A 72,089-nucleotide genomic window follows, 5' to 3' on the forward strand; every position below is an offset into this window, starting at 1 on the left:
TACTTAGACGTATTTAAATGGCTTTGATCTGATTTATTATTCTAATTGATGTTTCCTCGAATATCGTAACTATTTTCCAAAACCAAATTAATATTATAAGATACACAACTATTCAGTAGATTGTAAACTTAGTTTATTTTACACTCGATAAACCCTTTTTATGGTAATGATATATTTCAAAACTTTATAAAGCTGTTGTTTTCAATCGATTTTGTGAAGTTAATAATTAAATTTTCAATGTGACTGTTTTAGTCACTGTTCAGTGGCATAGAAAGTATTGACAAAATTCTGAATATTGCAACACAATTTTAATTACTAAGTTTTTTCTTTTACTATTTCATTGTCATAAAACTGGTGTAGTATTCTCTGCAGTATTGGAATGGTTATACTCAATTCACTTACTGGTAATCTCATAGTGATATAAAGATAGCTGTACTCAATCATTGAGTTTATGGTATTCAGATGATAGTGTAAACGTTTTTTAAAAAAATGAAAATTTGCCATCAAATTGAGTACAACCATGTGAACAGATGCTGTGAGAATGCTATCAAATTCAGTATAACCATCTGAACAGATGCTGTGAGAATGCCATCAAATTCAGTATAACCATCTGAACGATGCTGTGAGAATGCCATCAAATTCAGTATAACCATCTGAACAGATGCTGTGAGAATCCTTTCAAATTGAGTAACCATCTGAACAGAAGCTGTGAGAATGGCATCAAATTGAGTACAACCATCTGAACAGATGCTGCGAGAATCTTATCAAATTGAGTATAATCATTGAATCAGAGAATACTACATCAATAATATTTCTTTAAATGTCTTACATGAGTTATTGCCCTTGTTTATTGAAACTGGTTGATTTCGTCATAATGGCCACTCCTCGTTTTTACCTAAATCATCAATTAAGAAAACTAAGAAAACATGAAGAAACTTAAGTTCATTGGCAATATCAAATGCTTGTGAAGAAAAGAAAGCTTGCCTAAGTCATGATTTTATTCCAAGTCGTAATTTGATGTCTGTAGAAAATTGATACTTAGACGTATTTAAATGGCTTTGATCTACCAGCAAATAACTTATATTTATTCTTTATTACAAGAAACTCCAGTTCACATCTTCAAAGAAAAGATCACCGATATAAAAACTCGAAATGTGTATAAAATTGATCTGTAGGAGACTGTAAGATGTCGAAAAATATCTGCAGTTAACGACCGGATTAACTAAATATTTATCTCCCATGCGTTAAGTTGTTGATTTCTTTCAAACAATTTTCTATTGATAAAATCTTTTCATTTGCGACATGATCTGGGACCCTTAAAATACCGCCCGTCCGTTCACATTTCTTGAAAAAACAATTGAGGCTGCATTTTTATTTTATCTATTTTTATGAAACGTTAGGAAGGGGAAGCAATTCAATGAAATTTCATTTAACCACTGAGGCTGCTTATGAATTTTTTAAAATTCAATTTTAATCATTACGAATTGAAACACGGCGACCCATTATAAGTCTTCGGAGTACTGTTTTTCGAAGCTTTTCACGCAGGTACATTAAGTACCTTTCAATTTAAGAGAATAGTCCATATACCATCTACCCAACTGAATAGAGACAGATCTATCACTCACCCTTTTTCATCTAGCGTTAAATGAGCCCACTCTGTCTTTTCCTCCCAACTCTAGTACCTTCTTTACAAGTACTACCATGTCTATCAATCTAAATATTCTTTCCCTCTACAATACCCGTCTCAATCTCCTCCCACTCAGCTTCCCTTTGTCCATGCACTCTATTTCTTTATCTCTGTACTCTTTCGTGTTTCCATTTTCTCTACCTTGAACTGTACGTTCTCCTTCCTGCCTTCTCCAATTTTAGCGGTATACCATTCAAAATAACCGTTTTGGATCTTATATTTATCACGACGGAATCCAATCAAATTGTATATTTTTTTAGTGTTGAAAATGTAGTAAGATTAAGCAACACTCGGCAGACTGCATTGTCATTATTTTATTATATCATTTGCAAGATCGATCAATCTGACCAATTTGAAATACTACCGAATTTTTATGAAATGCGAATCTAAATTTAAATTGATTAGCCAAAACTTAAATTTGGTGAGACTTGCTAATCAAATTTTTGAATCTAAATTGAACCCTGTTGAATATTGGGATATTTGGTATTTGTGATTTTGGGGGTTTTCTTTGATCTTGATGGAACTTGGTATGCGTGAATATATAGATGAGATCTCGGTCAAGTCCGAATTTGGTAATAATCAGATGAACAGTTTAAGAGTTATTTACCTTGACTTAGTAAAACAGGTCAAATTTGACTTGCAGTCACGATAAAGGCTACAGGTTTTATCTGATATTGATCAGATCTGGGTCATGTTTGAATTTGGTAACAATCATTATTGCCCTTGACTTTTTAAATGCTTCAACTCTGGTAGACACGATAGAGGGGTTCAAATTTGAACTATAAAAATCAGAGAGACGAATAAGTGTTTTGAAAAGAATGTGTATGTACGAGACCTTGTTCATGTGTTTTTATGGTATTGTCTTGTCTTGATAAAATATCTTAAAGAATTTAAGACATGAGAGCAGTGTGAAATTTAATAATTCAGTGTACATGTGTTTGGGTTATTGCTAGTTAAAACGAATTTGTGGAAAAACTATAAATTGAGGAGATTATTTTAAACAACAAATGCATTATGAAAATTATGATAATGAGAAAATGTACTCAATAATCATTTCTGACAGCTGCCAGTAGGCGTAAGTTGCCTTCCCTAGCAAGCTTTACTTTCACCGCCAAAAATCGGTCATACTATGTAAGCAGAAATTTCTCTGATCGAAGAGCCATGCTACGCATTAAAGCGTCTCTTGCTTTTACTTTATTTCCATTGGATATTTATGCGAATGAAGGACTGTGTATGATAATTGGCTATTTCCAGGGAGTTGGTTGATTTTTTGATGCTAAGCGATCTGTGATAGCGTCACGTGAAGTTCATAGTAACATAAAAAGCCGTATCGGTCTAGCAGTTTCTACCTTGTTCTTATCCAGTGCGCAATCAGATTTGTTAACCAATCCCGAAAATATTTTGAAACTATTTCGGTACCGAAATACGATGTAAAATATCTGTTAGCCATCTCGTTGGGATGATGTTGTATGTAAGGTAGACAGAGTAATCATCCATCAAAGTTAAAATGGTATTTGATTGTAACTATTCCTAATCGATATAGAATACCATAATAAGAGATAAAGGTTTATTTAATTATTAATTAAAATCGACAATGGACTATTATAGCAATGAGATGCCAAACATAATTATCAAGTTTACTAATAGAATAGATATAAATATCAGTTACGGTATATATCTGAACCTGTTTTTATCAGTTTGCTTGATCTATCACTTGTATTTTGGTGTTGCAAGCTATTCACTAATAATCATTTTCAACTTTGGTGATATACTTCCGCTGGGGAGTCAGGAAAATTAGTGTATTGGAATATACAGAAAAGCAGGAAATCTGGTATAGAATCATATACATGTATTGTGTAATCATTTATTTTCTTGGATCAGAATTTTCGTTCCATCAAATTATAAAACATTATAGAAAGTCCAGTAATTTTTATTGTTATAAAGAGGTTAACGATTGATGATAATCATAATAATTATGGACAATCAAATTCAGATTACTTGTGAAACATAAGAATTTAAATTTAGTATGGGAAAAATAGTTGATTCCAGAAATTTACATTCCCAAGAATATGTCTCTTAAGAACAAATCCACGATATTTGATTCCCATTAAAATAGATGTTTTACAGCAACAATTCCTCCTCATTATTTACAATATTATTCTTACTGTTATCGATGGTTCCTACAATTCAAAAATGTTCGTACAAACAGATATAAATCCAGGAGTTGACGTCTAATTGTAATAAACTTAAGGATACAAGTCAATTTCAGATATAACTTTAAAACGTTTTGAAACCAAACAAATGTTTAAATGAAGTAAGTCCTGACATTGACAAGAATAAAATAAGGTGATAAATCCAATTAAATACAACGAAAGATACAGCAAATTGACCTTATGTTAAGACAATTGATTCATGAAACACTTTCTTCACCTTTCTAATACACGGTGGCAAATAAACTTTGTTTCTGACAGCTACAAATTACTTGTGTGTTTAATCACGGTAATTGTAATAGGAACTGTAAGAACTATATTAGTGCTGGTCAGTCAGAAATATGTCCACAAACCTGCATGAAAACGAACTACAAACATAAATATCTTGATAGGTTTCGAACCCGAGTTCAGGGATATGACGTCCATGAAAAGCTTCATTGACAATTTTCACGTATTGTGGCATTACGTGACTCACTTATTTTATCCCTGGCGAAGGAATTCCATGTAATGTGCTGCTCTGAAATATCGGCTCAAACACATGCTATGAAACTGTTATAAAAGGGATAGATTAAAAGTCAAGTACTAAAATAAACTACATATTATGTAATCTGCAGAAGGAAAATATGGAATAATTTGATGTGCGAACCTGTATAATTTTTTCAACAAGGGGACACATCTTCTTTTCTAACTAAAGACTTATACATCACGTTAGTTTGCTAATTGTGCTTCAAATGTCTGAAGACTTCGCTAGGAGACTGATTTAAATATTTAGCACTAATTATAAAATTTTACCGATCTTACTTATTCACGCAATGACAGAATATTTTAAAGTTATGGTCAGTTTCTTGATGCCTTAGATCTTTTGATACCTGGTCGTTGGCTCATCATCTTCACAATGTCAAGCTATTACGAACTTTCTCTTATACTTTTTTGTATCACATACGTTTATAACTGCAGCGAATAGATTGGATTGTACGCTTGCTAGTACAGCAAATCAGAGGCATCGACAGAAAGTGTGTAAACTCTAAGCCATAATGTTTCTTTATGTCAAGGGTTCTGATAATTTACATCTATGCTACAGCAGATAATGTGATGTTTAAAAAGAGTTCAGACTGAAACGAAATGATATTACATGATTATATCATGTTAGACGTTTGTAATGAAGAATATCGTTGTATATTTATATTTATCAAGAGATGGTACTTTAGATGATAAAAGAGAGCGTGATAACCAAATTTCGAAAGTTATTTTAGAATTGTGCATGCTATTTGATTATAAGTTCTGGATGAGGTATTATTTAAAATGAAGTATTGAATAGTTAACTATTAGATTGATTAGTAAAGAGATGTCAATCATTGGACTACTATTGACCAGAACGGAAATTCTCTTCTAACTACCGGAGATTACTACCACTACTTCTTCAAACTCACTGTTGATGTTTAGAATTGTCAGTGATCATTTACAGTTACTAATTCTCACAGGATATATTTTCTCTCGCTTTCGTATTGGAATAGTTTCAATAACACCTCATACTACTTAGATACACCTGGGAAACTAAGTAGCAATTGTGATATACTCATACCCATGCTCATGTAAAAGTTTGTCTAAAGTACATCAATAAGCTATTGGAACATTAAATTATTATTCAAGGTAAGTTTATTATTGTATTACTTGTGTAGTTATATTCTACTTGAAAATTGTCTTAAAATTAAAATTATATCATCTGATTATCAGTCGTATTTACTTTTGTACATACTTGTTTATTTATCTTAAACACGTAGCACCGAACTCACGATATTAAAATGGACAGCTATTTCTCTTTAGTAATATGAAGTAAAATCAAAATTGAAAAAAATAATTCACTAATTAAAAACATGATGAGATTAGATTTACATTAGTTTTGTATTTTCGTTTCCATTTTTATACACGCACATTATAATGTGGAGATCGCTTTTCATGACTTGGATTGCCAACGCGATTGAAACTACAGTTTTGATCAGATTTGAACGAAACTTGATGAACTCGATATTTATAATGTTTGGTTTAGTTGTTGATTGGAAGGCACGGATTTTATTAAAAGTTTTTAGACTGATTTATAGAGTTTGACTCAATTGTAATTGCCCGATTGGTCAGATAATGAAAATATGTTCAAGCTAGCAATTCTGTTTATCAAAATCCCATCCAAAGTATGGCAAAATCGAGAGTATCATACTCTTAGTATTTGTAGATTGATGCCAAGGTAATGGTGATATGTACTGGTCTGATTTCTTTCAGCATTTTACTAGTAAGAGTGAACTGAAACTACAGGCTACGGTTCTATTTAAATATATTAAATTCTGGCGTCTGTTTTGTATCAAATAAAGGTTAATCCCTGTTAATTGTGCTGAAGAGAAAGGAAAACTAAGTGAGGCTTGGATACGAGAGTAAGAAAAAAACAACTATATTTTACAAGGATAACAACTTAGGTTCACAATTAAAGAAGCTCTTGGCATTAATCTATCCCGGATTATCCGTACCCATTTACAGCTGGGTTGACAGGAATTATGAGTTAAGATGACTTTCTAACTTTTACTGCTATCTTGTGATGAACACCTCAGGCTTTTATATTTGGTTTTCTGCTACGTTCACGTATAAGGGATATGCGGTCATTTGACCAGATTGTTATCAAACATATTTTAATAGGTTGCCTCGACAAACTTTTGGCAGATTCTTATGTTATATTCGATCAATGATCGATTTCACCACTTTATTTACATGGACCTATAGATTACAGTTGTGATAATTGACAGCACAAAATGCTAATGTGTTATTAAGACCATTGGTCAGGTGTCATATTTTAAAATTAGTCACTTTGATGTCCAATTTGCAATCATGCCATCCATCAGTAACTACTACAAAATGATTGATGGTGTCTATTTCAAACCACTCTCCCATGGGCTGAAATTAGTGGTATAAAGAAAACAGTTTCTGAATTAGAAAATATTTGCTAAAGGCTATTCTTTTTAACCGAACTCTCCGATTTCACCCCTCAGTATAGAAATCAAGCATAACCCATACAAATTTATCCTTCAAGAAAGTTTACATCGCCATCATGCAGTTTTGAAGACCAAACAAGAATCGTAAATCAGGAAAGTAAATTAACCATCTATGTAGAGTCATGACATGGAAGTGACAGATCGCTTCACGTCCAAGGAATCAAATCAAGCATGTTCATTATTTTCGACTCATTACATTAAGTTAGCATGTGTAAGTACATAGACTACAGTACTATTACCACTGTCAATTAAGCATTCATTTCAATTACATGTGCATAACTGGACACACTTTGTTGATAACAATTAATTTACCAAAATAAACGAAAACACTTTTTGAATAAACTGTATCGCAAGTGGAATGCCACAAGACTAAGTATGTCCATATATTGTGTTGACATACTGATATCCTACTGAAAATCTCCTTCCATGGATTCCTGAGACGAGAACGGAATAAAGCAGAATGAAAACACCCGTTCCCCATCCCGCATCACTATTTCCTTTAATGGAAAAATTATAAGAATATTTAACATTTCAGTTTGTTTATACTAACATCGTTCAGGTTACCGCCTTTTTGTGAATTTGCACTGTAGATAAATTTTACCATTCTTTATGATACTGCCAGACAAGGCTTTAATCCATGTGTTAAAACTACTGTTAAGTTGTTCGTATAACGATAATTATTCTATTGGGAATTGGTAAACCTGTGTTAATATTTCAGCAATAAGTTATTATTGTGATCAGAAGAAGTAGACAATTCTAATGGCTTTATAATGAAGATTTGTGGCATTTTGATATTTTGGACATATTGTTGTCTGTTATATAATTATTATGTGGAGTCGGTAGCAGGTATGTATAATACTGAATTGCTTATATTAATGCTCACGTACATCAGACTTCACATTTGCCTGAAGATATGTCTACCAGATTTGACATTTCAAAGCCGGAAATTGCATGTGAAAAGTATCCATGTTTATGCTAACTGATATATAAAGATTGAACAGTTCAAGCTTAAGATTTGGTACAAAATACCACCTCCATGAATAATGGCCATATATTTACTACACTTCAGTGCAGCATTACACCGAAAGGGCATTCAAACGTTTCAAAAGTTGGTGTATTTTGAACTGTTTTAAAATGGCACCAAATGACTCAAGCTATAAGGGGTACATTTATATTTATACTCACGTTTTGCTTTCAACAGGATGGTGACATTCGGGCTGCATTCATTTGGTTGCTGATGTTAAATTGATCGCGGATCGTGTTCTTATACATAACATTTCATTTAGTTCTTTTCAAGATGTTAACTGGAAGGCTCTAACTTTTTATAAAATCAATTGAACATGTTAGTCACACTTAATAATGAGTTTTCCTAGACGTGTGACCGTATAATATTTGAACGTTCTATTTTTTTTACAATAATTTGTGCGAGCTGCAAATATTCACGCAAAGTAATAGCACATATTTTCCCTCTTACAGGGTGAAACCGGGATAAAAAAAATCCGAATGGAGTGACTGAGAGAATCTGATATATCGTTGGATTTAGTCGACTTGACACGAATGACTAACAAAATCGCAGTTTCATTCAGCTGCTTATGCACATATATCTTTCTTCCAAAAACATTCAACCGGATCGCAGGTTGGCCAAGCAATTCCTATAATAGCTTTTCTCTCTTACCAACTGCGACAGATCTGGTGAAAGCAAATACAACCGTATAGTGTCTCCTCATTCCATTCAATTCAGATGATTCAATGATATTACATACTATAATATATTTCAGAATATGAGATATGTTTTAATAGAAGTGTTCCAATATTAACAGATGAACAGAGATTGTTTATGACTTTGATGCATTATTATGATAACCATACCAGACCTGTATTCAATGCTTCTCATCCAGTCAATGTTTATATCGGTATTACATTGACACAGATTTTTGATGTGGTAAGTAATACATGTGTGGGTTTAATGCAATTATTGTTTAATAGTGCTTGCTACACTGTCTCTGAAAAAATAAATGCAATGAATTGTGTTGCTGTCCAACTTTTAGGGTACAAATTTGAAAATCGCGACACCAGTAAATTGGGCGGTCGAGCATTCCAACAATGACAATTACCTTATTAAAATTTATAGTATACCATTAAAAATTGTGATTGCTGCTGACAAGGTCTTCATAATTTCATGGGAAACGACAACATTAATAATTTTAATTCCTTGTCAATCCGGAATCTGTAGTGGAAAAGCATTCATGATGACTCTCTTCGTTAGGTAGGCTTGAACAACATTGGCTCAAAAATGATGTTTCCCGAGTTATCAACTCTTCCACACATATATGTTTTTATACGCCCACACGCAAGATAGGCGTATATTGTAATCACCCCGTCGGTCCGTCGGTCCGTCCGTTCACATTTGGCTCGTGCTCACTCTACAGGCTACAGTTCTTTATGGATTCTTTTGATTTTTATTTTGTATGTCAATATTGTTATGATGATCCCTATTGATTTTCGTGATGATCGGATAATTTTTCACCGAAATATCGTGTCTGACTTGACGTTTTACTCTATTAGCTATATTGTGCAACTCGTGCTCACTCTACAGGCTACAATTTTTAACAGATTCTTTTGATTTTTATTTTGTGTGTCAATGTCATTATGAAGATGATCCCTATTGATTTCGTGATGATCGGATAATTTTTCACCGAAATATCGTGTCTGACTTGACGTTTTTCTCTATTAGCTATATTGTGCAACTCGTGCTCACTCTACAGGCTACAATTCTTTACAGATTCTTTTGATTTTTATTTCGTGTGTCAATGTCATTATGAAAAGATCCCTATTGATTTTCGTGATGATCGGATAATTTTTCACCGAAATATCGTGTCGTGACTTGACGTTTTTCTCTATTTGAGTTATTGCCCTTGACTTTGTTAAAATGCGTGGAAATAGTTTGTGAGCAGGATTGAAGCTACAGTTTTCAACCGATTCTGATGAAACTTGTTGTGATCATTGGAATTGATAAGATCTCGGACAAGTTCTAACTTGATGCATTTTTGATGTACGGTTTTCGAGTTATTGCCCTTGACTTTGTAAAAACGCGTCAAAATTTATTCGTGAGCACAATAGAAGCTACAGTTTTCAACCGATTCTGATGAAACTTGGTGTGATCATTGATCACAGTTTTCAACCGATTCTGATGAAACTTGGTGTGATCATTGGAATTGATGAGATCTCAGACAAGTTCTAACAAGAGATATTTTTGATGAACATTTTTTGAGTTATTGCCCTTGACTTTGTAAACATGCGTCAAAAGTTGTTTTTTGCCCTTGATTAGAGCTGTGTGATTTAATTGTTTGTTGTATTTGGGTTATTGATATTGATTTTAAAAAATTTTGTGGAATTATTCAGCATAAATAATTTCTTCAATATGAGAAAATTTGTACTTTAGTCACTAAAGACTGTTTTATTATTTCTGACAGCTGCCAGTGGGCGTATGTTACCTTGCAACGAAAGCTATCTTTGAAGTAGTGTTAATCTACATTATCTGTGTACAAACGCTCAAAAACAATCCATAAGTAAAAACAATTTTTTCTTCAGACACTATTTTTCGAAATGTTTTGAGTCATAGTACTGTGGTCACAAAATAGTTTCCCAAATTTGATCTTATTTTATATAGCCCTTCAATGAAATATTATTTAATTCATCTTAACCTCAGTTACCATCTTAACCAGATCTTCTTTTCTACGTTAATGGAATTTATTTCAACTGGTAATAGAATGCGACGCTAAAGATCATTTTTTCAGATAAAGATTGTGCTGTAGGGGATCATATAGACTAAAGTTGATGAGGTATATAGAAGGTTTAGGGTAGAAAGGATAAAATAATGTGATATAATAGAGTCATATATAATCATCAGTTAATATAATATTATTGATTTACCATAAAAAATAATCATATTTACCATAATAGCACTTAAAATACATTATTGTATATCAAGGGGAATGTGAGCAGCTCATCTCAGTCATGATGATTTATGACGTATAAACGTATTCATGAATTACTAATATATCAAGATAAATTAGGCAGCAGGTTTCATTGACATCTGACTGTTGTTACGAAAGTTCCTAAATCACAGGATAGCAGGAAATGAAGAACCCTTACGAATTACTGTCTTTTTTGTCATGCTTGCATTTGCCATATTTTCCTGTTTTAGAGGCGACCTTCTGTTGCTTTGATTTTCTGGCTATTTTGGAACTAGTTGCCGCCGTAATTAGCCCGATGATTTTGAAAACATATTTTTTCCAGGATCATACATATCATGTACAAAAAGAACTTAATACATATTATGTAATTTCAGACATTTAATAAACAACTACTTTAATTAGCCCCAGTTCTATTAAAATCTATATCAGTTCAGTCCCGTTACACGAAAAGCGATAATTTATTATTCATTGTAGAGTACAATATTGTCGATTATGCCATTATCAGTCAATAACTGCTATGTAAAAAATTCAATGACATCTAATTACATTATGTTCGGCACAAAAAACTACGAAAGTCACTTACATGCAAATGATTTAGGAAGTCTTTTGGGATCAAGAAACTTGTAAAAAAAAGTTTTACTTGAATAAGCTTAAATGAGTTTCATCAAACGCTTTCGGAAAAGATGCGGGGTTCAAGCCTAATAATTTACTTGTCATTTCAGGAAGAAAAAAATCAAGTTATGACCACCAATGTCTGGTTAGATCAGGTATGTACAATGACGTCAATTTGTAAGTTTTGAAAAAGGTTTATTGGAAAGTTAATTGTATTATTGACATTTAAATCCCTGTGAAAGTTCTATCACTCGAATTGTTTTCTGACTTTTAAAAAAAAATTGTCTGTAATTACTGGCAGTAATTGCAATTTAAGGAGTTACGAATTAACTGTATTCCTTCCGAAAACGGCTATATATTTCGCACTCGTGAAAAAAAATGTTTCGTCGTGGTGGTAAATACTTTTTGGAGATGTATCGAAGGGGAGATAACACCACCAATGTTAAGTCCATTCTTGTACTGAATTTGTCAATTACCAATAATGAAACATGACTATTGTATAGTTGTTCAGAATGGTGATTAATAATCAATTCATATGAGAACAGACTTAACCTTTGCTCATTAAGTTAATTGATACCCAGCCTGTGTTCAAGACTATTCAGAAACATACTGTGCTAGTTTTACACTACAGTATTGATAACAACTTATGGAGCTTATCTCAGCTGTAAATAAAAATTTTCAGATATAATATGGTCTGCTTCCATAACAACCAGTCGCAAACAATATATGTGCCAAGCCCAAAGTTCTAAACCTGTTGTTGGCGTTCATGCATGTTTATATTTATTTTACATGTTTATTTTGCGGTGTCCGAAGTAAGTCACGCATACATGAAAGATACTTGGTTTGTTTTGATTCATGGCAGTACCCTTGAGTCTTGGGCAAATAAATTTTCTGGATTTTTTTCAGGAATGGTTTGATGAGAAATTGAAATGGAATCCTGATGAATTTAATGGTTTAAAAGTTTTACGAGTTCCATGTCATAAAATATGGAAACCGGATATTATTCTATATAACAGGTAAAAACCTTGTGCCTAGCATACAAATTGAATTGCGATTTTCATAACAGTTACAAGTTGAGTCAATTCAAACGATATAATCGTGAAGTTATTACCTTAAAAACTAACTCAGTTTCATTTACTTGTGACACTTTTCAATACACAAGACACTTTAATCACATAATCTATCATGGTCAAACCCAGTGGTTCGAATTTAATGTTTACGATTCTGATGTATGGCCCTTGAGAACTTGAGTGAAACCAGAATGTTTTAACATAGTTGACTTTACACTCACAGTAATAGAGATATTATACAAGTATTGAATATTTATTGAAGCCAAGCAACCACAGTAAATAAGGTTGACTCAAACAATTAAACTTAACTGTTGATGAATTGAATGTTTCAGTGCAATAGTTCAGGAGTTAAATAAATAATAGACCGTCAGATATAAGAAAATTTACTTGAAAATTGTAAGGTGGAATGGTATTCTGTAATTCTTAGCAGGAGCGCGATAGACAAGACCATTCGTTTCAATAAAAGGCAATATCATCCTTCTCAATTACGTGTATAAAACCTCAATAATTAAATTTAATCTATGTATTTTCATTTCAGTGCCGAAGACTACACCAATGGGTACATGCAGGCGTTAGCGATGGTATCTAATGAAGGAAAAGTCTTTTGGCCACCAATAGTAAAATTTCGCAGTACCTGTCATATTGATATTACTTACTTCCCGTTTGATGATCAACTTTGTTACATGAAATTTGGATCCTGGGCTTATGATGGTTTTCAGGTTGATGTATTTAACCGATCGAAACCAGTGGATCTATCGAACTTTGTTAGTAATGGTGAATGGGATTTATTGAGTGTTAACGCTGAACGCCATGTAGTTAAATATCCTTGCTGTCCTGAACCATTTCCAGATGTAACGTTTTCCATTCATCTGAGACGGCGAACACTGTATTATATGTATAATGTAATTGTACCATGTATCATGCTATCTGTATTGACATTATTGGTATTTTGGATGAGTCCAGATAGTGGTGAAAAGGTTACTCTTGGTTTGACAGTTTTATTGGCATTTTCTGTCTTTATGTTGCTGATAGCTGAGAATATGCCTGCTACTTCAAGTTTTGTACCATTGATTGGTAAGTATAGTTGTGATCCCCAGATGGTTCTCGTCTAATTAACTTTACTTAATCATTATATTATTTCAAGTTGTCTAAGTCTACCAAGATGATTAAATGAGCAACTTGTATTGAGTCGATTTACATGAACAGTGTTTCAACATGCTTAAACATCTCTCAATGGTATAAATCATCCGTTCAGTCGTCATTAATATTCACAACAGTGCCGAAACAATAGTATAGCAGACCTTCAACGTGTAAGGCTTTCATTGTCTATAGAAAGATTTATTGCATTACGACAAACTCAGGAGATTAAATGACTTAAAGGAAGAAACTGTAAAAGAATGATTTAATTGTCATTTGCATGATTTAAAGAAATTTAAATAACCAATGTTGTTTACTTCTTAACTATTAAGGATTACGGGATTAAGCACATCGACTCGACAATGGTTGTGCTGTATAAGAATTTTTTACTTTGAGCTGAATACGGCACTTAGTCGGCGAAAATCTTACTCTTTTCCGACTAAATCTGATCGCAAAGAAATGAAATTTCCAGTTTGTGTCGACATAAGGGTATATGTCACACTTAAATGCTTACAATGATAATTTGTGTGACCAACTCTTGGATGCATTAAAGCAACACTGAAATCAACATCGTTTTAAATTGAATTTTTATGTAGTCTCGTTTACTGGCGTACAACTCCCAAAGACATAAAAGCACAATTTCACCCGACTTTTATTTTATAAACGAGACAGACTTTCGGTCTTCCTCAGCCTCAAGCTACAGACAAATAGTTAAGACTGGATTGGTCATCAGATGATTTAGTCTATTTACAGATAAAGGTCGTGTGCTTATTGATAAATACTCAATAGTAAATGACATTTACCCTTCATCGAGACAACTTTCATACTCTTTGATTAATTGTTGATGTCTCCACTTCAAATATACTGGATCTAATTTTACTCTTCATCTCCATTTCGAATACCATAATTACAAAGTTTCACATATCAAACGTTTGAAAACAAGCGTTATGATATTAACATGTCTCTAGCATGACAGTACTTCTATAACTTTCATGATATGAATTTCCTTGACCTATCGTAATTGGCAATCCATTTAATGTCAGAAATCGGCGTGTTACCAAAATACAAGAACAAATATCAGAATCATAGTTATCATCTAAAAACTCATTCAAAATACAATCGGCCGTTGAAATACTAAGCCACTTAAAGCCTTTGATCTGTACCGAAAAGACCTTAAAACATTTCTTCTTAGTTCATGTATTTATATAGGTCTCTTTATCATTCCAGGTATATATTTAACAGTTATAATGTCCTTAACTTCATTATCAGTTATCATGGCGGTAGTAGTCAGTAATATCAGTAACAGCGGACTTCGTGAGAAGATAATTCCACCGTTTTTAAAACATCTTGTCCTTATTCTGTCCAAAGTGTGTTGTATAAAGCTTAGATTTGTCCCTAGTGCCGGATTCGACGGAACAATAGTAAGATGCACGAGTAAGCAGGGTAATCAAATGCTATACAAAGGTATAGCTAATAATATTTCACATGATTCCGGCTGTGGTTTAATTGATTTTGAAAATGGCGAACCGAACAATGCACGTATAAAAGAACGAGTGAATAGGCGCCGTGAAGACAAAATGGATTCTCAAGAACTAAACGACCTGTTAGGTAAAGTCCATGAGTTAATGTGCCGCGAAAGTGAAAAAGACAGAAATGAGTTTTTGTGCAAACAATGGCAAGAGGTTGGAATTGTGGTTGATCGTGTTTTATTTTGGATATTTGTTCTCGGGACCTTTATGTCAACTATATATCTGTTGGTCATAATGCCATCAACTAAACCAGATAAAACAACTTGATGTGTGAAATATAGATCAATGGGCGTTTAACTTACTCCTTAACGAATTCAGAATGGATTCAGTTAGCTAACTAACATAATGCGATAACGGCACTGTTTGTTAGCAGTTAAGAATTTGGGCATTGAATATTATCAAGCGGTTGTGAAATTGTGAAAAGTTTACTGAAATATGACGAAAGATAACCTGAGATAAGATGATTCGATACAAATACTGATGGTGTAGCTAAGTGTTTTAGCTTAAAGAAGTTGCTTTGATGTATATTGTATGAATAATATATATTAGTTATCGCCTTGAATATAAATAGTTATTAATAAATTATTTATTTTAGCTCGTCCAATTTTCCCCACCTTTAGTGCCTTATTCACATTTCTGGTGTGGATGCACTTGAATAATTCTGCAAATCTGTGTATTGAGGATTATATTACGGATAGCAATTGAAATTGAAAATCAATACTTCAAAGGCACTACAAAAACAATTCTTATGTACACACGCTTACTTTTACCCTATCTTTACAATATATACAATAACACTTCTTGCCAATACGTCTTCAGCATTTTTTTTTCGCTCATTCATCTAGTTTTTTTTTTTAAAGATCATCTTCATTTTTCGTACCAGCACCCACACATTTTGTCAGTACATCTGCCGTCAATATATAAATATTCTATCTCAATACATCATTATTTTTTGTACGCCATTATGGAATGGCTTTTAAATCCTACTTTGGGGATTTCGGGCACATTTTTATCTCATCTGTCAGTGATTAAAAGGGAATCTACCAAAAATATCAAATCCGAAATCAGATCAGATACATAAGTAGGCAATTCAAAAGAATAGAATATATCATTTTCTATACTAAATTCTGGAAGGATATATATACACACAGCTGCTATGTCACCATCTTTGTCGTGGAATAACATATGATACCTTTTCAGAAACATCATAGATTCTGAATGCAAGTTGGGTGATGGTTATTAAGAGTTAGTTATAGTTTGTATTTAGTTAAAGTAAGTCATAATGACTTTGAAATAACAATTACTCCATGACATATTCAGATCCACCAAACTACGGTGGTTATTACCTCCATTTTAACAATAATTATTTTTGCCTTAGTGACAAATTTATCTCATATCTGTCCTAGTAATTTGTTTTATTCTTTTCTGACGTCACTGATTCCATAATTAGAAACTTTATAGGTTATTTCTGTACATTGTCTTCAAATGAATATTTGATAATATTGACCGTTCTTTTAGTTAAACGAGCACGACAAACTGACAATACAAATTTCTTCAAACATGTAATATAAATAGCGAATGATTTCAAACGACACATTATACAATGAAGTAAATAAAATAAAAGTCTGCAATTAGTTGTTTTGAGTTCGACAAAAAAAATTTGCATTAAAAAATACTAGTAATTGTAAAACATGTGGCTATGTCAACGCTCTGAAATATTGCTATGGGTGAAGGAGAAGCATTAATTAAAAATCAAATATAAAGGGACGGATTCTATTATTTGGGGGATTGATTCAAGCCTGGAATATATGTAAATAGTCATAAGAAGTACTAGAAAATTCCTTCCAAAATATATCAAACTAGGAATTTGACTTTCTATTTCCATATGTCTTTTATATATATGGCAGTCTGAAGAAAAGACGAGTTGTTTTCTTGAGCTGTTTTCTTAACTTTCATATATGGATAACTCTGTACACACACGGATTTGGAGGCTCAAAGTTTGACAGTGACCTGCGAACAATATTACTTATTTCTGAGACTAAGGTACGATTGGCCAAATGGATGACGAATCCTTTAATCTTTATTTTAAGCATCCGAATAATTCGTCGACTTAATGACGAACTATTGAAAATGGCCTTTTTCACTTTTTGAGAAAAATGCAAATGAAGTTTTAGGTCTAATTCGGCTGGACCTACAAATTAATGAAACACTATTTTTAATGATGTTGGCCTTCATATATTACATCAATCTATGGCCCAGGTTTAACTGCAAAATTTATGTCCCTTTTGGTAAATTGGGGGCATTGGTTAGGTTCGGAAAAAGTTATTGGTATTTGCCACTATGGTTGTCAATAGTAACTGCGGGGGATCATTCGTCACTTTGTCGATAAGTAACAAAACTATCTTATGCAATCAAAGTAGGCAAAAAGGTTACATCGTAACAACTAACACTAAACGAAAGTGCATAATCAACTAAGTAATAATATCCCAAAAAGAGATTTTCTGAAAAATGGTCATATTCGCCGGTTCGTCAATAAGTCAACGAATTGTCATTTACGCAGATACCATGTGATAGGTGGAAAGTATGTAATTCAATCAAGTTACTTTCTCAGTTGAAACAATTTGAAAAATATAGATTTGTTTAAAAAGTTTTTTGAAGCAGGTTCCTGTCTACTGAATGATTTACTTGGATAATCACAGCCGATATTCAATGGAATATCATAATTGAATAAAAATACATAAAATCAATTTTAGAGGTATAGTTAGGAGGTGCATGGTGACAGAAAAATATCATCACTCACTTTAATGAAGTTCTGCTATAATGAGTACTGAAGCAGTTGTCGTTAGAGGCACAGGCAATGTTCATTCTTCCGAGACATCTGATGTCACTCTCCGATAGCGTCGCAAGTGTGTCATTCGTTTAGTCATAACGTTAATCTCGTATACTTAACACAACAATGCAGTAGTTTTGGTTCTTGTTATAATGCAAACCTGCATTTCATTTTGCTCTAACTTCTGGAAAAATTATATTTTCTGAACCTAAACACGCTACATGTATATAAATTTATTTCATGTGAGGCTACACTAAAATCCAGGATAAATGCTAAGTATGGCCAAGCTGGAAAAAATAATAATGATGTGTATTAAATCGTTCTATTTATTTATTTTCTTGCAAAAAAACATACTTTTTCGAAATTTTCTCAATGTTCAATGAAACGACACAAAATTTAAAGACTTTGCGACTCTACTCTATTGAAGTGTGTGGGGAAAGAAAGTCCTGAAAGAAGCTTCAGCACATGCTATTAAGGCACTATCTAGTTTTGATCAAGAATGTATTCAAAGAAGAAAAAGTGCCCATATCTGTCATTCCACAGAAGTTTCCCTCGGTTATCTAGTAGATAGAATCGGGTTGGCTGCGACACCACAAAAGGACATAAATATTGATTTAAGAAATGATCAGAGGCTGCAAGACAGAATGATAAGTAGAGATAAACACTGTTGATGTATCTCCCACGTCTAATGAGACTTGTTGATTAAGACAGATCAACTTCTAGCGTTAGTCAATTGGACAAAGTTTGAAAGATTAAATTTCTCTTTTAACTCACTCGTTTTCCATCATTAAACTCGACTGAATAGAAGTGGTGGCTAAGATCTCAGCTCATCAATGAAGGCAGGTTAAAAGTTTAGATAAACTAAACAAGTTTCAAAAATCGATAGCAGATGAGAAAAACCAGTTTTGGACTTTGTACAACCAATTTAACCATTGCTTTAGGCATGGCAATTATCTTAATTCAAAATCATTTTTGGTAAAAAATGAATCAAAGCAATTTGAAGAAAACTTTGAATGTATAACTATGCATGGCTCATGTTTGTTTTTATACATGTGTATATCTATTTACTGCAAAGTAATATAAGAAACCTACTCCAGGCAATTACAATTACTTTAACCTGGGATGACATTAATTTAACAACCAATTAGTTTATGACTTACCCACAAGCACTAGTTGCCAGTAAGAAAAAACATATTGAGTGCAAGTAAGTCACACGTCTTCCATCGGTTCTTCGGTACTCGAATGACTACTTGGCTGAAGATTTTATGTTACATTGAGCTCTTACGCAGCAGATCATCCTATTCATATCATCAGTAAGCTTTCAAAACATTTCGAGGAAAAGAATATTTGGTGAGTGAGAAAAACACTAGAAGCTATAGTTATGCACGAGCCGATTTTTTTGGACGGCGTACTCTCTCGTAGGATCCAACATTTTCTAAAATTCTACCGTGATTAACTGGTCAGAACATTATAAACAATAAACAAGATAATCGCCCAGAGTTAAAAATATATGCAGACCAATTTTCATTGATTGAACATATCTCTTGCAAAGCTGGACTGAAAACGGTACATCCGTGACATGCTGACTAATTGCCAATAAATCTTAGATATGAATAATACTGCAATAAGGATATAACAAATGCGTCATACTTATCCCGGAATAGATGCTAGATACAGATATTATATTCATATTAATGTAAAGATTGTGTATGTGGAGTGGGGGTGGGGGTGTACGGTGGTTCAGTGTGTTTGGCGATTTCTCGCTAACCTGAAGATCAAAGATCAATTGCAACATAATGTCACAATAAATTCAATAAATAAATTCTTTCACCTGGTTTCCCCGTCAGTGATGCAAGAAAAGAGTCTAGGCGTTCGGGCAGGCTGTCCATGTTATTGTTCCTTAACACTTGAAGATCAAATAGGAGTGGGCTCATGCCGCTGTTCTTCATTGCACTGCACTGCGTTACTGGCCTTCATTAGTCGAATCAGCTGGTGAAAAACTTATTTCATTATCAGTGTACAAGTTAGGGATCTTGGCTTCAATGACCAATAATGATAACTATGCTTACTATAGTGTAAGGCCTTCACGTTGACAAAATGTGCTAATATGACCGATATACCAAGTAATCGGTTTCAGAATCCATTTTATGTCAGTAAATAATCTTTAATAACGACATAAACAAAATAATCAGTAGCCATATTACATCACACATCAAACAATGTTCTAAAACGAAATTGTTCGTCATTAAAACAATAATAACATGTTGCATGAAATGCGAAAACAGCCATCTGTGTGGGTCATAAAATTTCCAGTGTTGTTTTTCAATAGCTTCGAACTCCATTGGTTCAACTATCAAAGGGACTGGTTGAACTACCAACAAAAACAAACGCAGGAGAGCAGAAGTTAAAAAAAATATTCGGGGCGAGGGGGACAACGACCAACTTAAGTCCATGGGTCTCCACTCATCTAGTTGAGCCAATGATGACATAAAGATAAGTTTACAGTTTTAAAGGCTTAAAGCCATGTTCTTCACCAGCATGAAACCCTTGAATTTAAAAATTCCCCTTTGAAATAATAAGACTGCATGCATATCTTGATCCTACTCATCAGGCTGCTTACTTATTATCTACTAGTCAAGATTAGATGACAATAAACCTTTAAAAATGAGGCTAGGTGAGAGCAATTACTGACAATCTTCTTAATAATTTATAGTTATTGTGGCCAGTTTTCACGACTTGGTCAAACACATATTTACAGAGTAATATTGTTAGGAAAATCATTATCAGTTTCAGTTAACAATTGTTCCTTATCGACTTCGTGGAAAGCACGGGGCAAAATAGCTGGAACATCTCCTAAGATATTATATAAGTTTCATTTACCATACAGCTTCAAGTTAATTAACTCATTTTCAGTTTCATTAACTCCTTATTTTGAATCTACTGGCTTCATTTGAAACATATTCCGAAGTTTGAAGTATTTCTTTTTTTTTCCAGAACAGTGTTTTCAAACAAAAATATATTCTAAATGTAAAAAAATTGTGGTTTTCAACATTACTTGCACCTTGCATTTTACGTTGTTTTTACGTGTTTTTTCATAGGACAGATATTCACAGTTTTGGAAATGGTTATATGAATATAAAGCATACGATGACACATTGTACTAACAGACGATTACTATTATACGACTTTTATTTTTCCTTTTCTTTTTAAGATGTATGATATTGAAAAGAATGGATATTAATCAAAACGATATTAACGAAACATGCAATCTTTGAATTCACTATTGTATACATATAACAAAGCCAAGAAATACTTTGTACTTGGTAAATGTTAATTGACGTGAAAATTTAACTTTTTATTTAATAGTAGGCGAACAGAACGCCGTAATTTGAAGTTTGTATTGGTTGAGTTTAGATGGTAAATCATATTGACAAATTATTATATTATATGTATGATGACAATACATTGGTATATTTCGGGGTCTTTATTGTGGGAGAAGGGGGAAAGGGGGAGAGTGTTGGATTTTCAAGGTATCATCACACGGAACCTCAACTGACTTTCTTAACCTTGGGCATATTAACCATATTTTAATTCATAGTTTTGGCAGTTTTAGAAACAACCCCGCTCTCCATAAGCCAAGTTTCAACTATTTTCGTCTACAACTGATCATTAGTCGTTGATTTTAATTCCATTTTTATTTATGAGACAATCAGTTAGAAGACATTGCCAGTCAGATATATATGAAAATCATGGATACTAATAAGGTTTAGCCTAATGTAGGGATTACAACTAAATGTATTGTAAATACCACTAAAACATAATGTCATACCTTCAAGATAACACTTCAGATGAATGAACAACCTTGACATCTAGTAACATTTAGTCCCTTATACTATCCCAAGAATGGGTTTCTCAACTCTGCACTCCTTTTCAGCTAGTCAATATACCCATAGTTCAAAACATTGTTAGTTTGGTATGGTGAAACCGTGCTCAAAGAAAAATAATGTTACTTTGTTGATGGGAAACCGTGCTCAGAGCAAAATAATGTTGGGAGTTACTTGTATTGAAATACCTTTATGCTTGTCAAGTTATGTTCATGATGTAACATAATGTTCACGTATATGATTGAATATTTCGAGGCCCTAAATTGCATTTAAGTTGATCCTAAAAGATAATAGCAAGAAGTGGAATGAATAAATCCACAGACCACAATTTCCTTTTTGAGACGATTCATCAATACCATGCTCAATATCGTCCTTAATAATTTAGAAATTGCCAAATAATGTATCAATAGTTTCTTCAGATGAAGTAATATGGACCTGTTTTATTCGATTATTTATTTTAAAGTAGATCCTTAAATCCATTACGTTTCCATATCACAGTCTCATTAGAAAACTTCCCTTTGAACAAGTGTTTTGTGGAGAAGAAAAATTTCAGTTGAATTGCCTCTTTATTAAATTATCAAGATTCTTGTCATATCTGCAATAAATATCCGGATTAAGTGAAGATGCCATTTCATTTCATTATTCATGCTTTAAACAAATAACAAAACGTCGAAAAAGCAAACAGAAGAGAATTTTCAACACTTTTTTCCGCCATATATATCAGTTGTGTTAAAAACTTAATGACAGTCGGTCTCCTATCTCTCGTATTGGATCAATATCTAGTCGACATGAAGAGAATCTATATATGGTAAAATAACACCGTGTTTTCCTCTACGACATGCGCACAGTTTTGCAGAAGTTTCCCACTTGGCATTGTTTTGTCTAGTAATTATGAACATTGTTTTTGTGAAATTTACTGATTTTATTTTTTACTTGGTATTAGCGATACTAAATGAAGTGAAGAACTATTGACTAGTATGATTCAATAGATAGTTATCAATCGACAAGTTATAATGGTTTGAATGGGAAGTAATCATTGAATCATGTTGAATAAGGCTCCGATTTGGATACTGTTGGTGTATATAAATATTTTATTGCAGTTTGTATATTCTTGGACAGGTATGTACTGTTTATTCATTTATTTTATCCTTATCCTTCTCTCCGTAGTCTTTAAGCACAGTTGAAAACAGACAATATAATTGTTTGAAGTTGATAAAATAACATTATATTAATATTTTACGTACAAGCTTCGTTATGTGAACGAGCCTTGTGAGGTCGTTATCTCAATATCGTTTTTTTATGTCTCTAAAATCGTATTTTTAATAAATTGAAAATGTATTTTCTGATATTAACCGATATTGAATTAGTCAGATACATCTTGTTTTAAGTTTTGTATATCTGATTTAATCTTCAATAATTCATAACACCTGTTTATCCTAGTATACATCGCTTTCGTAAGCGTATTTATAACTTTATAAGTTAGACAGGAAGCAAAAGTTGGATCTCTATGATATCTGATTTTGTATTCTTTGTACTTAATAACGAGTAAATTCGGACCAATTTAATGTTTTTAATTGTGAGTGGAGGTTTAGTTGCCAACCCTCACACAATCCAATCCGGTGCTCCTGAAGAATGAGCTTTTCCTGGCATTTTCTTTTTTTTTAGTTACCTGTTACCTAGTGTCAAGTACCTTTGTTATCAACTTTCAACCAGTTCAACTGGTCAGTTAATAATTTTGGTTATGAGTGACTTCTTGTTTATTGAAATATTGTACTGTAATATTTTGTTTTGAAATATTGGGGACAGGTTACTATAGAATTCCTATAAATGTATTGATGAAAACCTCAACAAGTTTAAGATGGTCTATTAAAACTATTTATGTCTTGGTGCGAGAAGATTGGCAGCTCAACTTTCTATATGGTGAGAAACCAAATGATCCTTGATTTGCTCTTAAGAAAATTGTAGATTGTATACTAAGTATTCGTTCAAAGTAATCAAATAACACTTAGTTAATGAATGACCATGACCATTGGTCACTTAATGCATGTTGACGGTACTTGGTCTAGACGATTACTAAAATGTTCCGTGTTTAGATGACCGTTTGCATGTCAGATATGGCAGCTGTATGCGTGGAAATTTCTGAAACAAATTGCTCACAATGAGCACTAATGTCACTTGACCAAGTTAGTGTCAAAAGACTTTCTAAAGATTGTTATAGCAACAAAGTCTTTCAACTACTGAGATAAATAGACACGGAATCTGTCAATACTCTATTTTATTCTCTCGTTGTCATCTTTATAATAGACTTAATTGATTAACTTAGAAACTATAACATAATCTGTTCGGTCTTGTTTATTTTTAAAAGAAAAAAAATACGAACTTAACTTCACAAATGTATTATGACATGGTCGGTTAACGACAATAGTTTCAGGACATGGCATAACATTCCAAAATAATATTTCTGCTTAAAAGAATCTATATTGACCCTACTAGATCCGCATGTTGTTGATAATTGTCAATACTAAAAAATGAAATTTCCTATTACGCTATAATGAAGACAGAATGAAGCAACATCATAAGGTCGAAGCGGATTCTCTGGAGGACTAAATTTTCAACAGGCTATGAATTATTTTGACACGTATATACTACTGAATTCTGCTTCCAAATAAAAAATATCATTTGGAAAGGTGTTCAATGCAGTTAACCAATATAAATATACATCCAGGCGTTTCCTTTCAGCGTTGCTATTCATTCTGTTCTCGCATTCTTAAGACCTGAGAATGTGAAAGGTAGAACATATTATATCGAACGCAGTCTCAAAAGACAGCCATCATTTTATGATAACTCGTTTCAGTTGGTATGCTGCATTCGTTGAATGGTGACATTAAAGAATCAGACATTATCCTTTACCGTATAAAATAGAAAGATATGTTCAAAAAACGTTTCAAAGGCACGATCACAGAAGTTTTGAAGCCAGCTACAAATCTGTATCTGATATAAAACAGCTGTTTCCATAAATATTACTGCGGTAGGTAGCCTTAGCAAGGCACAGTATATTTACCCTTCCTGAACTGAAAATGAGACTCTGCGATTGGGTTTGTCAACCCAGCACCAAAATGAAGTTTTGAAAGCAAACAAACATGTAATTATTCTTTCTGTAAAAGGTTATCGATTGTAACGTTGTTTTATTATGAATTTTAAAGTAGTTCTGAATAGCAGATTGCATATTGATGTGATATTGATTTTGTTCTTATTATATTTTAAGACATCCATTTCAAGTGCTACTTGATTTTTGCAATTTTATTATAGAACGACTACAACATATTATAAATACACCCTCAACAAGTAGAATTCACTCAGACACAGTAGTGAATAATCGAATACCAGCATATAAATTGACTTGACTTTTCACTGTAAAATCGAAAATTCCCGTGAGCTCAGAAAATGTTTAATATTCGATTTATATATCGAGTAAGTACATGTGTATTAAATGTGCATTATTAACTTATTAGATTGTTCTTAAAAAAGCTTTTTAGAGTATCGTAAGAAATAAAGAAGGGAGCTATCTAGAGGATTTTAAGAAAAAAGAAGCTATACTCTAAGAAAAATGAAGATATCTTTAGGATTTTAATAAAACAAAAAAAAGCTACTCTAAGAATAAGGAGCTATCTAGAGGATTTTAAGAAAAACAGAAGCTAATTAGAGAATTTGAATGGATGTGAGTGGCGCCTGGTAGAAAAGTAAACATGGTCTGTATTCATGATTGTATAGAATGAATATAAGTTTTAACGGGTTAGTAATCCAAAATGACCCTGTAATTACTGTCAAAACGGGTCCAAGTAATTTTGAGACCCTTCTCAGTTCGTGGAAAGTTGGTTAAACCATAGAACTATAATATTATATTACATTTCTATGAATGAACATTCTCAGGTTCCTATTGCGGTTTTTCTTTCTAATGTCATAGTAAGAAATTCTCTTATCTAAGATAATGTTTGTTAATGGTAGACTTCTACTATCTTTAAGTGATATTGACAGTTACATGAACCTTACATTTAGAATTTAATTTTTACACATCTCTAGCTTTCTACACGTAATCTTACATTAGATCTCTTGCTTAGTACACCATAATCTACACTGACATTTATTAGAAAATCATATTATCAAAAGTCTCTATGAATTGGGCCATACCAAAATAATATTCTGTTCGTCGGGAATTTCGTACCCGATTTTCCGTTATCGAAATTTTATTTCTAAAATTAAAAAATAATATGCCGTATGTGTCAAAAGAGCTCCCGTATGTAAAATTTTGAAAAAAAAATTTTTGATTTAAAAAAAAAAAATTATATTGCCCGTATGTCCGTACCTCTAAATTGATCAGATAACATGATTGTTTAGCTCTCATTTTTAATTTCATTTTTATTTCTCTAAGCCTAAAATTTGGTAGCGGGAGTAACAAATTGCGCCCTCTATTTCCGTTTGTCAGTTTGTGGACATCGTGCGACAATTATAGTAGAACATGTTCCAGCTGTTGAAAGAGTGAGTTCGTACAGTAGTTTAGGCCCTTCGCTGAAGCAAGAACGTTTTCTCGAGGACCGAACGCATCGAAATTCCGGAAGTTGTTAATTATCAGAAATAGGCATGGCCGATGCAGTGCTATAGTTAATATTTGTATTTGTCTTTTTTACCAAAATTATTTTAGTAATCAAAATTAGGTCACACCAGAAACTTATTTTGCCATACTGATGTTGAGCCTGAAAACAATTTTAAAGATGTTTATGATCTGGCATCTACAGGAATTCAATCGTGCATATCACAGATCCCAGAAAAAGTGTACATCAAGGACAATATGTTAAAATCAGGCGGTGTCTTGGTTACACTTTCGTTGAAAATTTCTCTGTGTGATGAACTGAAATCCAAGTTTGTGGACTTTTTAATTAACTTGCCTTCTCATTCTTCGTCTGAAGAACCTGTTTGTAATACTTGCAAAAGTGATAAATATGTGTTCGATTTTATGATGGCATCAAGAAAGACATTCATGTTTCCTGAAAAACCTACACCACCAGTCTTTGACAAAACCTTAACTGGACCTCAAAAACTATTTTGTGATGTGCTAGATTGGTGCAAAACAATTGATGATGGCTGGTCAAAAGACCAGTTAAACTGTCCAAAAAAATTTTGTGGAAGATTACAAATTTTTTGTGGTATGTCGATACGCACCATGACAAATTTAAAACAGCTAGTTGTGCCATATCAAAATGTTTTGAAGCCTTTACACCATAAATAAATACTATTAATTGTTATTTTATCTGAATACATTCAAAATCATCCATGCTGGAAAATTTTAATGGTACGAAGGGACTTTTTTTTTTAAAAAATTAAAAAATATTATATCGCACCGACCAAATCAATGATTACTAACTTTTAGACATTTTTTTTTTTAAATTAAAAAAAAAATTTCGTTCGCTCGTACCTTTTTTTTTTCAAGAAATCCCGAAGAACAGAAAATTATTTCGGTACGGCCTTGTAGAAAAAATACATATTGAAAACTAACATCGATACCAAAGAAATTTAACTTAAAAGGGTAAAAGTTAGATTCATTCCTGTAAATTTGTCAACCAAACGAAGGTCATGCCTGTTTACTCTGCAATGCGGGTTATTCAGAGTGACTAGTAGTGAAGTGAGATTTTATTATTCAGTATGCATTTATAACAAAAAAAAATATTGTTGCACTACATTTAAATCCAATAACTCAAGTTTAAGACATAATGTTGAGAATACAGAATTTAAATTAAGCTTGTCCAAACGGAAAGTGACACCTAATGTATGATTGTTGATTTGAGCAATACATACAAAAGACGTAGCTGGTATATCTAATATTACTTCTATAACTGAGTTGATGGCTTTTATAGCACACCCTTTCATATGTTTAGACTCTAAAAGTGGTTATTGGCAATATTTTTATCTACTACACAAGAAAGCGAGAAAGGGGACAGTAGACCATGTCGTTTTTCACTTATTCCACAGAAATTTGAGAAAGGAAAGATCAAGGATTATAGTAGTGATTTAGATGTATTTGATATGATAATTTCTGTCAGTTTCTAGTCTCTGTTTGTCGTCTCTTCATGTCTAGTGGAAGATAATGTAAAATGCTTTTTTTCCCATAGAAACCATACGTTAAAAATTTCTTTGTGTCTACATCCTACAATGCATTGATCGAATCTTTCTAAAGTTGTTCAGTATTACTACGGTTAATACAGACAGAAAGTTTTGACAAATGATATCGATAACTATAAATCACGCAGACAATTTGATGTATTAATTTTCTATATATTTACTTAAATATACTTAAATAGCAATTCGACTTCATTTCCTATTTTGTACATTGGTAGATTCTAGACGACCTCTCTGGCACCACCAGTCTGCGATCACATGAAGTGACAATGAATATTCGGTTTAACCCCATTTAAATAATTAGAGCACTTTGAATAGCATCATTAAATGAATTTAAGTGTATTGAATATTGGAATACTGTCAGAAGGAACTAGTAGGAATTAACACCTCATCTAGAAAATCAATCTGTAATTTAGATTCCTGCAGTAGAATTGAGAGTATTGGTCTAGATTTGGTATGGTAAATTGAATTCTGATCAATGATTAAATTAATCGTAATCAAATGATATGGGAATATTGGATTCTTTATGCTAAAGGTAAAAGAGCATATTCTAATGTAACTAGCTTGGTTTGATGTTGAGCACGCAACCGGCCATAAAAAGCGGAAGCAAAAAAGTAAAGGATTGGCAGAAAGAATCTTAAATTTTACTTCAGCCTAGGATTTAATTGACTGTACTAACCTTCATTCATATTGATTCATTCCGCTCGCTTGCTTACTCTCTTTCAAATCAGAAGTAAAAATTTATAACCGTAACCGTAACAATTGGCATGCTAATAATCCAACTGATAAGAGATAAATACCCGACTGAGAAGGAGTGGGGAGGGTTGTTTAATACGCCAAAATTCAGGTACGTAACGAAATCTTTTTTTTCCTTTTTCAATGCGACCACAAGAAATATGTAGAGAAGACCGATAGTAGTGTAAAGCACTGTCCATGGACGCATTTGAAGTAACGGAGACAACGTTAAAACCTGTTTGAAAGCAATATTGTGGATCCATGTTTTTTTACAGAATAGATCCCCAAAAAAAATATCTTATGCTTACAAGCCATTGTTTTAATACAATAAACGAAAAAAGTAGCATGTGATTGGTACTCTTAGCATGTGTGTCATTACAAACTGGATGCTGGCTTGTTCGCTTGTTGCTTTAAAAAGCTTTTGGATTGCTTCTGGTTTATGTGATTTAATAATTTAGACGAGTATTTGATGTCGTCTAATCAATCCGGGATAATATTCGATTTCGTCCAATCAATGCAAAGTTTACAATGACTTCAACCCGTTCGTCGAGATGAATCTTCAGATGGAAACGGAAACTGAAAGAAACCAAAACTATTGAAGTCTGGCTCTTCGATAATAAAATAGATAATTTAGTTTCTTTCATAAAAACCTATATTGTATAACACCTCTATAAGGATTACATTTAGGTTTTCAATTATTTTCAGGACTAGACTAGAAAAAAAATATCAGTACAGTGGAATTATACACTTAGTACAATACATATGATAATTTCACTTCTAGCCAGGTGAAGATGTCAGAAAAATAAAAGGAAATTTTGTCCTTTTGGTTATGGAATAGCCACAGTGGCTTCGCGATTTACGCTTACTAAACAAAACAGAAGATCCAGGCTTTATTCTCGACATAGATCCAGATTGTTCTTTTGTATTTCTTCCCTATCACTGATCATGTGGGGCTCAAATGGTTAAAGATGTTCGTCGTTTGCATTAAACGAAGGTTTTTGTGATGTAGATAAATAACGTTTTATATTCATCGATATTAGATATTAAAAAAAGGTTAGATAAAAGTTAGTCTGCAACCTTACGACCCATTCAATTTTCCGTCTTGGTCGATCTAACCTTTACCAAGGCCTCAAAATACAAACTCAAAAGTTAAGCGTCTCCATAATAAAATTGTAAGATATATGCCAAAGTTACAAAATCTTTATTTTTTTAAATGGGGTAAAATTGAGGAAAAACAATCAAATGTTTAACTAATTTTACTAAGTAAAGTTTTCAGAAAAAAATTTAGATGATTTTTCATTTGTTCCAGTGTTATACTACGCTTTTGACAGAATACATTGTATTTACCTAACCTTGATTTCTTGATTATTATATTTAATGGGATTTCTACTGGAAACTAGCCACGAAGGTCTTCTCCTCTGTTCATATTAAGCTTTATTTTGTGGATCAGGTACCATAATGAGAAGAAAATAACCCTACTGTAAATAACTTTACTTAACAGGATGTAATTAATGACTTTTTCATCTTGGTTGTAATAAAGATGGATGGAGAACCATTAATTGTCATTTGTATTGTTTGATCGTGGTTGATAATGATCTTTAGTGAAATCAAACGAAGAACAATGACATATCATTAATTACAGTTTTATTTGATATTCTACACAGATTTTAATTAGTGAGTTGAGATCGTAAACAATAGAAATAAATATCAATATTTCAATCATTAGTTATCACTTTATCAATGTAAATATCGTTACATATAAACAGTTATCTAGATAAATAAATGTCGTATTAACTACTTCCTCAATGACGTATCAGTTAAATTCTGGAAACTATTCTCTCAGTGGTAAATCCACTAAATACATGCGATTGTTTTTGTCTTTGGAATGAGCCAATGAGCAGCATACTAATGACAACTCTCAAACTCAGTCTCTGGGGAGACATTTGTATATTGATGAGTTCGTTTTTTTAACAGTTTCTTAGTTATTAATTATTGATTCAACAAAAATTTAAAATCATTGGCTTGTGAACGTGATAGAGAGCCCAGTTTTGATCTGATTTTTGAAACTTACCTATTGATGGATCAATAAAGTTTCTTCACGATTTTAGTCATTGACCATGTACTAACATAGGGGACATTACTGAATTACCCAGGCTAATGTAATAAAAAAAACCTGTATTTCTTTGATTGTATATCTGTAACAGACGATTGAATTTCCTTCAGGTCAACATAGTAAAAGAATTTAAATACTCACAAAATATTTTGTATTTTGAATGTTATTTGATGAATGACAAGTTGAGTGCCCTTGAGTATTAAACGTTCACCGCTAGAGATGTTTTTCTTCTTCAGATTCAGGCACTATGTTTCACAGTCCCTTGAAACCCATTTAGGTTGTGTTTGGCATGTGGTTTGAGTTTAAAGTAAGGTTTTACAACCACGTTAGACTAAAGGGAAATAGTATTTGCATAACTATTGTCTGGACAGAATAATTAACCAGTATATAAAGCTGTGATGTGTAAAGTAATTGATGGTAGACAATATGTATTGGTAGACATTGCATGTTTGTAACTCTTAGAGAAACCACTTTGTCTTATCATTGCTGGAACTCGATTGTGTGTTGTACTGTCATCACATACACGTGTATTGTTTAAGGCTAATTATACTTATTAAATTCTTATGTAGTAGCTAATTTTACTGGAACCGGTAAATAAAGAGAAAGTTATCAAAATCAAAATGATTGTATCTATATATTTCTTTATTTCCTCAGGATTTGGGGAGACCTGCATTAAACTAAAGATAGCTTTAATTGTTCAAGATGGCTTGCATTTCTTAAAATTTTAGACCGGGCTTTACCTAAAAATGAAGTAACAGACTTTCTGGGATTATATATGTATCAATTGAATGTTAATAGTTAACATTTTTTAAATGTTCAGGTTCACCAAGTATTTCTGATTAGATTTTATGTAGTATGTTTAATGTTTGGTACAATTTTAGGACATTATAAATGTTTGGTGGATGTACCGCTCATATTTTTGCAAGACTAACCATGCAGTAGCAAGTTATGGTTTCATCCATTTTGCTCAAATGCATTACTAAAACAGTTTTAAAACATCGTTTCAAATGTCATCATTAGAAACCGGAAGTGACAATTCTCTTCCATCATAATGCTGAATGACATATAAAATTAAACTGAGATCTCATTGATATTAGATTTCTGGTCTTAGTAGAAATATTTTGAGGTACTAAATTACGTGATTAAAAACTATCATTATCAAAATCAATAAATGATGTTATTTCAGAACCAGAAATGCCTCTACAAGAAAAATAGCAGTTTGAACGAGTTTTATGCAGCTTGAAATGATGCGAGGTGTTTTCTTTCGTGTTTAGTTCGGAAATATTGTACTATTTTGTATAAAGCATGTGGTGTTTTGTGAAGTCAATATCTTTGTTTGAAAATGAATCAATGAATATATAATATTTTATATTTAAATATTATTTCATTTATAAACATCGTGAGTCGTTTGTTTATTTGATAAATAGTCCTACTTCTTGAAACTGTATAATAATCACGCTGTTGCTTATTCGTGTAACGAAAAAATAGAGTATCAACGACCAAACAATTTAGCGCTAATTTCCAGTAGAACATATAAGATTTAATATACAAGAATTATAGAAGTGCTGAAATCTTTATTGCGAATACAGTCAAAATCAATCTGTGAAAAAAATATAACGTGATAATTAATTTTGTGCCAACGTTCATATTTCAGAATCTGTTATTCTCACTTTAAACTTTTAAATTTTAAACTTAACAATTTGATTTATATAGTCTACCGACGAAAGTACGAATACAGTGATATTGGTAGTCATACCGCTTTTTTTTGATATTTGTAAATAGTCTTCAGAATAATCCCTCCTATTATAATTCAAACTAGAAATTTCGCTTTCTATTTCTAAACTTGTATGAATATGTCTTTTTTGTGATGGAGACTAGTGGCTCAACTACCGTTGACTTATTGAACCAAGTTCACGGCTCTCCAACCCCTCAGGGGTAGAAAAAATATAAAATTGAAACAAAATCACCAAAGTAAGTATCTTAGGTTAACACACAATATAAAATGATTCACAATCACTTATTCTAGGCCCCACCAAGGGCCGTTATCCACGAAAATTAAAGACCTTTACTGTAGATGGCAACATAGCTGTGTCTTTAATCCTCCCACAGTCTCCGACTACCCCAGCCATGCACTTAATAAGCAGGCCCAAATAAGTGAGCAGGCCCACTCAATAATTTGAGCCATTGGCGTAGTCTCAAGAACAGATTAGCTTATCTAAAAAATTCTGAACCTGTTCCTGTTAAAGAAATCTTTTTTTTTAATTATTGTCAATGAACACAAAACATTTGTCTCACAATCATTGATCTGATGAGATCCTAATATAAGTATTATAACGTGAGGTGACTGAACTCGGACCGTTCGTCTGTCCGTATACAGCATTGGTTTAAATATTTAAGAGAGCCAAATAAGTCGTGCCTCTCTATTCCAAAAGAATTATCGATTCGACTTACTGTGTTATTTACTATGTTCGAACTAAGGAGTTTGAAATCTTTAACCTTCATAATGATTATTCTATATATTTCCAGATTTAAGATATCATAATATCAATGTATCCAGATTAACAGATGAACAACGATTATTACAGAAATTATTAGAACATTATGATCCCAATACTAGACCAGTATTTGACGCAGCAAAACCAGTGGTTATACGACTTGGTATCACTTTAACACAAGTTTTAGATGTGGTAAGTTAAACACTGAAGTCGGATGAAGCTTATTGTTTTCGCTTTAACACTATTGTGACTAGTTTTATACCCCCAGGGTATGTCTGTCCACCAATGGTTTGGTTTGCAATGAGACAGATCACAAATCTATTCGTAATGTTTTCGAAAGTTTTCAAATATTTCAACTCAGTGTATACATTTTCAAAACTTGTCATAAACACTGTTTCGAGCAATGAAACTGCCCTTGATTTTGTTGTTAGTACCCCCTCCCCTCATGGCCAGGTCGTAATTAAGGCCCAGTTTATGAAACCAATTGTGAAGTAAATTCTTGCAAGTACAATATATGTAAACCTATATGTCTTATTTTTATTTACGGTCAACTGGGAACCGCTTTTTACGGTTTCGATTAGTTTTCAACTTCATTGCACTCTGTATTAGTTTCATTATATATTTATAGGACGAGAAGAATCAAGTTTTATCTACAAATGTTTGGCTAGATCAGGTAAATCTATATAATTCCTTTTCTATAAATGTCAATGACTTAAGGCATTTTAATCCAACAAGGAGGATAAAAGCAACAATTTTAAATTATAAATAATAATAATAACTAAAATTTCCTAAGAATTGAAAATGTATCTAACCAATTATTTTTAAGTTTTAAAATTAAATCAATTTTCTACAGAATACAAAAATAGAACTTCTCTTAAGTATTCTCGTTGAAACAAAGGGATAGAAGAATTTATAACATAATTGACATATTGAAAATGTGACAGTTACGAATTTATATAAGAGCCATTTCTTACTGCGTGGTTGGTATATATTATGTCTTACTGCGTGGTTGGTATATATCATGTCTTACTGCGTGGATGCAATAATTTGCTATGTTAATAATTATTAATGCGCTTTTCTCCGTAAACTCTGAATTCACACCGTTTTCTTCCAATTATTGAAAATCTACAATAATGTTATATAGGGCCTATGAGTTTAAATTGATTTCTTCATACAGAGAGAAAAAAACAGAGGAGTAGAATTTCAACACGAATTTATCACTTGTCATTGATTTAGAAGTTTTTCTGAATTATTGGATTTTTATGTCATTAATGTGTTCAATATTGACTAACTTATATTTCAAAATAATGTGTTGAATTGTGCATTCTATACATTCTTTGAATTTCTCGTATACGCCATTTCATAGCACCTGCCCTTAATTTACAAGCCCAAAACAGCTGCCCGCATACTTACGACCCATGCGACTAAATTGTGTTCCTCGGCGCGTTTGCCACGACTGTAACGCTCTAAGCACGTGCAGCTTCCAACATTGGGTTCTTACTAGCCGTCCTCTAACCTTGAATATACAACCAGTTTTCTTATCATCGTCGATCCATGCTGCAAGTTTGATAAACCGCTCAGAAGTAGTATTCAGAACTCTTTAAAGGCAGTGGAAATGTGATCCCTCTGAGAATCTCGAGGGTCGCTTAAAGGACGACACTCAGTCACCGTTTAACAATTGTTGCATCATTGCCACGCGGGTACGGCTTTCTCAACGCGTTCCAGAACTGATTGACCGCGCGATTTTCTTATGACGACTTTAACACACTCTGAGCCAATTTTTTGTCGCTGTAAAAGCCTTTCCAATGAGAAACAAAACAAAACTATTTGTTCTTGCTTGCACTCAGCATCAAGATGCATGACTGAACAAATCTTGATTTTTATTGCATACAGTCGAAAGAGACGATGAAGTGAATTGAAAAATCAATTTCTAATTACATTGAAAAGAACTTAAAGTTAGTAGTTATGCCTTTTATTGGCGAAACCTATTTTTAATTTAATTGCTCGGAAAGATTTGAATTTGATTCATTATTAAATTCGTGACTTTCCTACTGATCAATTACTTCAACAATAATCTTCTAGAATTGATTTTGTCTATATAATAACTATATGATATTTATATTTCTCAAAATTCTTTCAGACCGAATTTCAATAGATCGTTAGATAAATTGGAAGCATTCAAGGCTGAAACAAAACATTGAGCAAACAAATTCTCCAAAGTTCCATTTGGAAGCCGCGGTGGCTCAGTGAGTTAGACATTTGCTCGCTAACCTGATAGTTGCCCGTCTTCATTAGCCCACATAGTGCAGAAAAGTAGGACGTAAAACTCCATTCATTTCATTTTTTCCAATGTTCCCTTTATAAATATGCACCACACAATAAGATGTTTTTACTGAAAGATCTCCATTAATGCTGGCTTGGTTTAAACAGATCTAAATTAAGGCATCAAATGAAATCTTTACAGAAAATACGATAAATATCTGCAATTGTTTTAGGAATGGTATGATGAGAAGTTGTCGTGGAATAAAGAAGAGTTTAGTAATATATCCATCATTAGAATACCTTGTAAATTACTTTGGTTACCAGATATTGTTTTATATAACAGGTAAGCCAGTGTATCGTAATCAGATAATGTTACATTACCAGCTCATATGCTCACGTCTGTATTTCCATGAATATTAACGAAGGCTTTGACTCTGTAACAATATGTTTGTTTGTCAGATAATAGAATAGATATGTCTACTACTTTAGAAAATCGACGTCTCAGGAAATGTTATGAATAAATCAAATTAGCGAAATCTTTTTAAAGAAAATATCAATGAATTCCAAATATATGCCTGTTTTTCCTTTATGCGTTTGTGACATTCCTTGGGTTATATGCTAATCTTGATTTTATGAGCAGCCAGAACTAATTAAATACAAGTTCTGTCATTAATGGTTGCATCAACCAAGGACTATATTTTCTTCCATTATACCAGTGGAGTTATTCATTAAGTGGCAAATGCAATGAAATGAAATTTTGCAAATAGAAAACAAATATCAATATCTATCAGATTGTTTTGGGAATCCATTACTTTCATGCAATAGACATTTTGTTTTTGGTTTTTACTTTTTTAAATTTTAGTGTTGATAATCATAATAAAGGCTATATGAAGAGTTTAGCAATGGTAGAATCTGATGGAAAGGTCTTCTGGCCACCAATAGTTAGAATGAGAAGTTCTTGTAAAATGGATATCACATACTTCCCATTTGATGACCAAGTGTGTCGATTAAAGCTAGGATCATGGGCTTACGACGGATTTCAAGTGGACGTGTCAAACAGAAGTACTGATATAGATCTTGAAAATTATGTTGATAATGGTGAATGGACGTTGATTGATACGAAAGTTATAAGAAATGTGATATTTTACCCTTGTTGTAGGGAACCGTTTCCTGATGTAACATTTTATATACATATAAGACGCCGTGTGTTATATTATTTTTTCAACGTTATTATACCATGTATGTTACTGTCTAGTTTATCAATGACTGGATTTCTCCTTCCACCAGATTCTGGTGAAAAAGTGACGCTTGGTTTAACTGTGTTACTTGCTTTCTCAGTATTTATGTTATTGGTAGCTGAAAATATGCCACCAACATCTGAATATATCCCTCTTATAGGTAAGCCAGGATGTTATAATGCAGTCTTTCTATTTAAAAAACTCGAATAGTCCAAATTGTAAATGAAATGAGTTTTTCATCTCACTTTTCTGCACCTGAGTGGAGTTATGAGGACAGAAAACACCTTGCGGTGTGCAATAGGGACATTTGGTCAATATAGAGGCATAAGCCTAGATTTTATCGATTTCCAACTGTCGAGTGCACAGTATGTAGCACATTGTCCCAACCAAACGGCTAGACTAGATTTTTTTGTAAGCGTGTGGTGAATGTATGTAAAAATTCAATGAGATGAATAACACTAGTATTGAAATATAAATCAGTTTGTTAGAAAATGTGACTATAGTTATTCCACACTTTATAATATTACAGTTTAAACATTGTCTTTATATAATAACGATATAATGGATAATGATTTTGATCAAAGCATCTATCATCGAAGGAAAATGACGTGATTATTTTAAAAAAGAAACATGATTAAGCTCCTTCATCAATCAAAATGCCATGGATAATAATGATCTTGTATATAATTTCAGGTATTTATCTTACAGTTATTATGGCTATGAGTGCCCTCTCTGTTGCTCTCTCAGTATTTGTACTCAATTGTCATCATAAAGGAGTTCTACTTCATCGTCCCTCCAAATACATCAAAATGGGTGCTTTATTACTTGGTAGATTATTATGTGTACAACTTAATTATATCACGAAAACAGACGGCTATAAAGATGTGATTGACAATCAAGGCGAATCTGAGAATTTGATAGAAAATGGGAAAGTTGAGAACAATAACCCGACTGACAGGCCGCGACTTGACCTAAACCTTAACGGACTAATCGACAATAATCAACGATCAATACAAAATCCAGGATCTAATGGTCGCCAAACTCCAAATTCTGAACTAGAAAAAGAAATATTAAGGTATTTGAAGTGTGTTTTAGAGGCTTATGAACGGGGTAGAAGTGAACGGTTAGCTGTAGTGGAATGGCAAGAAATTGCTCGTGTGATGGATAAACTATTTTTTATCATTTTCATTACAATTACATCAGTGTCTACGTTAGTCCTTCTTATAATCAGTCCAATGACAAAAATAACAACGATACCGTTTCAATAGTGGACTAGATTTTTTAATTTGGGAAATAATTCAGTTTTCAAGTTTGGAAAACAAGTCCAATCCTTAAGTGTAAAAAATCAAGGCCATAATAAATGAATTTACAATGAAGATTTTAATCTACGAGATTCAGCAGAAGAAACAGTCAATCTGGCTACTAATTTGACTTCTACTTCTGGTCAGATACTGAATGACCAATGACTGTGATACCAGGGTTGATATGGGGCAATGCGGTCATTCTGATCATGGTATGAATGTTTACTTCCGCGTCCCAATTATTACCCATGTATGGGTATGAAGGTGGTGTACTATGGTACTTGTGGTATTCAGAATCGCTGAATTAGTGGTCAGTATTTTTGCTATGCAAGTCAAAAACATTTATTCTACTTTAGAGCGGCCTATTATCATCTTGGAATGGTGGTGATTTTACCATACGGGAATTTTACTGTCCTAAAATGATTTTGTGGAAGGAGGGTAAGGCCTGATTGTGACATAAATGCAATATTATACTACCTAAATGTCTGGAGTGATATGTACAATAAAACAAAGAGCCACTAGACTTCCAGATTGACGAAGAAACAGAATCACTCATATTGTGTCAGTGTCTACTCATGTTCCGTTTCCTAACTGTGTTAATAACAGCTGATTTCTACTTACAATCAACTTCTGTGAATATTCCCTTGTGTAAAACTGTCAACGAATTGTTCTGTTTTGTGTTATGTTTGATCGATGTCAGTTTGCTTTCTTTTGACAAATTAGATTCAAATTGGCTTAAATTCTTTACCTCCCATGACACATATAAATGCCAAAAGAATGATGAGTATACAATTGAATTAAATTGAACTGAATTAAACTATCTATAAATGCTGTAATTATTATTAAGTATATAGTGGTATATTTTGTAGTATAATAAATTGTTTTAATAATATTTCGTGAGTTTTTATTATAGGAATAATACTACCTCTTAGAATGAAGTCCACTGGTGAATATGCATATACTGTCATGACTCATGAGCTACAGGTAGCATTCTGTTAACAGTTTACAAATTGTTAGGTCCTAATGAAGAACCTGTAATTGATTGGTAAATTTATGAGGAAGACACAGACAAGTGTCAACTTTTTAATAGCCGTTGGCTTTGTAAAAGTTATTGACTTTATCTAAACCTCAAACCTCAAACAGAACTAGACCGCTGGCAGATTGAGAGAGTGTCGTGATCTATCTCTTGTAAAAATCCAATTTATAATCAGACACCGTCTATCAGTCTGAATTCACATCAATATGCCCTAACAAACAAATCTTCTTGAAGAGCCAACAGGGGATTTTTGCCTTCAGTGTTGACAGGTTCCAGGGAAAAAAAGAATATCAAGTCAACTCTAGTCTGAATATCGTCATGTTGTTTCTGAGACATATCATGTTGTTTTATCAGACGTAAATTGCCAATATCATCTCTGAAAGATTTACAACCAAATTAGATTGTTTGAAGGCTTATAGTTCCACTGAAAATATTTGTCACTTGAATAACTTTTGACATTTGGGAAAATACGCAATCAATTTCTCATTTCTACCCAAAATGTAGTTTTATGGCACATTTAACGTTGACATTTCCAAGAAGTATTTGAATAACATGTAAATCAAACATTTGATCACATACTGAATAGTCTGTAACATAAAATATTTTTGCTTGAATAGAACTAATTGTAAAATATAAAAAAATCTCAAATAAAGCTTCATTGTATATTTCATGACGAAACTATCAATACCATTACCTAATTACAGGTCACTGAACATTTTGAAAAAATAACTTTGCGGATCGAGTAATAGCTTTTTCTTTTACATCATCACCAAAATATAACATAAAAAACGAAATTTTGACCTTGGTAGCAATCCCCTTGTAAGATTATTTTGGGTTAAATATATTACACAACCAGCAATTTTTAGCAAGATTATTCGGATTAAATACATTAAACAAATTTAGTTTCGATATCTGACAGCAAAGGCTATATATTACCAAATAAAATACCCGAATGCTTCAGACAACTGAACGTGGGTGAGGTTAAATTCAGCAACACGCCCTCCACTGTACACACCACGGTTTAACATATTGCCATTATAGGTCCTTTGTAATGACGAACGATACACAATTATATTTTGAAATATAAGTTTGTTAATATAGAGTACATTAATGACATACAAATTTAATAACTTCTACATCAATGACAAGTGATAAATTCGTGTTGAAATTCTACTCCTCTGTTTTTTTCTCTCTGTATGAAGAAATCAATTTAAACTCATAGGCCCTATATAACATTATTGTAGATTTTCAATAATTGGAAGAAAACGGTGTGAATTAAGAGTTTACGGAGAGAAGCGCATTAATAATTATTAACATAGCAAATTATTGCATCCACGCAGTAAGACATTATGCCAACCAATGTAGTATACAGATCTTATTAATGTGCCAACCATGCAGTAAGACATTATGCCAACCAATGCAGTAAGACATTATGTCAACCATGCAGTAAGACATTATGCCAACCAATGCAGTAAGACACTATGTCAACCACACTGTTAAACATTATATATGCCAACCACGCAGTAAGACATTATATATGCCAACCATGCAGTAAGACATTATGTCAATCAAACTGTTAAACATTATATATGCCAACCACGCAGTAAGACATTATATATGCCAACCATGCAGTAAGACATTATATATGCCAACCATGCAGTAAGACATTATATATGCCAACCACGCAGTAAGACATTATATATGCCAACCATGCAGTAAGACATTATATATGCCAACCACGCGGTAAGACATTATATATGCCAACCATGCAGTAAGACATTATATATGCCAACCATGCAGTAAGACATTATATATGCCAACAATGCAGTAAGACATTATATATGCCAACCATGCAGTAAGACATTATATATGCCAACCATGCAGTAAGACATTATATATTCCAACCATGCAGTAAGACATTATGCAAACTATGCTACCATGTACTTACAAATGTGTAAAATTGCTCGCTCAGGTTGAGCACATATCATAAAACTTGGCCGAGATATGTCGACCCCAGGTCATACAAGTCATTGAGAGGATCTCATATTGAGAAGCATACAACGGAATGGGAAACGATGGGTTACTTTATGTATATGGAACCAATTTTCTTTAAAACTAATTGATTGTTACCACAGCAGTAAATTAGTACAACAAATATCGGGATCGTAATATAGTCTGTCTCTACAGGTTTAGTCTTGTCATTTGTCATTTATAATGACTTTAAATATTATCTTTCATCGATTTAATTTTATATTATTTTTCATTTTAAACCCGCAGAGTTTCTAACAGATATTGCTCTCAGTATAGAATTAATTCATCAACTCTTCAAGCGGGTCCATGTCGATCCTACCTCAGATTCTAAAGAAATATTGACGTTTTTTGCTTTACCTTTATATATCAAGAGTTGATAGACAACTATGGTTACTATGTAGTAAGAGTTACCTAAAAAGAATTAAAGAGTGCTCTAAAATCAAGCCACGGTACACTGGGTAGTTTTAGATTTTAATTCGATTGTTAAACTTTATTCATGGGGACAAGGGAATATAACTGTACGATCAATGGGTAGATCATCAAATGCAACAGTTGCTATGTTTACTACAGCAACATCTTTAGTATCCAAATAAACATTAATAATTTTTTTCTTTCGAACAACTTCAGACAATTGTACCCCGGCAGGCCACAGCATCTTGAAGGTCAACCCTATTAAAGGTAACTGCACTCTAATCTCTCTGAAACATTTTATATCCATTATGTCCATTTAGATTTGTCATGTAATTTATCTACAAGTTACAACAAAAACTATGTCATTAGAGATGAGATTGTCAAAATTAAATAAATAAAAACCAGGTTAGCTATATATTGTCATGTTGTATTATTAGTTTATTGGAACTGTCATTGTGATTGATATGAAGTGGCAAGTAAAGCAATTGATTCTCTCGAGGCATAAATTGTCATCAATAGCTTCATATTGATTAAAAATGTCGTTATTCTACTTCGACATCGAATCATGAAGCAGTTCAAATTTGTCAGTATTTAAACTCACACGTCATCTATGTGTTTCTAATCCTCAATTATTGGACATTTGAGTGTTTGTTCGACTGTTATATTCAATTAATCATTCGGTCTGTGCATTAGAAAATGATTTGAGAATACAAACTTATGACATAAATTCTACTTCATCTTGTAATCTTGTAATTTTTCGACACAGTTTGTTAAATATTCAATAACTCAAAAACATGACATTTCAGGGACACATGATATTATATTTCGAAATATCATTAAACGCATTTTGGGGAATGTTCATTTTATGTGCATAATCATACAAAGTGAAACAAAGTGTCAACTGCGGTTAGATTTATTTAATGGGACGTAACTCTAGTTTATCTTTAACAGACAGATCTTACCGAAGATAAGAAGCTAATAAAAGTTTGATCATTGATGATAAAAGGTTAGATATTGGTATATAGGTTGAGTATTAGAGTACTTGGAGTTTGTTAAGTGGCATGAAAGCAAACTACGATCAATAAAACTGTGATTTGAATAACATAAACACGTAAAATTAGTTCAAAAATACCGGAATTAAATGTCGTCCTTACATGGTATTTTTTCTTGCCAGCCATTTCGAACACGACATCAATTCTCTTTATGTTCTCGGCTAATTCGTATTGAGAATAGTCTCCAGTCTTGCCTCAAGCTATTGATCTGGTAATTTAGAGCTAGTTTGAAAGTTCCTAAACCTACATTTAGACAGTTTTAACCTAATAATTCTAGATTTAACACTATTAAACTCAAATCCCAAGATACATATATATGTGATTTTGACCGGCGCTTTAGAAGATTAACTGATCCCATCACTATTATTAATAACAACGTATGTATTTCTCCATTTATAAAAATAATTGTTACTATAATGGTTCTTTTATACGACAGTTTGTAAACCATAATAGCACTGGCAAACTACGATTTCAATTTCCTTTATTATGTTAACTTTACAGTAGTATAAAAACAGTAGCAATTTTTTATATTATTATTCATATTGTTGATATATATAATAGTAAAAAAGCAATGGAATCTAAAAGCATAATGTAACAATGGAAAAACCTCTTGTAATAAATAGTATAGAATAACACAATTTATAAATTATATTTAACCCATATATAAACTAAACTATATAGGAAAGAAGACATGTTTGATGTAGGTATAGCATGAATAATTTTATTGATACAATCATAACTGAACTTTAAGCATCAATTATCTCTGTCTACAAAGGAATCGATAGAATCTGAAATTTTCAATGACTGCAAGCAACTAACAGCAAACGACTGTCAGCATCAGGGTAAATCTGACCAATCTCGGATGACAAAGTTTCTCCTCGTGTAACCAAGGAGGAGTTTGGAAGAAAACAAGTCGCATTTATGCATTTATGGCATACGTATATAAATCATACTGCGTTAACATGCTAGTAGTGAAAGTGTGATTGCAATTCGTCTGACACTAGTCGCGTATAGCTAGTAGAAAGATCAAGATGCCCCATCCTCATCATTCTGTGATAGATATTGTCGAAGAAAAACAGTGGCATCTTATTTTTTCTATTGAAGGCTGGCGTCATTTGAAACTTGAAACTTTGAAAAGGTCGCTTACATTAGTCGTGAAATATTAATTTCATGTTGAAGATGTGCTGCAATCTGTCAAACGGTAACCACTTTTTAGTACATTATTGTTTCAGCCAATTAACCCTCAAGCAAGCTTTGTCTCTAAAGGTGGTCAGTGATCGTGTAAGTATAGGCTTTAACAAAGTTTCATGAAAAATATAATAAGAAATGTTTCAAAAGTTATCAAATTTCAGAGGGATTGAAATCTGGCACAACTTGCAAGTATTGAATCTTGCTTTGTTCTTGACATTTTGCAGCTCTTACAATATAATTGGAGAATATCTTCATAGCACTATTTGAAATTCAGAAATGAACATCAGTTGCGCGTTCATTCCATGGAAATTTCTATAATTGTCAGTACAGATATGTTATGGGTTGTTTTGAGAATTTACAGCATTCATCACTTAACACAATTTAACAGTCTTTGTTTTTACCATGTCGCAAAACTACACACAGTTCTCAAATCCTGGTGTGTGAAAATCTCAGCACTATTTAAATAGGGCAATGAAGATTTATCTCATTATTTTTATTGAATTATTGACTTTTTCAAACTACAAATTAATCAAATAAGTTCTCAAGTCGATCGTCTTAAGATTATTATAATGGTCGAGGTTTATCTATTTCAGAAGCCTCCTACATTATCTCAAATCGGCGGTGTCTGTTGAAAGAGATGCAAGACGTTATTAGTCGAATAGAATTATCATTAGTTGAAAGTGTCTTTAAGATGTTCGCCATGTAGTCAATTTCTATTGTGTCCCATCCTAGAAAACTTAGCAACTTCGGTATTGATTGATATACTAAAGTTGTGTGAAATTACCATTTCGCTTGATTACCGATCAGCTCAATTCACAACATTTTCATATATAGGATGTAAATAGAGTCTTTTACGCGATTTGTTCAATAGGTATCGTATTGCGACTCTATCACTCGACTTGGAATAAATGGTTAATTTTCCGCACCAAAGCCTTGTTTTATAGATGCCCGCGACTTCGATTTCCATCTTGTCGTGAAGAGGCTTTAATCGTTAGTTCTTCGCACGTCTTCGATGTTGCTTTTTCCTACTTTACTCGTAGACTCATAAGTGAAAAAACATCAAGTTCAATTGAAAGTAAGGATATCGATGAAAAATGTATGATAGACAATTTAAAAGTTACGGGTAAGTAGAATTTTCTTATTGAATTTTCACGTCAAGCGTACATTATAAACTACGAGTCTTGGTTGACAATTATTAGAAGGTAATGCGGCGAGAAATGTTGATGAAATACTAAAGGTCTTAGCGCTTCGTGTTTTCCTTACTGTATTCTACACAATATGTTTGGTTAATTGAGTATTTACCGCCAAAATAATGGAATCAATGTTCTGATTCTTTGACTGTATCAAGAACATATCAGACGACAAACAACCTTTATAAAAAATATTGTGGTCATTTTATACTTGGACGTGTTGAAGTAAGTACTTTTATAGTTAAGTTACTATTAAACATTGTATATACTTTAATTACATCATTTAGTTTTCAGATGTACCTTGAAGTTCTGAAGCAAAACTCCAACAAAAAAAAACTTTTATAAGAATTATCATGTTTCAATGTAACTTTTTAAAACTTTGATCTTATAATTACCGCTCCGGTATAAAATTGAATCTGTGAATTTTTTTTCGGTTGAGAATTCTGACACGTAATATTAAAAAAGTTATATTCAAAGTTCCATAACGTCACATATTATATAATTATGTAACGAGATTTTATAAACTGTTTTAGACCAAATGGATATTTTTTAGTTTTTTTTTCGTGTTGTTTTGTGTACTGAAAAAAATTGTACAAATTTGAATTTGAATATGCTACTAAAATGATTACATAAAAGTAATACAGAGTCAAATTTATGTTTTGATTATACCGTTATTAGGAAGGAGGACACTTTCTGAATGAATGATATGACACTTCAAGGTTACAATAAAGCAAATTTGCACAGGTAAATTATTCTTAGGTTTTTGTTAAGTTTTGAACAAGAACGTCTACCAAAATGTAAATTGTATGATCTTTAAACTTCTGAAGATGATGGTGTTAGTGTGCTTCACTACCAACTTTATCATACTAACCTGGTGTTCTGCTCAATAATCAAAAAGTCAGACATGAATTCATAAAATATTACTTTAGCAGATCTTTAAACTTCTCCAAGGAAAAACTGGTGTCATAAGTAATTTTCTGTATTATTTGTTCTCACCACTGGGAGTACATTTGAATTTACATAATTACACTAGCATGTTAAAATTCATTTGTATTTTATTTTACTGTATTTTACAGCTTAGCTATGGATTTACATTTTGTTTCTGAAACCCAAGAAGGGTTCGAAATGATTTTTTAGTCGAAGGCTTTCTTATCTGAATCGTTTTACTTGCATCGATTTTTTTATGGCTACCTTGTAATGTAACAGGTAACATATTTGTAAGATGAACAAATTTATATTCTTACTCCAATATGTTGGCTAGTTGCAGAAATCGCCAATCTGTGACGTTCTTACTTACAGATCATCAACTCTGTCCATTGTTGAAATTGTGTCTTTTATCACAGATTTATAACTTCTTGTAATTCATTCAGATCAACCTATTTCGTACTCTGAAACAATGCTAATTTAAATGTGAAGCATTTCCAATGAAATCAAACTGAAATCAGTATAAATGTAGCTATTTCCTATTTCAGTCTCTCATTCGTCTTTAGTTTTAATTTCACACTGAGATTTCCCATTCATCTTCTTAACGACTCTCAAGGGGCTGATTTTCCTACTGCTCTGTAAATAGAACGATTTGTATCTTATCGCACATTAACGATGAATTTGACAAATTAGTAAGAGAAGATATAGTTCAGTATGTGGATAGTACCGGTATAATGAATGATTTGCTACTATGATTTATAACTATTAATTACCTTATAAACGGTCTGTGGGCGGTCATTACTTATATATCTTAACAAAATTAGAAATGTTTCTGTTCATAATGAGTTTGAAATGTATCGGAACAAAAGGTCGCAAAGATTTGTTTCATTCAAAATTCGTGTGTTAGGAGTGCGGCTCACGAGTGAAGCGTAAGTCACCAATGCAAACCTAGACCATTTTGCGCTCGTGATATTTTCATGTACAAATCTTCTACAGTGCCTTGAAGACTGCTGTCTGCAACTAGTACGACAAAGTGTAACTACGTTTAAGATATGCCACACATGATGAAATCGTTTTTGAACTGTGAGGGTTAAAAGAATACTATTTCCTGATAAACTACAGTTTGTTTCTACGTCTTACAGAAGGAATTGTCTTAATGTTATTGATTAGAATACATTTATATTTCAACTCTGCATGCGATTTTTCTTTAAAAATTTAATCAATGTTTCAGAGTAGTTTAAGAATGTCTTTGAATTGTATTTGAATTTTGATTGGAAAAACTAAAAAATATGTTTTTTTCTCTTAGTATTGTGAACGTTATAATCTTTATTCCGTTTAGTACAAAACACACCAATATGCATTTAGCTATTAGCAGGCACAGATACAACACATCAATACTGTACATATTTACATCAGGCAAATAATGCCCACTACCAGGCAAACCATGCCAGGCAAACAATGCCTTACACTAGACAAAGAATGCCTTATATCAGGCAATGTCTAAAACCTACAATACATATAATAAGCAAACCATGCCTATTACTTAGCATAACACTGCTACAAATCAATCAACCAATGCCTAATACGTCAAGATAACGATATATATTTCAATATTTTCAAACATGCTAACTAAATTATTCACTGAAAAATTAAACGTGTTCGTCCTATGTCTGTCAATGCGCGAATGATAATGACCTAACCGATAACTCTTAAGTCATTTAATATTTATTAAGATAATCAAGCCCCTCTAACGCAATTTTATTTCGATCAAGAAAGAAAATATTTGTCTATTAATTCGTCGAAATCAAACAGAGGAAAATATATTGATTGATTAAAGAATGCTGTAGTTCTCACAATCTTTGACCATTATTTACCCTTGGCAGCAAGAATTGCGTCTTAGTTACCCATTGGGTCATTTTTAATTAAAGGAGAATAAGATCATGCTATTTGTAATGTCAATGTCACTCATAGAAAAAATGAATGTCAACATCTATATATATCACGTTCATGTCAGTGAAAATTTGACCGCACGAACATTTCATTGACATTTCAAAATCGGTATCGGTACAAAAAATATTACTTCTTTAAGATTCAATGCAGGTCCAACAGAATACCAAATGAATTCCAGGTTTTCCCTAGAGTAATTTCTTGTAGAATTTTTCACACTTAATGTTGATTTTATGTTGGTTGCATTTGTGGTGTTAATTAGATAGGACAAAATTTTTAAAACCGAACAAAACAACAATTACACATTGCACTATAACATAACAATGAATCGTTACGACCTTTTGTTTCTTGCTTTAATGAAAGTTAGCATTTATCGTTCAAGGTTGCTAATGAGTTTTAATTTATAAAATAATTTCAGTCAAGCAATTTTGCTGTCAAATCATGTACTATATGTTACGACAAATATACTTACATATCCTTTAATGCTGGTCAAGTCTTGCTAGAGATAATTCACTATGAATTTTTTGGGATGATAGCAGGCAATCTACATTAACGTTGGCATGTATTATATCCTATAAGCTAACTCATCATTATCTTAAAGCATAGATTAGCATCTCGCACGTAAAAAGTTCCTCACATGTTCGAATTTTTGCTTGGCGTGATAGAGAAACACTCTACCAACAGTGTATTAAATAGCGTTTTTGGTGAAAGTGGTTGTAAAAACAATACAATTGAAATTACGAAAGCACAGGCTTAGGAGAAAATTCAGAAACACCAATTACTGTAGGTGCAGAAAAAAGTGTCAAAAAATTATATAATGGGTTAGAGAATAGGCGATGGATACAGCAATTGATAGATGATGTAGTAGTTAGATATTCTAGTACGTTAGACCACTAATAAATTGGTAACATTGCTTTTAAAATCGCATGTTTCAGAAACTATGAGGTAATAATGATTATCATTTCACACTGTTGTATTGGAAATATTCTAACATTTGAGAGAGATCGCAGATTCATAATAGTGCACCAATGTTTTAGGGAAAGAAATAGATTTTATTATTTGAATAGACATTGATTAACTTATAATTATCTGTCAATGTTTTAAATAAATTATATATCATTAACCAAGTCTGATCACATTTTACTCAATTGATTTCATAGTCTGGTTTTATATAAATTCAATTTAGATTGTATCTTGTTTACGAAACAAAATTACATACCTGCTGGTGAAACGTAATTAATGATCAAATATATTTATCTTAAGGTGACGAAGTGCTCAGCCTAAATGAGTAACTTAGATATGAGGTCTCTGGCAATCGTTTCGACTCTGAAGATGTCTCTTTGTATCAAAGATATACACAACTTCCATCAAAGAACTCAAATGTTTGGCGAATATGTTTTAAAATGTACGACGTTAAAACATCAGTCATGAAACAGGGGACGTCCATAAATGGTAAGAATATGAGCCAACATCTATCAATATCATGGACTATTCTCGGGATCTTACACTATAATATAGCCAGTCTGATCAGACGTGACCGACAATGAATGGTTTTGTTCAATTAAATAACTCAGACCTTCTAATCATCAACCACGTCACGTTGGACAAAGTAAATATACATCAGTATAATATACCCAAATAAACCACTCTGTTGAGTTGGGTTGGTACGGCACTCGTTATGAAAAGGGAACAAATCAGATCTAATCATCTGTAAACTTAAAATACTTAATATATCAGAGTTATCAATACCTTAAAAATTACTTGTATTGGTTTTGTTTTATGTAATATGATAAAAATCAAGCAAAACAATTCCGTTTATCAAAATCTCATACAATCATGGTAAAATCGATAATAAAGTAGTAAAGTAGTCGACTCCTCCAAAGAGAAGTGTCATCAGGTGTTTCGAAAAGTGTAAGCATATGGCCTGCTTCGCGCACGACACCCGCCACTACTATACAGTAAAACTATACAACATCATGAGATACAATCAAACCAATTTATGCCTGACCAAACAAATCAGCCAAGATGCCCAGAAGTTCTCTATAACAACCATAAAATGTCTTAAATGAAGTTTGAAGTCTATGTGTCAAGTAACCCTACTTAAGCATTTTCAAAGTCAAATCTCGATATCTTGCCAGAAAGTCTTCATAAAGCGGACAGGCTCTGTCATAGCGGATGAGTTGTGAAACTTGCAGACAACAAAAACACTGCCAGGTTTTCCCGATGTTCACAAGTTGTACTGATACAATAAGTTTTAACTGAAGAAGTAATAGGTACATAGTTTTAATACGGAACTCAATCAATATCATTTTTGGTCATTTATCTGGTTTAAAACCATTATACGTAAGTTTACATATGCGATAAGTCACTATAATTCGTATCACACAAGTATAGACAATACGAGTCTTCGTGAAGAAATAATTGTAATCGGAAACCTTTATGTGAGTAGACTTGGATCTTAAGATTGAAGGTGATATGACAGTTATCCGTCTCGATTGCTGATCTGGAAAAATAGTTGTACTTCTTGTTTCTAGAGACACAAATGTAGTATGTCATCAAGTAGGCTACGTATATAGAAGCCCTATTGCTAATCAATTAAAACAAGCACTTATAGAGGATTAGTTAAGACTGTGATGTGGGCGGCTTATTAACTCTAGTAACCATGTTTTAGATTACAGTCTATAAGATCTGAAGTTGATGGAGTATAGAGATCTATCATCAGAGACAATAGTTTTGGTGTCGAAGAATTACCAAGAAACATTTTTGCGTGCGAATTTGATTTCAACACTTTGGGAACGATTGAGTTCACTTTTGACTGTGTAAACTAAGTTAGAATATTCAAGAAAAACTTTTAGTCACCGGAAAATATTATATTGTAAGTAGTAATGAAATTTTTGAAATATGAAAAAAAGCAATTAGTTTAATAGAGGGACTTGAGTGATTTTACAACAGAAGCATTAGTTTAATCGTGATAACTTATCCCCTTTTAACTAATACCTTTGCCATCCAGTTCACAGCATCCATGGTGACATACAATACACTTTTACTATCAAAGTTTTAATAATTTTTAAAAATGTATTCAATTAGGCGCTAGGTTTAACTACGTACTATTACCATTCTAATGGAAGTCTATTCTAATTCTTAATTTATAGATCCGACAACTCTTGTAAAAGGACGTTGATACATTATTGTTATTAACTTAGGTCATCATTATTTGCATGTTATTCTTTGTTCCGAGTTATATTTAAGAAAGTGGTTTCCATCATTTAAAATTGTGGTTATACATGTAAACCATAGAAACGACCAAATTATCGCGGATGAAAAATGATGTCCTTACTCTTCATTCCTGAACTACAATCGATCATTTCTTACAGGCATTCTTAGTGATCATAATAAAAAATGGCTGCCGTTTAACGTATGCAATATGCAACCCCAATTATTCCTTTTGAGACATGTATCTAATATTTGTTCATGTTTGGAATTGAGAACAATCATAGCATGCAAGATAAAACCACACGTGTTTAATGAATAAATATAGCAATATAATTATTATTCAGAGATGACTCTCCGATATTATGAGAAATTGGCTGGAAATATAAGTAAACTGAAATTAAGTTTGACAAAAGGAAATTATGTAGACATGAATGAATGCATGCATATCAACAAATAGATAAGGATACGTTTTATACGCCCACATGGAAAAGTGGAAGTATATTGCAATCGCCCCTGTCAGTTGGTCCGTCTGTCTGTTCACATATTTCTTGTAGGCACGATATAGAGACAACAGTTATCAGACCTTGATGAAAATTGGTATTCATGTCTATATTGGTGAAATCTCGGTCAAGTTCGAAAATGATTATCGGATTAACGGTTTCAGAGTTATTGCCCGTGACTTAGTAAAAACGCGTCAAATTTGGTCCGTAGGCACAATAGAGACTACAGTTTGTATCTAATCTTGTTATGCATGTACATATTGACGAGATTTCGGTCAAGTTCAAAATTGGTAATATTCGGAAGAACAGTTTCAGAGTTATTCCCCTTGTGTGTACGTCGATGAGATATTGTTCATGTTTGATGAATTGTTTTTGAAATTTTGCATTGACTTTTAAATATTCTTAAGATTATTTTAAAATTCATTATTAAGCCACTTAAGACTGACAGCTGGTAGTGAGCGTATGTTACCCTGTCTAGCAAGCTATCTTAATTTATTTGAATAGATGAGATATGTAATTGTAAGTCTAATAATATACATATATCTTGTCTCTTTTCCAGAAGTTCCTCTACAATATGTAGTTATTCCGATCATAAATGGACAATGTTATTATTGTCTGCCGTGATAAAAGGATTAATAACACATATTCCTGTAATTGCTTTGTGTTCAGTAACATTTATTTGTTTTATTCTCTTGGCGTAAGAATTAATTTAAGTATCCCATTTCAAAACCATGAAAGAATTGGTGTATCGAAATTCTGGTTTGTCTTTCAAGGTCTGTGGTTCCATGGCTTCTTTTCATTGGTCAGTGACTCAAATAGATTTAGTGTTTTTTTATATGTATCGATCAGATAACTTTATTTTGAAATTGGGTATCAGTGGTATCAAGATGTTCAATTACAAGGGTGGTAATATGAAACTAGGTATAAGAAACTATATAATAAAATTCCGTACTAGCAAGACAATTCCTCGAAACAAAATATCTTCCAAAGTATGACAAAATCGTGAGTTAAAGTTGTACAGTAGTTGACTTATTCTTAATTTAGTGAAATCAGTTCGAATTTACATGTTTATATAAATAATGTTTTTTTTTTTTTAAACAGGATCAAAATGTATGGTAATATAAAAAAAAACATATTGCAAATGTTGCCATAAATATTATTCCAAAAGAAAGTAAATAATATCAATATAATATTTCAATATTTAGTTTAATCTGCCATATAAGAGCCCACAAACGTCATTGTGTGGTTGATTAAGCAGACTTACAAGTGCTTTATTCCCAAAAGCTTGAAGCCATGTTTCAGAATTATGACTGAAATCCAGCAAAGAAGAAGTGTGGGACATTTAGCCCAGGGATTCAATGGCTGAGATATGATTAATGTTATTTTTGTAAAAAGAAAACTGTTGTGATAACATTCAGGCATATAGAGACACATAAATATACACAGGGCATATGTCCGACACTAATAAAATCTATACACGGAAATTAATAAGGAAGTATGTAAACATTGAAATAAAATCCACAGTAGAAGATAATTTAAAGTAAAATTGTAAAATCGTTAAAGACGCAATTTGTTTTTCACAAGCTAGTGATCAAAGCCTTTCAGTAGGTCCATAGCATAAAGAAAGTATGAATTATCTTTTCGTCCGAACATTAAGTTGATGGTTTTCGGTACATTGGAAACTACGCTAAAACATAATGGTTTTACAATGTTCTGAAAAAAACAATATGTACAAGAGACATTAAATATTATAAGTAATATATATATACTATTATTAATATAATATTACCCGATAAAGTAATATTATGTTCATAATTGTTCAAGGTTTTTGAAAGATGATCGTTAGAAATAGGTTATAAACCAGAAAAAGATTGTGCCAAGGCGTACTATTCATAGAGCTGTAAAACATTAACGTAAGTGCAAATTGATTTGAAGAAAATGTGCATGTAAGAAAATTTCAGCGTAATGCGTCTGTTCTCACAATATAATGATAACGATGTCCCATTAGACCTAATTATTCAATGAAAAAGCATATTTACCAGTTAATTATACTTTGTTCACTTATCTGGTTTTTCTGCACATTACTTTAAGAAAGAATTCTAGACTATGTAAAACTTTCAAATATAGTTGCGCCCCATTCGGCAATCCTCGGCAATTTCCGTAAAGCGAAATCGGGTAATGAATGGTGGTCTTTTAGGGCGAGACTCTTTACTTCCGGTATCTATAAGCAGCAATTTGTCAAGTGAGATTTATACCTAAATACAGTCAATAAAAAGCTTTTTGGGAGATAAAACCGACACTTTCTTATGCATTTAATGCTATATTAGTGACTATCGGTTACACAATTACATTTTATTTTCAGTTTTATTCCATATCTTACGGATGTTTTGTTTTTATTGACACGTGACAATATTGGCATAGTTCCGACAAACTAACATTAATATTGTCGCCAATATTGTCGAAGGGTTCGATACCTGAAAAGAGAGAGGTAACCTTTCAACCCGTTTTTTCTGTCAGTGATGAGATTCTGACGGTCTGTTGAGACCAACCTAGATTAAAACCAACGACCACCATTAGATACTCACACTGTTACTGTGCTACAAACTACTCTTAAATAAAGAAGACTGTCCTGATTAGACCGTCTTCATAAGCTCAACCAGTCGGTCATAAAACTCAATTTCAGTTTGATTTGGTTGCGCAATTGGGCATTCCGTACAAATTAGTTTTTAAAAAGTCCTGCTGCAATAAAAGACCAAATGTTTTGGACTTCATGTTACCAGGTTGAACAAAAATGTCTTCATTTTGTAAAAAGATGCACCCAACTCTCCCGAGTTATACACAATAGCAGCATTTATCTTTCAGCATCGTTAACTCCTTATTTATATTTCTTGTAGAATCTACTCAATAGGCAGATCGCTTGATTTCGTTCTCTCAATAACCTGTTAAAAGATATAATATTCTAGTCTTACATGGGTTATTGAAATATTGACAGAAGCTAACTTGTTAATCAACATTGATTCTACTTGTGATATTCCCCATAAAACTGCCTATGATTTATATACCTAGCCTAGCTTACTGTAATTATTATTTATTACTCAAATCTTCAATATTGACATGTCTTTGAATCGTTAATTTTTATAGATCTTGTTTACAATGCCTTTCGATAATTGCCTGAAAAAACGTCCGTGCAAGAGATTGGATTTAAGTTCAAGCATGGTTTATCAAAGATTTTTTAAAGAGTGTCAAGTTAAACTTTTCAAGGAAGTTGTCATTGTTAGATCATCGGAAGTGTAACAATCTTTATTTTTACACAGTAGAACAGGTTGTTTCCGTCGTATATAAACTAAGAAAAAGGTTCATTCGTTCTTGGACCAGGTTTGAATTCTCAGTACAGTACATTAAAATGTCTGTTCTGAAAGAATGAAATAATGAATAATAACGATTTTATCAATTGAGCATACCTAATCTTTAAAAAAAATGAAGTGATGTTGTGTGGTTGAACTACTGACTTCGCACACTCGTAGATGAAAATTTGGAATGTCAGCTTCTTAATAGAATGACTTTACGTCTTTACAAATACAAACATAAGTACACATTATCCTTTCAAATTTATATTTTCAGCGTACACTTTTGGACATTTTGGTTGTAATTTCTGGGAGGGTAGTGCGTTTCTATTCAATGTGAATTTTAACAAATTTATATTGTTTACAGCGCAAAATTATGTTGAGTACTCTTTTGCCTCTGACTTAGTACTAAGATGTGTTATATTGTAGAAGTCCATCTTTAAGATTGAGGTCTGTCTGTATCTTGTTTTGTCTATATCGGTAAAATGTAACCGAATCTCCTGGTAAAATCAAGCAGTATTGATCGAAATAAATTCTTCATTGTGCATGTCTTAATCAAATCTTCCTATTAGACAGGTTTATTGACATTTATCAATAAACAGTCTTATTATGCATAAATAAGATGTAGACGGTATGTGAGATACGAGGTACTTGAAAATCTAAGAATACACCAGAACCAAAGTAATAATACAGTCCTGTCACTTAACTAAACACGAATCCCAATCATTTTTATGTATCATTACACACTGAAATTCCTCCAGATCTATCATGTAAACATCCGTCCTCATGTATATTGATAAGATGTATGACATTGATTTGACACTCTCCATCATATGGTCCCTGATTTATTGTCCCTAATGTTATAAAATACGTCAGAAGTCTATTTTGTCCACTAAGAAACTTTAAGAGATAGTAGCGCATTGGGATCTGATAGAACATAACATAGCCTAATATCACGTAGTTGGTTATCACTAAATTCGAGCTTCATAATCTGATCTTATTTAAAGTACAGTCATGTCGGTATGCGGGTAGTGTAACGAGAAGCATTCTCACTTATCTTATTTTTTGGTCATATATCAGGTTATATTGAAATTCAGTTAAAACCTAATGGAGCTATTTTATTTTGAGATCACAAGGGTTATCGTGGGGGTTAAATTTCGGAATTATCACAAACTATTGTAACAATTACATCTACAATATGCTACCATATTACGGGGCTTTATATTCGAAAAGCGATAAAATCAAACCTAATCGTCATTTCATCAAAATCAATGGATTCTAGAGTATTAACGAGGAAATTTAAAATTTCTGTACTTGATCATGACGAGTATGAAATGAATTTTAAATCTCTATCTTGAAAGATTATTATACTTTATAGTAAGAATGACGTCAAACTCCATATAGCATTTTAATCGTTTTTAACGGCTTATCTTATATCATGAATTTCGATGAAACTAAATTGAAATTAAAATTGGCTTGTCTAGTTAAAGCATACACTTCCATGGCAGTTGACTCCAATAACAACCTGTAGAGTGAGCATGGCAACTTTATCGAAGACAATTAAGAGTTCCGCCATAACCTACACTCAGTTCATTGTGATACTATGTATCGGTAAAATACATCCGATCTCCACTTTCAACGGAAATTGCGTACCTGCAAGTATATGTTTAAAGATACAGTGTTGAGTCATGTTGCAATAAACGTAGAGAGATTGTAAGTGCGTAAAAATTATCAATTTCAATAAATATCACTAAGATTCTGACCTTACGCTACTAAGACAAGCTAAATCTCTAGATCAGACATGAATTGCTTCAATTATTTTCTCCCCTGCTTAGAAATACAGGAATTGAGTTATTTAATAGCCTACATTCTAGGGTTTTGTATATAATGAGGTATATTTATTCCTGATTGGGAATCTGACGCGAGTTCTCATCGTATGATTGTCTTCTCGTATTATACTACAAATATTGCCATGTCTTTTACCGGTCACTAATATGGAGCTAGATATTTTAGAAATCAAGCTTGAAATTTTACTGTACTACGGCTATAATACTGCTCATTGTTAAATTTGTTGATTTCTTAAATCAATACCGCAGTTCTGAAACATTGTAAAATATAACCGTTCTGAAACATTGTAAAATATAACCGTTCTGAAACATTGTAAAATATAACCGTTCTGAATCATTGTAAAATATAACCGTTCTGAAACATCGTACAATATCACAGTTCTGAATCATTGTACAATATCACAGTTCTGAATCATTGTACAATGGCACAGTTCTGAAGCATTGTACAATGGCACAGTTCTGAAACATTGTACAATACCACAGTTCTGAATCATTGTACAATATCACAGTTCTGAAGCATTGTACAATGGCACAGTTCTGAAACATTGTACAATACCACAGTTCTGAATCATTGTACAATAACACAGTTCTGAAACATTGTACAATACCACAGTTCTGAATCATTGTACAATAACACATTTCTGAAACATTGTACAATACCACAGTTCTGAAATCATTGTACAATACCACAGTACTGAAATATTGCACAATACCACAGTTCTGAAACATTGTACAATATCACAGTTCTGAATCATTGTGCTATACCACAGTTCTGAAACATTGTGCAATACCTGAAATATTTTTACTATACTAGAATATTGCACAGCACATTACTTACACGTTTAAAGACCCTCTACAAGAATATGCCTAGCATAGTCGCTTCTCAGAACTAAATGAGCGATACTTACACTTTGTTATCTCTCGTTGAAAATTGTACGGAATCTGGAATGCAATGTCACGAGGACTATCACCCATACGGCAGCAAGCAAGACGACATTGTTAGTGTAAAATGAACAAATAAATTTAGAACAGTCATGTTCGTCTGAAACATTCAACATTCTACTCGTGTCTAATAATATGAAAAGGGTATTATCTTCAATGTGTTACTTCATTTATCTCAGATTGAATAATGAGGAATAAGATCAGTTCAGTCTACGCTTCATTTCAGGAACAGACACTGCAAATGGTTGATCTTATTTACACCCCTTTTCTTACCCCATATAAATCCTTATAATTGTCTAAAATCCTATGATAGATTTCAAAGCACTGTCCCTTGAAAAAGGTCAAAATACCCACCCCCTTCCCTTATGGGTAATTACACTCTGGTCTAAATGATAGAAGTCCAATATAATTTGGCAGCTTCCTAAATAAAATTTACTCTTACGGTGTAGTAAACAGTGCTAGGTATGGGGACAAAACATTGTTCTTTGAAACAATGCTCAATGTGTAATTTTGTGATCAAGTTACACAGTAAGTCATTAGTTTGTGGTAAATATAAAGGGATGGTGGAAGTGAACATTAATATGTAAAATTCGACATGACATAGATGTGGTCGAGGTGTTTATTGATTCAAGTGACTTGAGTATTACTGTTTCATGTCTCAATATTACAAAACTTGGACCACTCCATCATGGAAAAAACGTTCAGTCGTTCGGATCGGATCGGCGGTACACGTTAAAGACCCCTTGGCAGTTTGAAACCAAAATGTTGCTCACTGCAGGGGGTTGTCCATCCTTATTAGCCCAATTAGATGCTGAAGGCTAGGACGTAAAACTCCATTCATTTCATTTCATATTTGGCCTACTCCATATACTCGTCTCAAACAAGGATGTTCTATATAGATTATAGATAAATGTCCATTTGTACTTAATACGAGAAACCCATCAAAGCGTCTGTCACAATTCTAAAATACAATAAAGAACACACAACATCACTTAAAACCAACTAAATCTCATTCAAAAACCTAGACAAATTGAAAGAAAACAGATCTATAGAATTTTAATGGTTAAATTGAACATTCAAAAGGTTTAAAGTTTTATTTAATTTTTATTGTAGCACATTACAACGACAAGTGTGTAGGATGCACAGAAAATTGTTATTTTTCTTTTATTCATTCAATTCGACCTTGGTCAAGGCAGTTAAGATGTTTCCCACCCCCCTAAAGATAACACCACAGACAGAAAGATCAGTAAATAACAATGTGATTACACATGGGTACCAGAAATAGAATTTAAGAATTTAATATTGAAATAAAAAAAAAACATTTTAATTTAAAATTATCGCATTAAAAGATCAGATAAAACAGATTAAAAATGAGAAATAGAAGAGAGAAATTTTTTGTTTAAGATGATCGTATTTCGTATTACTTATTTGTTTTATAATATTGAAACTTTTCTATGACACTTGCATAACGTGTCTGGGTCTCTCCGAAATGCTTTCGTCATTACTTAAAAAGATTAGCTTCATATAGGAAATTAGAGGAAAGTGGATGAAATTCTGTTCTTCTGCATATTGAAATATGTAATCTGGAAGTATGTTGATAAATTCATGTGTATATAAATTTAGAACAATCCTAATTAACATGTGATGTGCGTACTCTTCTTGAATGAGATAAGAAGTCTGATCTAAGAGAAATTGATTCAAATATCAAATATTTACAAAAGGATTTAAATCTATGCAGGAAAAGTACTTATATAATGTTTCCAAATGGGGAAATGAACAGAACTTTACAATAATGACTTCGTTAGCTAGTTAAATCAGATAGTAAAAGACAAATTGACGGATGTATTTCCCCGCCACCGGATATTATTATCCGACTGAGCACAGTAAAATACTGATTTGAAACATAACCTTTTTCTTGAACACAGATATTGAAATAGTTTGTAACCAAATAACAATTAGTGAAAAACCGAACTGATTCACACAAACTACTATAGCACCGACGTGATACATTACTTTGAGTACCAGAAATGAAATATAAAGAAAGAATGGACAAGGTCTTTGTCCTCTGCCAAGCAATTGTGTATCGTTGGTCGTCAGAAAAGTTCTAATGCAACAACTAGTGCCCTGTGTCGACTCAGAATCCCAATCATCTAAATAAAAAAGATATTGGCCTGTTTTAAAATGTGTTATTAAACTTGGTCCACATTGTAACCATTTCTTACTTACTTCAATTGTTTTAATTTTCATTACAGAATAACATATGCATTGACTTGTTTTTTTTTATTTTATTTTATTTTTTTTTTTGCTTGGAATAGCCACCAATATCAAATTCTGTGATAAAATTGGATGGACATTTTATTTATTATAGTAATAAGCGATGATATAAAACTACCACATTTATGTGGATTGTAGAGGACTATATAACTGTGTTTAGGTATTTTCTTGAAAGTATTAGATTTGTTTAAGAAAGATTATTTTGTCATAAAAAAATACTGACTAATATTACCGAGTTAGTGAGCTGGAGACAGATTACAGTTCAATGATGGCTAAAATTGTTTGATGTTAGTTGAAACGACGAAGAAATGAAAGTGTATAATTCTTGGTAGAAAAGCAATTCATCACTCTATATCGTCCTGGAAGATTGATATGTTGAACGACAAAAGTACCATCCTCTAGAGATTGTCTTTGAATTTTATTATCTACTTTTTTACTCATTGGCATTAGTAAAAAAAATAGATAGTGATATATCGTTATTTTATTGACGGACATATTTTCACTTAGTTGAATATTGAATATTTTGAACATCACTTCATTCAATTTCCCCAATACATTTCATAAGGACTATCGAATATTAGGTATTGTACATAGATATTTTGTATCAGGAGAGAGGTTATTTAGACGAAAGCCTGTTCCCCAATCCTTGTTATATTTATGTGAATAAAATATTGTTTAAAAAAAAGAATATCGAAAGGAAGTATTTATCAGAGTTTTATCATATTATATATCTATTTAGCATGTTGTTTTACATCCTGGATCAATGTTTGTATAACGGACTTGAATGATTCCATGAACATCTTGTTATTGGTTTTAATTTTACGGCTGTTTGAAAGATTAAAGAAATCGATTCTATTATTCTGGGTAAACTGAGAAAACTTTCACTTTGAACGTCAAATAAACGTGGTATATTGAGTGAGTGAATGAAATAATTATTCTATGCTAGAAATCTCTGACCAATGACTTATTGTCGATATTTAGAAATCGTCACGTTTTCTAGCGACCTTATCTTTCACCTTGTGTCAACATCGATTCCTTTACATTGACTTATGTCGTGATGGTCACATCAACGTATTCATCAGTACTTGACTTTTACTATGTCTTCCTGGTAATTGTTCAATTTGTCGAAATTTGTCCAACACGATATCATAAAAACAACTCAATATTAAGGTCATTGCTCAATCTCCAACTCAAACTTGTGCAACAATAAGTATTGTACAGTAATTCTTACACAGCGAATGATTAATCATATCCAGTTATTATCGTAGAAAAGTGGGCTGTCAATTTACGAATTGGTCTTGATTATTGAACTCTGATGTATCATAAATGACACCAGAATGTTTTTTTGAATAATGATGGATGGTTTCCCGCGTAAAGTAGATAACATCGATTTTCTCTACATTTGACTTCGACTCGAGGTTTTGGCATTAATGACAGAGGTGGAGATTTCAAGTTTAACAAACTATAAAACCATGCTTACGTCCGATGTAACGATGAAAACCTACTAGAATGATTACAATAGCACCATCTAATCATAAACATAAAACTTAATCAGTTTGTCGCTTGTTGTCATTTACTTTATTCTGTAATTTCATTGCTAATATTCTACATTATCTAAAGACAAATAAAGTTATATCATCATGGGCCATCATCTTTCTTATTACAAATTGACATTAATTCTTAGTTGAAACTTTGTACATTCCTTTGTTAATATCATACATTGAAATTGAATCATAAAACACTGGAAACTCAAATTGAAAGAGTTGCTTTTTGTAAGTTTCAATGTGATATGAAGTAGAAAACTTCGTGATAAAGGGAATAAGGTTGCTGTGAACTTAAATTGAATAATCTAACTTGATGCATGGTAATACATAAATTTCTATTACTTATACAATATATCACTAGATGTTGTAATATAACTAATTAGGTTATTTTCTAACTAATTTGAAGAAGCTGTTGAAGAATGTGTTGAAGCAGAAGAGTATAATTATTTTGTCTGAGTCTTGTATAATATTATGCTTACTTATTAACTCACTTTATGTAAGGAGACGTCGGTCGGACATAGATTATACGCTTATACTTATATTGAAGCAGCGCATCGCCTTCTTTTTATTATTTTAAATTGGATAGATGCAGCTGATATTATTCTCTTATATCGAGCTTCCATTCTTCTAAGACCTTTAGATTAGTTTATAACTTGATTTGGTTGAAAGGCTTTTGAATTAATTGCATGATTTGATGGTATAGTTTATGTTTTAAGGATTTGGGATGAATAAAGATGTATATTTGAAGAACTTGTTATATTTTCAGAAATGTATGGAGATATATATATATAAAGAATAGTAATCTATGGACTGTCCAGTAAAATCATGTGTGTCCAGTATATATATTTGTGGATATATTTTTCACTGACCTGGATAATCATAAATGGTGAGTATTATTTTTTTTCCTTTCGAAATCTGACTGAGATTAAATTGCTTGGAAAATATCAATCTGACAAATCAACACAAGTGCCTTCTTAACAAGAAAAACAACTAAAGTTCTGTGGATGCTGTTGGTAACTTCAACAGGGTATGTTAGTCATAAAGTCCCAAAAATCATTGATTAAACTGAAGGGTTTTGATGTTGACGTCTGTTCTGTTGTATGTACATATGGTGGGTCGTGTGTTATGAAACTATTCCGACAAGTACATACAATTTCACTTTAATTTTAAGAAAAGTGAAAACCGTTTTAGAGAAAGAAATATCCATAAATTTGATTTAATGGCTTAGTGATTTTCATAATCGAATTTTTGTTTTTTCGGTGATGGAAATCTTGGGAAATAATGTGTTTTCTACTTAATCTTTTCATCACAAACACTTCATTTTCTCTTGTGCTTGATTTCGTCTTCAAGGCATGATAATAAAGTATAAATTTTAGTTCTAGACTAATATATATTTTAATAACCCCAAGGCTCCTTCTTACCTTTATTCTATCTGATAGAGAACATTATAAACAGTATATAACTCTACTCAAATTGATGTATAGCCTACAACCTATTCTGATTAAAAACTATCATATTGTAAACATAATATTTATATAATGCCAGTTATATTACCTATATAACTTTTAATAATCTTTATTGGTAAAACTTCACATAATTCAAAGATTTTACAGCTGTAAGTATGTAAGTCTATGAGTATTAAAGAAAGAAGAACCTGAAGAACCGTGTTAGACCCTCAAAATATATATTCTTTATAACGTTAACGTCAAGGCAATTGAACATAATAGACGGTGACTGGGGTGGGGGCTGTGTTTCAAGATAGTTATCTGAAATAAAGTAGGCAAAACAAATGACAAGTATGATCCTTTTAAGGCTGATACTGAGAGATCTGGAACCATAGCTTTATAACAGTTATAAATAAATAGAGAAATAGATATAAATCTATATTAATTGCGGACATTTAATTCATCTGAGTTTATTTGAACAATACATGTTCATCATGAACATTTCAGAACGTTTAGCTATTTGTCTCTTTGTCTAGTCCAACTACAGTAAGCTCTTTGATCAACTAGAACCATTTCTCGTGTGTTTATTGTAAATATTGACATTGATTCTGATAATACTTATTATCTTACGTCGTTCCCTTGAGTCAAAATTAGCTCTATTTTTCTTTCTAACTTGTCATTTAATCAAATAATATACAAATCTTGCTGCTTGACTTTTTTCTCTAGGGTCATAACAAATTGTATCATTTTGACGCGAGTTTTAGCGAAGTCTGACAGAAAAGAATATTTTAAATTTGACGTTTGCAACTTGTTGAGTCTTATTAAGCTCGCAATCTATCTTCGAGAACAATATTTCTATCAATGTATATAGACGTTTTATTTCATTCAATCATAAATGGAAAATTTAAATATCGCTATGTAACGAATTCTCCAAAGCAGATATTAATATTTCTACTAATATTTTCTATAAGTGTACAGCTCTCACATGACATATTACTGCTGATTGAAAATCTCTGAAATAGTCAACTAAAGTATTTTGCTTCAGTCTCCAAAGATTCAGTGAAAGAGATTGAAATTTAATAAAATTACAACACTTTAAAGGTGTTATTACAAACCAATAATTATTTAAATGAGGAAAAGCAAATTGGCTGAATCACGAAATGTAGCATTTCTTTGTCAGAAACAACATATAATTTGATTTCTTCAACCGCTGTAAATCGTGACTCAAATCTGACAATGAGAAAGGACTGTGCAGCTATTTTTGGACAATCATGGTAAAGGAAATGTTGCCAACAGAATAGTGAAATCGTTGTGTAGTAACCTTAACAGTGAAAAAGACTTACAACGCCTACATTATAATAATTATAACGAAACTCTGCCCATTTAAATTTATCAATTCTTGTGGTTTTAATTTTGACGAAACATATCTATATTGGAAATGAATTTGGTTTTGAGGTTTTGCAATGAACTGCTTTTTTTAGTTATCCAGTCAAAAATACACTATTACAAATTTGCTTGCTTGAAAGATATGGGAGTGAAATAGGAAGGGCAACACTAAATAGATCGTTGTAATATAATTTGGTGTGTCAATGAATGAAACAACCTATATTCCTTATTGAATAATGCAATAATTATCCTACCACTAATAAACCCTTGGCATGTTCTGGTCAGAAATTAAAGATACACTTTAAGGTTCAGTGCCCACCTATATATTTGCACTGATTCAAGACTAATCATGGTTTGATTCGGTCATCAGAAAATATCAAATATATATCATGAAACTTTCATTTAAATAGTCTATGTGAAAGACGAAATAAAGATTGTTGCTCTAAAAACGTAAAGTCATAAGTTTTGTTGCTAAATTTTATGTCATTTGTGATTTTCAGCTTGCCACGATAACATCGATTACTTAGGTTACCATGTAGAAAGACATAAACATGGTCGACATGGTGTTGATATACCAGATGAACAGAGACTATTAAATTATATTTTACGTGGGTATGAGAAGTCAGTTCGTCCAGTAAGACAGGCTAATACTGCTGTCTTAATCAAGATGGGGTTGACATTAACACAGATTTTCGACATGGTAAGTACCATTTCTTTATTTACTTTTTATACTGTAGCAAAATTCCCCCCAAAATGCCTCATCTATCTGAAAAGTGACTGGTTTAACGGATTTTACCCACCCTTTTCTGGCATATCTCATAGTCATCAGAATTTTCAAATACTTGGCGATAATTGACGATTATGAAAATGTTTCGCACTGCGATTCAAATATTCTGTAGCCTATTGTTATATGAGATAAATGGTTGCTTATTGCTATCGCTTTACAATCTGTTTGCTCAATACGATGGTGTATGGAAGTTGGTATAATGGCATTAGACATCTCCTGATATTACTAATGGTGTCGCTATAGCCTCATTCGCTTCATCCCCCCAGCATGGAAAAGAGGCGATTTCAGGGTCTACACTTCATAGACAATTCACTTTACACTATGACACTGAACTACATCAACAATTCATTAAAAACGATTTATCAACAATTTAGTCTGATTTCCCAGTTGGTAAAAGTTCGACATGGTACAGGACAAATACATCTTCATCAATGGTGTTCATTAGATCTAACATTTTGTCTAATAGTTGTTGCATCTGGCAGTATTAAACTCGTTCACATTCAATGGATATTATACAGTAATTATAAGCTATTAATATTTACGAAATTAAAATCGTCAAGCCATAAAATGGAATAAATGGAGTAATGCTTAGGAAGTTTCACACATATAATTTGTCTAATATTCCATTTGGTTGAGGACATTATTTTCCTGTTTCTTCAACTACTTATAAGTGCTCAGATTTCGAACTTTTCTAAATGGCAGTTTTAAAGGGTATTTGTTGGATTGCCTTGAGAGAGGGTCATACAGAAATAGAAAGTTCTTAGTCGGAATAAATTTCTAACCGGATGGTTATTGCTATTGTTTTTATTCAAAGAAAATTACTATTTTCAAATTAAGACACAAAACCACAAGTGTTCCTCCGCTCAACATAAATGTCTAGTTATGCTTCACGGAAATAGACCACACACACCGAATGCTATATAATTCATCTAATAAGACGGTAGAAACTAAGAGAAATGAATAATTAATTGCAACGTATATTTCAGTTCCAAAAATATTTACACAAAAAAGAACGTTTTAGCTAAGTATTATTTGTTGATATCTATTACATAACCTAAAATACAAAACCTACTTTTTCAGCCCTGGACCTGAATATTCGATATTATTCAGCCCTAGGTTAGTAGTGGACAAAGTGTATTATCAGGTTAATGGCTATGATCAATTTGGGAAAATCACGATTTTCAATGTCAAAAAACTACTATTTTTTAAAGATACAATATATTACAGAATTATGAATCTATATACCCATCAGGTTTGTTACAGGTAAAACCTTGATGAAGTTAAATTATTCAAACCTCATTTGAAATATGGCATTTTTGCCAGAGTAATTTTCTACAAAATTACATTACATAGCATCTAATCCTTAAAACCATATAAATGAGAAATGGGAATATTACAACTTGTGTGAAATGGCTGGGTGTCATTAAAATAAAACGTTATTTCACTATTATCAACTGTAATAAAAGTCTAGCCAATCTGTGATATGTGAATTATTAATGGAATTCAATCTTTAAAGTGTCGGTTTAGAATATAAAACTGCTTTCAGTAAGGTTACCTTAACTTCTTCGGGTTGCTACGGTTTGTGGTCCTGTTCATAAAAGTGCTGACGGTGATGAAGTGAACTTTATCTTCATTTTATAGCATCGGGAAATTATATGAAATTTACTTTTACGTAGGCTAATGATCTTATGTAAGCTCATTCAGTTTATAACGAGGAACATTTTTAATACTGCAGTTGTAACCTCCTCTTCTTTATCTGGTTAACAACTGAATGTAAATGTTACGTATCATTGCTGATCATTAGCTGAATGCTATATTAAAATATATTTTATACCTACAATAGTCACAATTTACCTCGTGATTTTTATGCTACTTCTGCACATTAAATCGATATATTTGTAAGTTAATGGGCCAGCTACAGATCAAAAGATCAAATTGAAGAAATGGCACATTTCTTACAATTGGGTCATCTGAGTATTTATACCGATTTCTATAGGTAGTATATTTTACCGACTATGATTGTCAGGCTATTAGTAATACAACAGCTCCTAACTAACTTCATTCAAGACGACGTAAAGAAAATAAATTGACAATTCTATGACCTCATTATTATCAGACATTTATGTTTACCTTGAAACAAGAATCAGTAATTGTCAATGAAACGTTGTCAATAAGAGCTTTATATTCTCATGCTTTTTAACTGATTGGTAGTCATCTATTAGCTCTTATTGTAGCAACTTACACATTTTTTAATCTTCAGTGCAAATCTTAACTTATCTTATTGGGAAGCTGTTAGAAAACTATAATAGGGATTTGGGTAAAAAAAAAACCGCCTAATTGTAGAGAAAGAGGTCTCCTGCGTATTCTAAACTAATAATACCCCAAAACTAGGTCAAACTGCTTAATAAACAATTAGCATTCTCCGACTTTAACAAACCCTTTTAAAATAAATTCAGTTCGATCAAGAAGATACATAGACCTAAATAGCATACTTAAGAAATATTTTCAGGTATAATTTACTTTTTACAAAAGAGCGGTATACCCATTTAAATCCATTTTATGCAATGATCTGAGTCTTTAAAGGGACAGATGTGCCATTTTGAGGGGTTGATTTTAGTCTTGAATATACGTATATTGTCTTCAGAAGCAGTAGAAATGTAAGAAAATCGCAAAATGCCTTTCAAAATACTTCGAACTAGGAATTTTACTCACTATTTCTATATATTTCTTATCTGTATATCACAGAGTATCTTAACTTGGCGAGTTGTCATTTTAACATTCAATCGCGGATATTTCTTGTCAGACGTGGATTTGAAGGCTCTAATTTCGATGCTTATCTGTGAACACTATTACTGATTAGCTCAGCTAAATAATTCCTGTTTCTGAGTCTAAAGTATGATCAAAAAATCATAATGGCGCATCTGTCCTTTTAAGATGATTATATATTAAAATATTGCCTTACTTTGTGCAATTTCACTGAGAAATCAAAGAGACTGGGCACATCAACGAACCGCCCTAGAAATCGCAATTGTTGCCAAAGCAGTCAAAGCAACCAATCGATCGAAGGTGAGATTTTGACCTGTAACATACAGAAATTTTTAATCTGGAATCTTATGATCATCTAACTCAGTCAACAGCACTCCTACTCAGAAATTATCATGATGTGTTATTGCTTTTTAGGATGCGAACATATCAAGAAATTTTTAATCTGGAATGTTAGCATCCTAACATGCAATAGCACATCATGATAATTTCTGAGTAGTAGAGCTCTTGACTGAGTTAGATGTTCATAAAATTATATTGATATTGAATATGGTTATTGAATGAGCTAAATTCTACAAATAACAGAACAAGTTAAACTTTTCAATTGCGCAATTTTTTCTGTAAAGTTTGTTCAAATGGTCTTTCTAGAAATCAATATTAAATACTCAAAACTCTCGTTTCTTTGATAGACTGGTCTCAATTCATGAAAAGGAAATACTTCAACATTCTGTAGAATGTAAAAAATTATTTGAATACGAACTGTTTAGTTGGTTATGTGATGATTTTTGCATAATATCTTGGTCCAACAATATGAAACGTATAAAAGATCGCTCAAGTGATCGTGGTATTGTTATTAGGGGTCTTGATAAGGCTTGACTTGAAAAAAAATCATATTACTTTCCAAATACATCAAAAAGTGCATAAAGCCGTTGCTAAGTTAAAATAAAAAAATCGTAGAGCACCATTTTGATTCCTTATGAATGTGTTCTATTTATAACTATATGTCTAATGAAAATGTGGTAGAACTATTTCTTCTCTTGCAATCCGACTGTTGAATTGTACTGTTAACGATAATAGGAGATAGTAATTACAGTAAACCTTCACCAATTACACTGATTCTAAATGTCCTACCGGCTATTTGTATATAGTTTAAACCAATCAATCACGATAGACTTCGTCATTCATATCTGACTGTAAACGGGAAGTCCAGAACGCGAAGAAGTTTACTTCCGTTTTATTTTATGTTCTTCATTTCCCATTGATTACCAATTAGGTAAGGTGTAGTAGGCTGTAAGACTAAATTTTAAAGCTATAACAGACCTAATCAACTCACCAACCATTTCAGTATCTAAAGTAAATTTAAAAGCTTTTGTTGAGAAAAGTTCAAAGAGATTTTTTTCTTTCTATCTCTTTAAAGTCAAAAAGATAATTTATATGGCATGCAATTTAAACCATGAAATTGATTGACAATAATGAGGTGTTATTAAAGATATAAATTGAGAAATAATGATAGGTAAAGTTGTTTAGAATCAAATTAAACCTAGTTTACCTAATTTAAATTATATATAATATGATTATTATTCCACCTTTTACCCTAGTTTATCCCATTGATTGCCATTATGGGACGATTTACACCACTTCCCCCTATTGATTCCAGATCTGAAACTTTTCTTTTTTCTCTAAAATCAATATTTAAATAACTGTTATATCTCTATTTAAAAAAACTATTTGAAATATTGAATTCAAAAATAGAAATGTTATGATTTTTCACGTCTTACTGTTCTGTAAATAGAAAACAAAAGTGTTACAAACTCATTAGGCGAGTTCGATTCCAGAAATAAACCTGAAGTTTGTTTAAGAAGTCTTTGAAATAAGTTTAAATTCAATCGATGGAGGTGGTGAAATGAAATGTTTCACATATTGTTCGAAAATATCAATATCATCTTATTTAACCATTTTTTTCACATGATCCTACAAGTTAAAATATCATTTAAATTTAGCCTAAATGGATATTTCTTTTAAAAGTGTTAGAATTCGTCTAAGAATTGACAATGCTAGACACAAGTTTTTGTCGTCTCGATTATCATGAAAATGTTTGTAACTAATTAAGATGAAAACAAACAATTCTGTCCTGACGTATATGACCGAGAAGTTGGTTAAAAGGAGTAATCTAAGAGATCAAGTTAGCCTGTTTAGATGTTAACTCAGGGATTATCTCCATACTGAATAGTTCTACAAGTTAATCCACCAGTCTTTAAGTAGGAATTAATGGTATTTCCGTCCTTTATGTCAATATTATCAGTCGTGTGAGCATTGCTTTCATATGACATACCAGTTCCTACCTTCACTTACTTCCAGATATTTTGATAACCATTCTAGAACACTTAACAACACTCGACGAAAGAAGAACAGTTACTGATTGGACAAAATAATGCTCACTGGACAATTGATTACCAAACGCATGAGAAATATAAGAATTTCTCACCACAATTTTTGATCTTATTTCTCTTCTGTTCATAATAAATTTTTAAGACCTATGGTTCCTTTTCACAAAATTATGTAGCTTGTTGGAATGGATCAGTTCTTTTCAGAAATGATGACTTAATAGGGGGATCAGTACATAATCTGTGCAGTACTCATCATTCGTGCTTCTAAGGAAGGTCAAATAGCAATTGTAATAGTATGCGTTTTATTTGCATTCGTTATTTATTAGACCTTTGCAGAGGCTTTTCATCTAAGTAAGATGATTAAGTGGTTTAATCCACTAAAATGAAGCTCATAGATTTGGTCCTTAAAACAGATATATTTGGCATTGGCAGCTTCTAGATCAAGCAAATGAATTCGAACAGCCATCATAATATAACACGATAGGCATTATCGTAACGTAACATTACTATCTGACAAATGTTAGTTGTGTACAGTTAACGACAAGAGGTGTTCGTGACTAGGACTAGTTCAATACGATTAACTTACAAATTCTTTGAACCACTTCTTTCTTCTGACTTCTTCTTGGGATTTTAAGTACATGCAAGGGCAAACCGTGTCTTTGTCACGTGAAGCACTAAATCAATAGTTTGTTGTCTGACCGCACGGGTTCATAAAACCTTTTTGGAAACTAAGTATTAATAGCAATCTTACATTATCTAAGGTAGAGCCAACTGACAAATCCATGTGTTCACTGAGGTCTTTTAGCACAGAGCTCTGCTTCTACCCGGATAGCATGACTTCCAAAACCTTGGTGGTTTTCCTTTTACAAAATTAATTTAACTTGTGCGTGAAGTTTTTAATATAACACAAATGATCCTCAAACCAACATGCTCGACCCGATTTCTGGTTCTGGCAAGTAGTTGTATTTTGTCCAGTGTTTTAATTTATCGCTTGAAAACTCATAGTGAATTATACATTTTAGAAATATTCAATTTCAGAAGTGAATGAAATGCAATCAGAATAATGTAATTGCTTGACCTCAGTCTGATGGTGTAAGAAAGTTTAAACCATGGGAACAATACGATTCTCAATCAATCAGCACCACACTGTCTGTTGTGTGGAATTAGAATTGACGTGGTTTATGATCTACTTGTTATATGAAGTAGTAAGAATGAAGAAATTAACTGTCTATATTAACACTATCATAATGAAGCTGTCTGATGATTGAAAGTAGTCTAGAATAGAAATAATCTGATTATTTAGAATTAATCTATTGAGGGTGGCAACGAAAACAACCTGAAGTAGCTTTTACTTCAATATCATATTCTTTAATAGTCTTATAATAATACCTAATTCTTCATCAAAAACACTTTCCTTGTCATTCATGAACTTTTTTTAAAAGCATGCCTAGAACTGCTTGGTATATCATTTTCTCAGGGGTCAATTCAGATCGAAAAAATTGGAAACTGAAGTAAAGACAGGCGATTAACAAAGATATGTGGTCGGCAGTAGGGAGAAGATACAGTGTAGGTTGAGAGTAGTAGTGGAA

At 32.3% G+C, this 72,089-nt stretch overlaps 3 protein-coding genes across 3 annotated transcripts in view; all 3 read left to right on the top strand.

Moving 5' to 3' along the window:
* Positions 1 to 7,702: 7,702 nt before the first annotated feature.
* On the top strand, positions 7,703 to 15,524 carry LOTGIDRAFT_152289 (hypothetical protein; the record flags this gene model as incomplete). The annotated part of the gene is made up of 6 exons (XM_009045735.1): positions 7,703 to 7,778; positions 8,711 to 8,874; positions 11,632 to 11,676; positions 12,428 to 12,537; positions 13,130 to 13,665; positions 14,956 to 15,524. The coding sequence occupies 6 exons, from the start codon at positions 7,703 to 7,705 to the stop codon at positions 15,522 to 15,524; spliced, it is 1,500 nt and encodes a 499-aa protein (XP_009043983.1).
* An 11,293-nt stretch (positions 15,525 to 26,817) lies between these two features.
* On the top strand, positions 26,818 to 38,253 carry LOTGIDRAFT_152290 (hypothetical protein; the record flags this gene model as incomplete). Its single annotated transcript, XM_009045736.1, has 6 exons — positions 26,818 to 27,172; positions 33,517 to 33,677; positions 34,114 to 34,158; positions 35,981 to 36,090; positions 36,610 to 37,145; positions 37,679 to 38,253. The coding sequence occupies 6 exons, from the start codon at positions 26,818 to 26,820 to the stop codon at positions 38,251 to 38,253; spliced, it is 1,782 nt and encodes a 593-aa protein (XP_009043984.1).
* Positions 38,254 to 65,134: 26,881 nt separating this feature from the next.
* Positions 65,135 to 72,089, top strand: part of LOTGIDRAFT_52159 (hypothetical protein) — a gene marked incomplete at both ends in the record, with an annotated part of 13,568 nt that continues 6,613 nt past the window's right edge. Inside the window, one exon of the mRNA XM_009045737.1 lies at positions 65,135 to 65,263. Coding sequence (XP_009043985.1) covers positions 65,135 to 65,263 — 129 coding nt within the window. The remainder of the gene's footprint in view (positions 65,264 to 72,089) is intronic.

This window comes from Lottia gigantea (assembly GCF_000327385.1).
Source record: "Lottia gigantea unplaced genomic scaffold LOTGIsca_1, whole genome shotgun sequence".
NCBI lineage: Eukaryota > Metazoa > Mollusca > Gastropoda > Lottiidae > Lottia > Lottia gigantea.